At 42.1% G+C, this 65,124-nt stretch overlaps 1 protein-coding gene across 9 annotated transcripts; it reads left to right on the top strand.

Annotated features, from left to right (window-relative positions):
• The first annotated feature begins 3,469 nt into the window (after window positions 1-3,469).
• LOC133425172 (inositol polyphosphate-4-phosphatase type I A-like) lies at window positions 3,470-53,454 on the top strand. Of its 9 annotated transcripts, none has more exons than XM_061715857.1 (25): window positions 3,470-3,708; window positions 3,786-3,830; window positions 3,929-4,047; window positions 4,874-4,990; window positions 5,078-5,157; window positions 9,039-9,150; window positions 9,336-9,426; window positions 12,574-12,721; window positions 15,879-16,009; window positions 16,107-16,211; window positions 16,285-16,393; window positions 16,606-16,623; window positions 18,128-18,314; window positions 18,385-18,600; window positions 28,216-28,357; window positions 28,564-28,728; window positions 29,921-29,953; window positions 31,596-31,768; window positions 33,994-34,117; window positions 34,203-34,270; window positions 36,788-36,987; window positions 37,061-37,158; window positions 39,865-39,977; window positions 40,055-40,209; window positions 52,510-53,454. In XM_061715857.1, the coding sequence occupies exons 1-25, from the start codon at window positions 3,603-3,605 to the stop codon at window positions 52,640-52,642; spliced, it is 2,988 nt and encodes a 995-aa protein (XP_061571841.1). In that variant the 5' UTR covers window positions 3,470-3,602; the 3' UTR covers window positions 52,643-53,454. The 9 variants fall into 9 exon arrangements, with proteins under 9 accessions (XP_061571841.1, XP_061571842.1, XP_061571846.1 ...); XM_061715858.1 differs by having other exon boundaries at window positions 18,131-18,314; XM_061715862.1 differs by lacking the exon at window positions 29,921-29,953.
• The last annotated feature ends 11,670 nt before the right edge of the window (window positions 53,455-65,124 follow it).

Raw genomic sequence — 65,124 nt, forward strand, 5'->3', positions numbered from 1 at the left:
ACATTCATATATATTCCCCTTCTCCTTTGGTCGACACCTGGCTCTCCTCACATCGCTTCACCCGCCTCGGTTTGCAAACATCTGTGGAATAATGTTCATCTTTGATGCTTCATCAGTTCAAAGACGGTCCCTTTGGCTCAATAAACGCTGAAAAAAGAGAGGCTTCTACCCGTGGGACACACGTCAGTGCTGGCGACAGTCCTGCCGTCTCGCTGGCATGAACAGTGTCTCCACGACTGTGGGACGGAGACGCCAGGTGAAGTTTCTCTGCAGTTGTTTCCCAGAGCCATCTTCAACCTGATTTCCTGCTCTGCGAGGGGTTTGCAGCCGTCCTTGTGGCTCTGTTACACCTTGAAGTTCACACAGCAGTCACCTCACCTCCCTTAAGCCGGGCAGACACTGTGCGATTGTCGGCTCGTTTTGACCGATTTTCCAGTCATGCGACTATTTTTTGGATCGGGCCAGATTTCGACCCAATCGTTGGTCGTGCCTTGTGCAGTAAACGTGTGGTAACGACAAGAGAGTAACACCTCACGACGAGCTACCAATCACAAATCGTGTGCTCGCAAGAAAATCAAATGTGTTTGAAATCCCGGTCATTCCTCGTGAAGGAATCACAGTTGAAGCAGCTACGACCCAATTTGCCTCATCCTTTCACAGAGAGCATGCGCAATCTCTGATGTCACGTCAAAAACTATTTGTAGTTTAAAGTGTTGCAAATTCACATTACAAATCATGTTTTAATAGCAGAAGAAAAAGGCCGCATTTCCCACGTCTGCCCAGCCAATTCCTTGTCCAATCACGACTTTTTTCATTTATCGCTACACAGAATGGCACAAATTGCTAAAGGTTGATTTATGGTTCCGCGTTACACCAACGCAGATTCTATGGCGTAGGGTACACGGCAACCCGCACCGTACAGTTATGCCCTCCATTTAATGCGGAACCATAATTCAGGCTTAAGGCAGCGTGTTTGTTTTTGCTGAGCATCTTTGGTGTCTCCCACTTCGGGGTTCCTCCTCTTCCACTTCTTTTTGACGTTGCAGTTCCAGTAACAGAAGTCCGACGTGAGTATTATGATCGTATAGTGTGAGCAGACGGAGCATCAGAGCATCGGGTCGTACAGTGTGAGACCATAAATCGTGGGCTGAGAACTTTTGAACTCAGCGATCTAGTCGTGCAGTGTGAGATGGGGCTGAATGAAACGATTTAAAATATCGCACGGTGTATGCCCAGCTTTACTGCCCCCAGACTGAGGAGAGGGGTAACGGCGTTGAGCTAAGGAGCTACAGGGGTGGAACCACCTGGTGGCGTGAAGGAGGCTCATGGATCCCCGTGAAGTTCATGCAAGCAGCTGAACCTGCCCGTTTCACCGTGTTGTCTTTTTTCTTTTTAAGTTTTTAGTCTACCAAAACTTTACTGCCGTGGCCGAATGCACAGGGATTCAGACTTTTTGTTATTCAACGTGTGAATAAATACAGAAGAAGACAATAAAAAAGGGAAAATGAATGAATAATTTAAGGGGGAAAAAAGAAACTGGTTAACAAGCTGACCCGCGAGTAGCTCTGAGGTTTATGGAGGGTTTATAAACTCATATATGGTGATGTTGTGAGATCAGATCTGAGAGATGACTCAAATGCAGTCCAGGGTTTGCAGGAATTCCCAAACGCATCCTTGTCAGTAAAGTAAATGTAAATTTCTCCATCACATAAATGTTGTGCCCCAGGTTGATCCGGTCTTCGGTTGGCGGTGAATCCAGCGCGGCGTCTTGTGCACCAGCTTTTGTTTCCGGTTGCTTCCTGCTGTTGGTTCTTAGTTTCTGTTCTGCTCGTGCTCTCGGAGCCCGTCAACAAGCGCTCGTGTGTGTTTTGAAACCGCTCCAGGTGAGGGTGGTGGCTTTTATTTCTCTTGAAGAATTTTCTTTGTGAGCAACAAAACGCAGCAAAACTGCCAGCGGTGCAGGCTGCTCAAAACGCCGCCAGCGTTTCTGTTCCTTCTCTTTTTTTTTTGTTATCAGGGCCCGAGCACTGACAGTGCGAAGGCCCTATTGTATCTGTAGGAATTCTTCTTTCTTTCTTCTGACGAAATGAGGGCCTTTTTGCCCCCCTAAACGTTCCCCAAAAGTCACCAAATTTTGCACGCAAGCCAGGCCTGGCGATAAATTTGATATTTCATGGTTTGCATTATTGGGCGTGGCAAAATGGCTCAACAGCGCCCCCTAGAAAACTTTGCGCCTCAAGCCCCACAATACGGTTTGACGTACATGCAGGAAAATCGGTACACACCTGTATCATGAGGCAACTTAAAGAAAAGTCTCTTGGCGCCATGGCAGAAACCAAACAAGAAGTCGGCCATTTTGAATTAATCGTGTCACTTTGCCGCAATTTATGCCATTTCTTTGGCAGTTAATACGGCCCGAACCGTAACGTGCACCCAGGTGTGTTATACATCAAAATGTGCGTCTCCATCCTGCGACAACAGGCATTACTTTTCTCTTTCAAAAGCGTTACCGTGGCGACGCTAGACGCCAAAAAGCGCGCCCACCCTTCATATGATTGATTCAGACAGAAAAAACTTTGTGCCTCAAGCCCCACAATACGGTTTGACGTACAGGCATGAAAATCGGTACACACCTGTATCATGGCGCAACTTAAAGAAAAGTCTCCTGGCACCATGGCCGAAACCGAACAGGAAGTCGGCCATTTTGAACATTTTGAATTAATCGCGTAATTTTGGCGCAATTTATGCCATTCCTTCGACGGTTAATATGGCCCGAACCGTAACGTGCACCCAGGTGTGTTATACATCAAAACGTTCGTCTCCATCCTGCGACTACACGCATTACTTTTCTCTTTCATAAGCGTTACCGTGGCGACGCTAGACGCCAAAAAGTGCGCCCCTCCTTCATCTGATTGGTCCATATTTGATAGTTCCCCAAAAGTCACCAAATTTTGTATGCAAGCCAGGCCTGGTGATAAATTTGATATTTGGTTGTATTGGTTGGTATTACCAATGGTTTGTATTGTGTGGTATGGTTTGTATTAATGGGCGTGGCCTTACGGCTCAACAGCGCCCCCTAGAATAATTTTTCTCTGCCATAACTTTTGAACGGGTTGTGATAAAGACATGTGGGTGGTGTCATCGGACTCAGTATTGAGTCCTTGACCTTCATTGGCCTGAATTAGCCCCACCCCTTCTTCTGATTGGTTGTCCCTATTTTCTGTTATAACTTTTGAAGTCGTGGGTGGTGTCATTTCTGATATGCTTATGGGGGCGGTGGCCATGAGTGCGAGGGCCCGTTCATCCTTGCTTGCAACTTTAATTTCTGTTGCGTCTCCACTTTAGGTCAGGACGTCCACATGATCTTAAAAAGTTTTAAAAAGTCAAAGAATACAAAAGGCTCTACAAAGTGTTATATACATTTAAATAAAATAAAGACTTCTCTTTTTTTCTCCGTCCGTCAGAGAGGCGACGTGCTTGGAGATCCAGCCGGGAGTCTGAGCAGGAGGAACAAGGGGACCACGTCACATGGGAGTGTGTGTCCGAGTGTGTGACGGTGTGCGTTCAGGCGTCCTGCCGTCGCCCGCTTTCCCTGGACCGGCATGGCGGGGGGCCGAGAGCGCGGCTCCCGGCCGCAGAGGCCGTGGTCGGTGTACCGGGCCAACACCTTCGAGCTGTCCAGCGAGATGATCGGCTTAGCCCTGGCAGGTGAGTACACGCCAGAACCGGGACCTGGCAGCTCCGCTCGCCTCCCAATACTCTCCTAATGCGCTGATCGTTTGCAGGAAACAGTCAGGACCCAGACGAACCGGTGCTGGAGTTCAGCGTGGGTGAGTTAATCTGCAGCTACTGAGCGTCCACGCGTCCGTTCATCATTACGGCCTCAGACCAGAAGCTTTGTTTGGATTCTTGTTGTTTTCTCTCCCAGTCTGCACAGACCTGATGACGCCCGCTTTGGATCGCAAACCCAACAGCTTTGTAGCAGTGAGCTGCACGACGCCGCCGCAGGCCTTCTGGACCAAACACGCCCAGACCGAGGTCATCGAGGTCAGTGACAAAGAAAACATGTTTGATCAGGAGTCAGAGGATGAAGACCAGGGAAATGAATTCAGATAAATAGGTTTTAATTCAGCCCCACAATCTTTGACAGTTAAATTACTCTTCTGGCCTGGAATCAGTTAATCGCATTCAGTGACACACATTTATGTTTAAATCCTCACGTGGACCAGAAATGTAAAGTTAGTTGGACAAATAATGAACATTTTTTTTAGTTTTTTAAGTTTTAGATTTCATAATTCATTGGACCTGTGTTTTAAAATGCCAAATTTAATAAAAACTGCAAAAAAATATAGGAAGTTTGCTCTGTTTTTCTTTGAAATATTGATGTGGTAATACAGGACTGTCTCAGAAAATTAGAATATTGTGATAAAGTTCTTTATTTTCTGTAATGCAATTTAAAAAAAAAAAAAAAAAAAAAAAAAAAAAAAAAAATATCATACATTCTGGATTCATTACAAATCAACTGAAATATTGCAAGCCTTTTATTATTTTAATATTGCTGATTATGGCTTACAGTTTAAGATTAAGATTCCTAGAATATTCTAATTTTTTGAGATAGGATATTTGAGTTTTCTTAAGCTGTAAGCCATGATCATCAATATTAAAATAATAAAAGGCTTGCAATATTTCAGTTGATTTGTAATGAATCCAGAATGTATGACATTTTTGCATTACAGAAAATAAAGGACTTTCACAATATTCTAATTTTCTGAGACAGTCCTGTATTAAAGTGGAACAGTCCTCAGGATAAGAGTGTGTTCAGCCTGAAAGGCCTGGACGGAGACGTAAAACTGGGCCGCCTGTGTCTCTGCAGGGCACCAGTAATCCCATCTTCCTCAGCAGCATCGCCTTCTTCCAGGACTCCAACATCAACCAGCAGACGCAGGTGAAGCTGGCAGTGTACGACGTCAAGGACCGATCGCAGGGCATGGTACTACCAGCCTTTTGCTTCTCCTTCAGACCACGCTGTCTCTGTTTGACCCCGACATGTGAACTCTGCTGTTCCCCGTCTCTGCAGATGTACATGCTGGGCTCTGCCCTGTTCCCCGTCAAGGAGCTGCTGCAGGAGAAGAGCCACAGGTTACAGCTGGAGCTGAGGTAACGCACGCACACGCACACACTCACACACACACACACACGCACACACACACACACACACACACACACACACACACACACACACACACACACACACACACACACACACACACACACACACACACACACACACACTGATGCCCTAAGGGGTCGGCAACCCAAAATGTTGAAAGGGCCGTGTTGGACCAAAAACACAAAAAATAAATATGTCTGGAGCCGCAAAAAAGTCTTGTATAAGCCTTAGAATGAAGACAACACATGCTGCCTGTTTCTATATTAGTTATAACTGGGGGAAGATTTTTTTTTTTCATTATGCATTTCGTGAAAAAAGTTGAAATGTCGAGATTAATGTTGAAGTACAATTTTTAGAAAAAAGTCAAAATGTTGAGAAAAAAGTCAAAATGTCGAGAAAAAAGGAAAAATGTTGAGAAAAAAGTCAAAATTGTCGAGAAAAAAGTCGAAATGTTGAGAAAAAAGTCGAAATGTCAAGAAAAAGGTAAAAATGTTGAGAAAAAAGTTGAAATGTTGAGAAAAAAGTCAAAATGTCGAGAAAAAAGTCGAAATGTCAAGAAAAAGATAGAAATGTTGAGAAAAAAGTTGAAATGTTGAGAAAAAAGTCAAAATGTCGAGAAAGTCAAAATGTCGAGAAAAACGTTGAAATGTCGAGAAAAAGGTAAAAATGTTGAGAAAAAAGTCGAAATGTCGAGATTAATGTTAAAGTACAATTTTGAGAAAAAAGTCAAAATGTCGAGAAAAAAGTCAAAATGTCGAGAAAAAAGTTAAAATGTCGAGAAAAAAGTTAAAATGTCGAGAAAAAAGTCAAAATGTCGAGAAAAAAGTCAAAATGTCGAGAAAAAAGTCGAAATGTTGAGAAAAAAGTCGAAATGTCAAGAAAAAGGTAAAAATGTTGAGAAAAAAGTTGAAATGTTGAGAAAAAAGTCAAAATGTCGAGAAAGTCAAAATGTCGAGAAAAAAGTTAAAATGTCGAGAAAAAAGTTAAAATGTCGAGAAAAAAGTCAAAATGTCGAGAAAAAAGTCAAAATGTCGAGAAAAAAGTCGAAATGTTGAGAAAAAAGTCGAAATGTCGAGAAAAAGGTAAAAATGTTGAGAAAAAAGTCGAAATGTCGAGATTAATGTTAAAGTAAAATTTTGAGAAAAAAGTTGAAATGTTGAGAAAAAAGTTGAAATGTCGAGAAAAAAGTTGAAATGACGAGAAAAAAGTCAAAATGTTGAGAAAAAAGTCGAAATGTCAAGAAAAGGGTAAAAATGTTGAGAAAAAAGTTGAAATGTTGAGGAAAAAAGTCAAAATGTCGAGAAAAAAGTCAAAATGTCGAGAAAAAGGTAAAAATGTTGAGAAAAAAGTCGAAATGTCGAGATTAATGTTAAAGTACAATTTTGAGAAAAAAGTCGAAATGTTGAGAAAAAAGTCGAAATGTCGAGAAAAAAGTCGAAAGGACAAAGGAAGAAAAAAAGAGAAAAAAGTAAAAAAAAAAAGAGAGAAAAGGAAAAAAAGAAAAAAAAGAAGAAAAAAGGTGAAACATTTTTGAAAAAGTTCCAGGAGCCACTAGGGCGGCGCTGAAGAGCTGCATGCGGCTCTAGAGCCGCGGGTTGCCGACCCCTGGCCTAAGCTAAGGCTCCTCATGTCATGGAAGAAAATTGTTTACAAGCTACAAACACCATCTACAATTCTGGGAAAATAAAATGAAAAAAACTCTTTTTACACGGTGTAAGGGACCAAGCCAGTTAAGCACAAGGACACGAAGATTTTAAAGAAAAAGGGGGTTTTATTACCAAAATAACTTCTTACAAGATGGGTCCTTTAAAAGAGGTAAAAATGAAGAAAGTAGACAATAAAAGCCACCACGCTGAAACAAAACCAAACTGACCTCACCTGAACAAACACACAAGGAACTTAAATACTGGCTGCAGTGGCGGAGCCCGGGTCTCAGCAGAGCATTCTCCATGGGCCCTTATGATAGTCAGTTTAACGTTCAACAACATCACCCTACCCATCAAACAACATTTACTCTCACTTTTATTGAGCCAAGCCTATAGGCCTATGCTGCAGAAAGCAGAGTAAAGTCACACACACACACACACACACACACACACACACACACACACACACACACACACACACACACACACACACACACACACACACACACACACACACACACACACACACACACACACACACACACACACACTAAAAAAAACCCCCTAAAAACTCAGATAGTCACGGACTGACTCAGTTCCATCTTTGATACAGCTTAAATACAAATCAACATAACTGGTCTAAAATTACACAATTTATTTAGATAGAAATAGACACAGCGGTCTATAACATAATTTCTGAGCTCTAGAACAGAGAATAGACTCTAGTGTAGTTGACAACAACACAAAGCTCATTCAAATAGGCAGGTGGTCAAGAATACTCAACATTCTGATAAAGACATTATTTATGAAAGTTACACTGACTCACCAATGGTAGTTGACTCTTCCATAACCCAAAATAATCCAGGTAACGTGGAAAACGGGGTAAATTCAAAACTTTGTACATACTTAGTCCTCTTTCAAAGTTTAGCGCTCGTCTCCTTCATGGCAGCAAACTTGCTGAGTCGGCAAATTGGCTGTAACTGTTCCAGCCAATCAGCGTTGGCTCACGGCCCTGATGCGTTCAGGACAGTTGTAAAGTAAGAATTAGCCTACACTGGCCGCACAATGCACATTTTATCGTAATTATAGCCTACAATTTACGATTATAGATGAACGTATCACACAAAACGGGGCCCTATCATTGGGCCCTTTGAGCTTGTGGGCCCCGGGGGGGCCGCCCCCCTCACCCCCCTCTGGCTCCACTACTGACTGGCTGATCAGACCAGTGACACACCGGGGTAAAACACTAAACACTCTTAACAAATAACCTACACAAACAGTGAGGATGACAGTTGCTCTAACTTGATTCTAAAAACAAAATTAGACTAATGAATTTAAAGGGGACCTATTATGGCATCTAATATCTATTTTAAACAGGACTTGAATGTCTTAAAAACAATGTTTTGATTGTTTTTTTTAGAAATTCAGCCTCTAAACCATGTCTTTATCTTCCCATTCTCTAACCTCATTATCTATGCAGGATTCTGAGTGGGCGGGGCTATGATAATGAGGCTCTATGCTGATTGGCTGCCTGAATGACGATACACCGCTACGAAAAAATGGTGGAAACTCCGGCCGATGGAGTTAGTTGTTAGTGGTTTCACGCATCGGAGGCCAACCGATGTAAATCACGCCCGTATTTACGTAACGACGGGAGCAGAATCTTATTGGCTCGTAGAAGCCACATGACACTGGACGGCTCATCCGGGCGGCTGTACAGACACTGCAGAATTTGGTTGCTTTCCTCCTTCTCTGAGTTGGCAGGCTGAGGGGAGACCACTTTATATATGTTAAAGCAAGAGAAAACATGTTTTTCATAATAGGTCCCCTTTAAATTAGTGAATTTAAAATAGTGAATATTTAAACAAACAACCCATGATTTCCCCCATGCATCCCGGAGTCTCCGCCCCCCCCTCAGCCGTGGCTCACCGCACCAATAAACCATAAAGAATCAATAGTTGAATATATAAGTAAATCAAATGTGTGCGTTACAAATGGAACTTGCATTTCAACATACTATAAATAAAGGTAAAATAAACCAAAGTGTCGGTGCTTGATGTTACCGCCATTTATAGCTGCGGGGCTGCAGGTGCGGCCATCAGACGGTAAGTATAAAGGTCAAAGGTGGTAGAACTAATACGTAACTATGCAGCTCTGCAGGAACGTCTGATGACTGAAAGAAATGCAAAACTTTATCCCGTTGTTGTTTTTTGGGTGGACAGATCAGCGGAGAACGAGCGTGTGGGGAACATCGCTGTGGCAGCGTGGCAGATGGAGGACAGAGCAGACCACAGGATGTCGCTGAGCCGCCTGCCCGACAGCATCAACGGCCGGGTGAGGGACTGAGAACGCTTCATTACCTAACATAACTTTGATTTCACCAAATATTTACCTCAGCTCCAGTTTTATTCATGCACTGCTGCACCGTGGTGTTTGTCTCCGTTCATGTGTGAGCTAGTGAGAAGCTGCTGCAGGAGAGAAGAGACAGCTGTGTTTTATGAAGTGTGTGTGTGATGCAGACGATGCTGCCGGTGGACGAGAGCCTCACGGAGTCGATGGGAGCCCGGATCAAGTACGCCTCGCTATGCAAAGACACGCTGCTGCGCTCAGGTGAGAGTTTCAAATGAAAAATGTCCACGTCTCGTTGTTTATGTCGCCATTACAACTTTGTGAGCCAGGGAATAATATTCAGTGATCTAGAAAAGGTTGCATGTTGCACTTTAAAGGGGACCTATTATGAAAAACAGGTTTTTTCTTGCTTTAACATATATAAAGTGGTCTCCTAGGGCTGGGTAGCGATTCAAATGTCAAGATTCGATTCCGATTCTTAATATTCAGAATCGATTATCATGATTCGATTCGATCCGATTCAATATTGATTTGGCTTAGTGTTATTTAAAATGTTTTTTGAGCTGTTGCCTGAATTATATGACTGTAAAAGAACTAGTGAAATAATAATTTCACAATAATTATTGTGAAATAACTAAGAAATAAATAACTCAAACAGGCCTTTCAATATCCATTTAAAGTGCAAAAAAGAAAGAAATTGCAACAGTTCATGCAGTAAACAAATCATTTTATCTTATCTAATTGATTCTGTCACCACGCACATATATTACCATGAAGCTCCTGCATTTTTCAGAAGTGTCATGATAAACTGTGTGTCCGACTACTGGGATTAAAGTTCACCTGGCGAAAATTATGGAAAAAAAAAACAAAAAACGACATAAGAATCGATTTTTAGGAATAAATATGAGAATCGATTTAGAATCGGAAAATCAATTTTTTTTAACACAGGCCTAATGTGGATCTACGAGCCGTTCAGATTCTGCTCCCGTCGTTACGTAACGACGGGAGCGATTTCCATAGGTCGTCCTCCGATGCGTGAAACCACACCCACAACTAACTCCGCTGGCCGGAGCTTCCGCCATTTTTTTCGTAGCGGTGTATCACGTCATTCAGGCAGCCAATCAGCACAGAGCCTCATTATCATAGCCCCGCCCACTCAGAATCCTGCATAGATAATGAGGTTAGAGAATGGGAAGATAAAGACATGGCTCAGAGGCTGAATTTCTAATTTATTTATCAAAAACAATCAAAAGCTTGTTTTTAAGACATTCAAGGCCTGTTTAAAATAGGGATTAGATGCCATAATAGGTCCCCTTTTAAAATGAAACAGTACTAGTGTGGACGAAGCCTTACCTGGAAATGAAACATGACATACTCTACGTGACTGCTTTGAGTCTGTTTCAGTTCCCAACTGCTCTTCTTTTTTAGGAATTGTTGAATATTAAGGTTGATCATGTGTTTTTTTCATTCTTGAACATTTTCCTTTTAAAATGATTATTGAGTCTGGAGCCCACAATTTTGGTCCGTCCTAAATCAGGGCTCAAAGAGTTTTCATTGGTACTGGTGGTTTATTTCATATTGATTTAATTAAGTATTTACGACATAATGATATTCATTTGGGTTCCATTTTTGCACCGAAATGTTAAACAGATTATCCCATCAGAGGAAAACACAAAAAAGTAGGTCGTGAGGATGAAAACCTCTCAGGAAACCAGGTATCTGGGTTAAGAAAACACGACGTTAACAGAGCAGTGTTTAACAGACAAAGAAATCTCATTCACAAATGTAGTAACACCTTGGACCTGACGTGAGAGCTCCAGACGGAGATCTCCTCGTGAGAGGAGACGGTGAGGCCCGTCTCTGCTCTTGAGAAGAGAGCAGTGGAAGCTCGTAGGCCAGTGGCAGGGAACAGTACAGTACAGGTATAGTAGCTCACTGAGCAGAAGGGTGTGCCCCGTCTGGGTTGATTAAACACCAGACATTCCGCCACATTCTGGACCTTTTTATGGGCAGAAATATGTGCCACTAAACTGAATTTGAATAATTTATATTTGAATTTGAATTGCTCAACTTGAATAATTGCATTAAAAAGCAGACATTATTCTACAAAACGGCAAGATATAAATCTACACTTTTTACACAGAATGGAGAAAACACAATAGGTTTCGAAATATTTAGCTCCCATTGGTCGTTTATATCGTTGAAAGAAAATAGAGGTTATAGTAGACTACGTGAAAAGGAGTTCTTTGTATCTGCACTCGATTGCTCTTCTGCGGAAGACCCGGATGTCTGGCACAGTAAAATTGCAAGAACTGAATTTGAATTGTGAGAACTGAATGTAGATTCAGGTTTTCAATGCAATGATTCAATTTAAACAATACAAATTCAAATTATGTGATTCAGATTCAATTTTTTAATGCAGTTATTCAAGTTGAGCAATTCAAATATAAATGATTCAAATTCAGTTTCTAGTGGCACATATTTCTGCCCATACCTTTTGCAGTGGTTTGATCACTCAAGCTGAAAGTCTAGGAGGTGATATATAACCATGGCCTGAGAGGACAGTTTTACAATCGGGACAACGTGGTCAGAGAAGGATAACCGGTCATCAAACATGGCACCCAGGTGACCTTTGTGGAAGTGATGGTAGTAGAGGCAATATTTGTATCCATTTTGAGGCTGAATGAGTGATGGACTGGAGTAACCATGATTTCAGGCTTAGACGAGTTAAGTTGAAGGCGGTGATCCTTCATCTAAGCAGACAGGTCAGAGGTAAAATGAGATTCGTGCAGAGATTGTGGGGTCGTCCGGTGGGAATGACAGGTAGAGTTGTGTATCGTCTGCACAGCAGTGATATGAGAAGCCATGTGAATGTATAATCTGGCCCAGAGAGGTGGTGTTTATGTACAGGTGGTGCTGTATATGACCAGTGGAATGGTCCTTTTTGAAACCAGATTGATTCATACCAAGAAAGTTATTTTGGGTGAGGAAGTCCATGACCTGTTCAGAAACTGCTCATTCCATAACGTTGGAAAAGAGGGGAAACAGGAACATCGGCTGATAGTTCTCAGCTAGAGTGGAGTGGAGTTCAGTGAGGAATTTAGTTTAACAGCGTGATGATCATGGCTTGTTGAAAGGCAGATGGAAATGTTCCTGAGACAAGTGAAGAATTTACTATGGTTGTATCTGCTGGCACGAATGTTGGAGTCGGTTTGAAGGAACTGTGTTCATCAGACAGGTAATAGGATGGCTACAAGTGAGATACCTGATTTTATCTTCATCTATTTATCCATGTAAAAATAACACTCAACTCTGAAACAAGAGTAACAATGTTTGCATTGTAAAATCAGCAACCAACATATTTATTAAATCCCTGGAGAACCTCAATCCAATCTCTGTTCTGCCCAGTGTTTGGAGGCACCATGTCCAGGATGTACCGCTTCCCCACCACCGACGGGAACCACCTGAGAGTGCTGGAGCAGATGGCAGAGAGCGTCCTGTCACTCAACATTCCCAGACAGTTCGTCAAACTGCTGCTGGAGGAGGACGCTGCTAGGTAGGAATGAAAACGTGTAAGGCCAAGATTTAGAGAAGCTGACAGGGTCTGTGATGGCTAGGGGTGTAACGATACACTAATCTCACGATACGGTACGATACACGATATTGAGGTCACGATAACGATACGATATTATAGCAGTATTTTTTAACAACCTTGAATGAGGAACATATGACTGGAAAAAATTGTCTTTTATTTGAAAGACACAAAATACACAACAATGCTGTGCGTTTGCCCTATTGTTACAGTTTGTAATGCTTTATAACTGTTTAAGTTTTAAAGAGAAAGCCAGGCCAACCATTTTCCACAAACTGAACTAAAAGTAAATGTCAGGTTTGCATTATGATCTTCAGTTTCATACAAGTACAAATATTTTCCCGTGATCGGGACCAAAACGGTACTAGTTTCTTCTGAGTGTAGGAAGATTTTGGTCTGCGGGTCGAGGCACGGTCGTTACTAGTCAACACAATAGATTAATATTAATAATCCAATATCGCGATACACTTTGTCACCTCCACGACACGTATCATGACGTTTTTGTATCGCGAAATTTCGTGGCACGATATATTGTTACACCCCTCGCAGGCTCAGGCCTGGAATACGAAGCAAGATTAAAGCGTTGCAGTGTTGTAGGTATGTGCTCTGCATCATGTGTGTTTGGTATGCGGATATTTTGATGTTCAAAAGTTGTATAGTTTGTCACTTTAAGTTAAAACGTGTGAATCATTGCTGTTATTCAACATAGCTTGTGTTCTCGTAATTATTTTTTGGTATTTCCCACAATTTAAACAAACTAACATAAAAAATGCCATCTTGTCGTTTCTCTTATACTAGTTTTAGATGTTTGCATGAATCCCTTCTAATCAGAGGACGCCTGTCTGTCGTGGAGTCCCTCAGGGTTCTGTCTTAGACCCTCATCTGTTTTCACTTTAACTTTTTTTTATTTCTCCCTCCAGAACATATTACCGGTAGTTCTTTCAGCAACGTCTCATATCACCTCTATCACCGCTAAGCAGTTTTGTTTTTTTTAACAAGTCTGCATTTCACAAACACTAAACAATAAATGGTACAATAAATGGTTGGCAGATAACTACGTTCAGCTATACTCTGATAAGATAGAAAGTCTGCTCATCTGCCCAGTCCTGCCTCACCATATTGATTCACCACATGAACATTCTGATTCACTTCCATTTCGAGTAGTCGTTAAAACCTTGGATCAGAATTTTTTTTTTATTGCAAAACCAACAAAGTCATTCAACAGTGTCTCTCCTTCACGGAACAGCATTTTGAAACTAGTCTGGTTGTTGCTGTGCTTATGTACGGAAGAGTATAAGGGCCATGCAAGGGAAAAAATATTTGAGAGGGAAGATTTTTTTTTATTGTGCAATTCAAGAGAAAAGTCGAAATGTTGAGATTATTGTTTAAATACAATTTCAAGAATAAAGTCGAAATTTCGTGAATAAAGTCGAAATTTCGCCTTTTTTCTCAACATTTCGACTTTTTTCTCGAAATTTTGACTTTTTCCTTGAAATTGTATTTCAACATTAATCTTGAAATTTCGCCTTTTTTCTCAACATTGCGACTTTTTCTCAAAATTTTGACTTTTTCCTTGAAATTGTACTTCAACATTAATCTCGACATTTCGACTTTTTTCCCGAATTTTTGACTTTTTACTCGAAATTATATTTCAACATTAATCTCGAAATTTAGCTTTTTTTCTCAACATTTCAACTTTTTTCTCGAAGTGTATAATGAAAAAAAAATCTTCCTCCTCTAAAATATTATTTTTATTTTTCTCCTGCCTGGCCCTAATACTCTTCCGTAGCTTATGTGTCATGTTTTCTTTCTCTGTTTTTTCACCTGTCCAATGGGGTCCAGAGGCCGTTTCTTCTGCAAATCAAATCCAAAGAAACCAGACGACTTATTTGTATCAAAAGGGAAAATAAAATCCGCAGACCCCATGTGTCCAGTCAAGCCTGTAAAATCCACCGATCAATGGCCTTTAACTTGAAGGAGTTTGTTGTCCAGGGCCAAAGACAATTATTCATGCTTTTATAAAGGAAAAGAAGAAAAACCTGAATCACCTTTTAGATTAAAACACTGTGACAAGACTCCTAATGATCAAGTGCAAGAGCCCCTTTTTATGATGTCTTATCTGCCTGCAAATGTGTTCTAGTTTCAAAGCTTTGATGCATTTCTTTATGGTATGGTTTGATATGAGCTCTGTGCACACATGCTCAGCTTTCTACGGAAGAGTATTAGGGCCAGGCAAGAGAAAAACAAATTTGAGAGTGGAAGATTTTTTTTTGTTGTGCACTTCGAGAAAAAAGACGAAATGTCGAGAAAAAAGTCGAAATGTCAAGATTAATGTTGAAATACAATTTCGAGAAAAAAGTCGAAATTTTGTGAATAAAGTCGAAATTTCGCCTTTTTCTCAACATTTTGACTTTTTTCTCGAAATTATACTTCAACAATATTGTCGAGATTTCGACTTTTTTCTCGAAATTGCACTTCAACATTAATCTCGACATTTTGACCTTTTTTTTAAATTTCGACTTTTTTCTCAACATTTCGACTTTTTTCTCAACATTTTGAGTTTTTTCTCAACATTTCGACTTTTTGCTCAACATTTTGACTTTTTTCTCAACATTTTGACTTTTTTCTCAACATTTTGAGTTTTTTCTCAACATTTCGACTTTTTTTCTCGACATTTTGACTTTTTTTTCTCAACATTTCGACTTTTTTCTCGACATTTTGACTCTTTTCTCAACATTTCGACTTTATTCTCGAAATTCTACTTCAACATTAATCTCGACATTTTGACTTTTTTCTCAACATTTCGACTTTTTTTCTCAACATTTCGACTTTTTTTCTCAACATTTCGACTTTTTTTCTCAACATTTCGACTTTTTTTCTCAACATTTCGACTTTTTTCTCGACATTTTGACTTATTTCTCAACATTTCGACTTTTTTCTCGAAATTCTACTTCAACATTAATATCGACATTTCAACTTTTTTCTCGAAGTGCATAATGAAAAAAAAATCTTCCTCCTCTAAAATATAATTATTTTTTTCTCCTGCCTGGCCCTAATACTCTTGCGTAGCTTTCCCTCCGGATCCGTTTGTATTCTTTTTATTGTGTCTATGTTGGTTCAGGGTCTGTGAGCTGGAGGAGCTGGGAGAATTATCCCCCTGCTGGGAGAACCTGCGGAGACAGATCGTCTCTCAGTACCAGACGATAATACTCACGTACCAGGAAACACTGTCTGACCTCAACAATTATCGAGGTTTGGTCTCTGTTCGGCTTTCTAAAAGTTGGTAAAAGATATAGAGCCATGTTTGAAGAGAATCCAGAGTGAGCTCCTTTTGTTCTCACAACCCCAGGACCGTCGTTCAAAGCCAGTAACCTGAAGGCAGAGAGGAAGCTGGAGTTCATGCCAACCAACCTGCACGTGCAGAGGATGAGGGTGCAGGATGAGCTGGGCTTCGGTGAGGCACGGATACAAAAAAAGTGATTTTCTGTGATTTACATCCCACGACTGACGGCTGCTCGCCTCTCCAGAGCACACGTACGATGTGGTAACGATCGGCGCTCCGGCGGCTCACTGCCAGGGTTTTAAAAACAATGGACTAAGAAAGCTCATCCAGAAGTTTGAGGAGGCGAAGAAACAGTAAGTTCCCTACCAAGGAAGGAAATAAAAGGAGAAATTGCATGATTTTTGCCTTCAGTTGAATTTATTTTGGCTTCATTTATATTTGACTTTGAACAGATGGAACATTGATCTGCTTTGATTGTACGTGAAATTCTTAAATTGCTGCCTTAATTCTGCAATTCAGTTCTGTGGCTTCCACTTAATTTTGTTTTTGTTACTTTTTTGATCAGCGTATATGAGGAGGGATGGTGAGTTGTTGCTTTTGCTTGTTTTCATTTGAATGTTTGCATCTCTGCTTTGGGCCACAAAACAAGTGTTACTGCTTCTTTGAGTCGTTGAACAAATGCAGACATTTTATAACACAAGCACTTTGTTTGTAATACTCTTCACTTTGTAAATTCACTCTCCCAAAAAGACAAATCTTTGTTTGCAGATTGTAAGTTTTAAAAAGATGTTTCTGAACTTGTAAAGTGAACAGTTTGCCTCCGCTCAGTCTTTACTGGCGTCATGGTTTTGTCTCAGGACTGATTTAGACCCACTGTCAAGATCAGGCATGTGCATGAAATCACTATATCTGTTTGTAAATGTCTTTAACTAAGTCGTATCTGACAAGGCAGGTAACATTGGTCCTTCATTTTTAAAACAGGTCTCCTCAGACAAAGAAATTTTGAATGAATGAATGAATTTTTTTACAATTTTTTACAATTTTATTTTCTACACTTTTTCCTAGTTCCTACCCCTTTATAGCTCTATGGATTCACATTATTGCTATTATTATATCTACACAATATCCATATACATATACCGTAGTCTATATAAATACTCTGTAAACATGCCTATTATTACATAATTATCCACATAAGTATATAGACCAGGGGTCGGCAACCCAAAATGTTGAAAGAGCCATATTGGACCAAAAACACGAAAAAAAAATATGTCTGGAGCCGCAAAAAATGAAAAGTCTTGTATAAGCCTTAGAATGAAGGCAAATGGGAAAGGCGAAATGTCGAGAAAAAAGTCTAAATGTTGAGGTAACAGTCGAAATGTCGAGGAAAAAAGTCAAAATTTCGATAAAAAAGTCGAAATCTCTAGAAAAAAGTCGAAATGTCGAGAAAAAAGTCAAAATGTTGAGAAAAAAGTCGAAATGTCGAGAAAAAATTTGAAATCTCGAGAAAAAATGTGAAATCTCGAGAAAAAAGTCGAAATGTCGAGAAAAAAGTCGAAATGTCGAGATTAAAAAGGAAAGGAAAAAGAGAAAAAAAGAAGAAAAAAAAGAAAAAAAATTTCAAACATTTTTGAAAAAGCTCCAGGAGCCACTAGGGCAGCGCTAAAGAGCCGCATGCGGCTCCAGAGCCGCATGCGGCTCTGGAGCCGCGGGTTGCCGACCCCTGATATAGACAATATAAATATTACATAAATATTATATCAATATCTAGAAAATGCAACTATTATATACATCTATATAAATATACACTATATAAACTACATAAATATCCCTATAAATATATATGTGCTACATACCCAATAAATATATAACATATATTACATAATTTGAACTATCCCTCTCAACATATAAAATACACTACATAAATATCCACATAAATATCTAAACATATCTTAAGCAAGTATAATATACCATTTTTCCCTATTTTATTTGTTTCTCACACAAGTTGACTCTTAAGCTAATAGATATAGTAGAGGGAGTCGTCGGCGTATGCTCTTATTCAAACCAGGTTTGTTTGCTTCCTGCAGCAGCGCCCTCTCCAGCTCTCAGTCCATCGTTTACATCCCCCAGGACATAGTCCGAGCCAAAGAGATCGTCGCCCACATCAACACGCTCAAAACTCAGGTCAACTATTACGCCGAGAGGCTTTCCAGAGCCGCCAAAGACCGCTCAGCCAGCGGGCTGGAGAGGACGCTCGCTATCCTGGCTGATAAGGTATCTAAACCAGTTAAGAAATGATTTTATCTTCATGTTGTCATCGTGAGTAATAAAACTTCTCCCTCAGACCCGACAGCTGGTGACGGTGTGTGACTGCAAGCTGCTGGCGTCGGCCATCCAGGCCCTGAACGCAGCGCGGCCGGAGTACATCGCCTCTAAAGCGTCTCCCTCCGCCGACTCGGAACAAGTCTGCCTCCGCAACGACCAGGACACGCTGCTGGCCAAGTGGAGCGGACGCAACAGCCGGTCCTCACTGCATGTTGACTGGCACGAAGAGGAGTGGGTACGTTATTTACACATTTTCTTTCATCGCCTCTGACCTAAAACACTGGCAGGACCTGACGTTTCAATCAAATGCAGAAACGAGGAAAAACGTTCTGACCCATTTAAAAGCTTTGGAAGCTCAATGACTGTGTCTGTGTTTCTGCACACCAGACATGTTTCTCCCATTCAATTAATTCATACATCAAATGTGTAGTTTTTCATTTTTAGAAATGGAGGTTTATTTTTCTCTCTCCAAACAGTTTATTTAAAACCCTAAAAAGAATGGACTGAAGATGCACAGCTCTAAGTTGTTTACACCAGACGTTTGGAGCTGCTGCTCCTGGTGAGCAAGCCATAAAAAATGACTCCTCTGTAACTAGCTATTGATATTTCACCTCCAAGTTGTAACCAGTTTCCTGCTGTTTAATCACTTCCTCTTAAGAGGGCGAGCTGTGGTTCCTCTCAGGAAACAACTAAAGCAGCACACACTTCTGAAAAGGCTCAAAGGTCCCGTACTATGCTCTTCCTGACTTCTAAAGGTTTAAAATACACTAAACAGTAACACACCCACGTGTCCAGGTTTCTATGTGTTATTTTAGGAGGTTTGTGATTGGTTAAGCAGTAACTGGAGGATTTGAATGAGCAGGGATACCGGGAGGTTCAGCTTTCCGCTCAGGCGAGCAGAATATGTTCATACAGGGCTTCCGGCTTAGCTATACATGGGGTGAGACGTGCTTAGCGGAGCTCCTGCAGAGTTAATGTAATTCTCCATTTTTTGGCACTATTTGAATACTCCCACGGCTTGGGTTTGAATTAATTTTTTTTTTTTCAACGCGGTTACATCGTGAACTCACCAGAAAAATGCCTCCAAAGTCCATCAAAGCGGGGAATAACCCTCCAGCTAACCCGCGGCCTGCGGCTCACGCTGTCTCCTCGCCCCGCGGTGATTCTCCTCCTCCGGAAAGCACCTGCGCCGCGCTGGCTCCCGCTGCGGAGTTCAGCCAGCTCAAAAAGGAACTGCTCTCCGCGCTTCGCAACGATGTTGCAGCTATATTTAAGACAGAGCTTCAAGCAGCACTGAGTGACAATTTAACTTCCATTAAGTCCGAGCTGCTTTCACTTAAAGCTGATCTCTCCGGCAGTATTTCCTCCATGAAGGCGGACGTCGCGGGTCTTACAGCCACGGTTGCTGGGATGGAGCACTCTCTCTCAAGCTGCTCAGACGACATAGTTGCTCTCCAGAAAAAAGTTGATCACTTGTCGAAAGAATGTGTGAGGCTGGAGGACAGATGCGAGGATTTGGAGTCAAGGTCTCGTAGGCAGAACATACGGATTATTGGTGTCCCGGAGGAGGATCCTGACTCTTCATCTGCGGCCGGTGTTTCCAGGCTGTTATCGGAAGCCTTCGCCCTCGACGCGGAGCCGGTGGTGGACAGAGCCCACCGCACCCTCATGCCGAGACCGAAGACCGGGGAGCGGCCCCGCGCAATAGTGGCCAAGCTCCATTATTACACGGACTGCGCTGATATCCTCAGAAAGGCGAGAGAGCGGCAGCGGATAACGGTTCGGAATATGACCATCTCCGTCTTCCCGGACCACACCGCCAAGACAGCGCGGGCGCGCGCTGCCTTTAATGAGGCGCGCCGTCAGCTGCGGGAGATTGAAGGAGTCCGGTATGGATTGCTGTACCCCGCCCGGCTGCGTGTAACTCATAACGGCCAGCAACGTGACTTCACGGCGCCAGATGAAGCCTTGGCATTCATCAAGAAAATAAAAAAAGTGACTACCAGCTAGATTTCTGGGACGATTTATCCAGCTTGCTGTCCATGCGGGACTCTGGCCCTGGGTGAGTGAGTGAGTCAATTCATAAAACGGGACTTTATGTCTTAATTAATTTTTTATTTTATTTATTTTTTTGGATTTATCCAGCATACTGTCCATGCGGGACTCTGGCCCTGGGTGGGTGAGTGAGTGAGTCAATTCATAAAACGGGACTTTATGTCTTAATTTTTTTTTATTTTATTTATTTTTTTTATTTATTTATTTATTTATTTTTTCTCTTTCTATCTATCAATGGGAACAGCACTGTTTAAAATTGAAGGCCTAATCATTTCTCTGGTAAGATGCCTTGATTAGAAATATGCACACACCCCTGTCTATTGTTTGATTTGTGTGTATGTGTGTGCGTGTCTGTGTGGGTGTGCGAGTGCATATATGTATATATCATTGTTCTACAGGCCAAAGATCTACTTAATTTAATTAATGTTTGTTGTTACCCTGACAAGACAGCGATTGTCGGAATGGCTCAGACTGTTGGTCTTATATGCCTCATATTTTATTTTTATTTTTTTAAGGTTTTAACTCTGCAGGAGCTGACTTTGTTTTTGTTTTTGTATTTAGCTTTATAGTCGAAAGCATTTCTTTTTTGAGAATGGCTTCCGTTGAAGCCTGCACGGCTGTTTCCATCGTTTGGGGATGGGATCATCAAATGTGCGACGGGTGGGTGGGCGGGAGTTATGGGTTGTTGGCTTTCGGATTATGTCTCTGTAGGTATGTATATACTCCCGAGTTTTGTTTGTTTTGGTTTTCCTTTTTACCCCTTTTTCTTATATTTCTTCTTGTGGTGGGTGAGTCTGTCTTATTTTCTCTCAAAGAATGCCCATATGAACGATCGTAATCTGCACAAGCCTGATACTGGATCAATCATCAGATTCACTAGCTGGAATGTTAGAGGTGTGAATAATCCAATTAAGCGATCAAAGATTTTTTCACATTTGAAACGCTTGGACACTGACATAGCTTTCCTTCAGGAAACTCATTTGCGAAATAAAGATCATTTTAGACTCAAACGTGCTTGGGTGGGTGATATTTTTCATTCAAATTTTGATTCTAAGTCTAGAGGAGTAGCAATTTTGATCAACAGAAGAGTTAATTTCTCCGTCTCCAGGACAATATCCGATAAGAATGGTAGATATCTTATTGTGGCGGGCACTCTATACTGTAACCCTGTATTGTTGGTGAATATATATGCCCCAAATTTTGATGACCCCAATTTTACAGATAGGCTGTTTGGCAACCTCCCTTTCTTAAATACGCATATTACAATTCTGGGCGGTGATCTGAATTGTGTTATTAATCCTTCTTTGGACCGCTCGAATCCTCGTACTTTGACTCAATCCTCTATGTCAAAATCTATTACCGATTTTACAGTCAAGAACGGGCTTGTTGATCCGTGGAGGGTCTCACATCCTGGAGATAAGGAATTTTCTTTTTTTTCGCAAGTACATCAGTCATATTCACGTATTGACTATTTTTTTGTTGATGGCTCTCTTCTTTCCAAAGTTACTTCTGTCATATACCACCCAATTGTTATTTCAGATCACGCCCCTCTAACTTTGAATATAACATTGTCTGAGCGCCCCCGTTTTTCTTCTCCCTGGAGGTTTAATCCATTGCTTTTATCCGACGATGCATTTAATGTTTCTATATCTGCTTCAATAGATGATTTCATTGCATTAAACAAAACAGATTCTACCAGTTTTTCGCTAGTATGGGAATCACTCAAAGCATATTTGGGAGGACAGATTATCTCTTATTCAGCATATGCCAGTAAAATCCGCAGGGCTAAATTACAGGAGCTCATATCTAAAATTCAGGACATAGACAGACTTAATTCAGTTAACCCAAGTCCGAATTTACTGAAACAACGGCTTGATTTGCAGTCAAAATTCGATCTTATAGCGACAGCCGATTCTGAACGGCTCCTATTACGCGCTCATGCCAACTATTATGAACACGGCGATAAACCAAGCAGGTTATTGGCTCATCAATTAAAAAGGCAAGCAACGTCGAGACTGATTCCCAGCATTAGAGATTCTACTGGCACACTTACCACCGATCCAGTCGTCATCAACACAATTTTTAAGTCATACTACTCCTCTCTATATGAATCAGAATCTCCACTTGACACAGCAGAAATGACCTCCTTTCTTGAAAGTATCACTGTTCCTACTATCAATTTGGATGTGGCTAATGGCCTCGATGCTCCTTTTAGCTTGCAAGAAATTGCTGCCGCCATTGAAGCTACGCAAAGCAACAAGGCCCCTGGTCCCGATGGGTTCGGCGCTGAGTTTTTCAAAAAATTCAAAGACAAATTAGCCCCCCTTCTACTCTCAATGTACAATGAGTCCCTTGATCATGGCTCATTGCCTCCTTCTTTAATGCAGGCGTCCATTGCTCTCCTTTTGAAGAAGGACAAAGACCCTGAATCATGCACTTCTTACAGGCCCTTGTCTTTACTGAATGTGGATGTCAAAATTTTAGCAAAAGCACTAGCAATTCATCTTGATAAGATCCTTCCTAGCATCATATCTGAGGAGCAGAATGGTTTCATCAAGGGACGCCAGCTCTTTTATAATGTTCGTACACTCCTAAATGTGATTTTCTCTAAAGATTCTTCCCCACTTCCTGAAGTTGTTATCGCGATTGATGCTGAAAAAGCGTTTGATCGTGTCGAATTTAACTATCTTTTTGCAACACTTCATAAATTCGGATTTGGACACAGGTTTATATCTTGGATTAGACTTCTTTACACTTCCCCTCAGGCCAGCATTCACACCAATGACAACTACTCCACTTATTTTACATTATCACGTGGCACGAGACAGGGCTGCCCTCTCTCCCCTTTGCTTTTCGCTCTATCCGTCGAACCACTTTCAATTGCTTTAAGAACTCTTCCTTTATTTCACGGAATCTCTAGGTCCAATGTGGAACTCAAATTGTCACTTTATGCAGACGACCTCCTTTTATATGTATCTGACCCTTTAACCAGCATTGCACCAATATTATCTCTGTTGAAGAATTATGGATCCTTCTCCGGCTATAGGGTCAATCTTCATAAGTGTGAATGCTTTCCCATAAACACTTCTGCTTTACTACTCAAACAATCTGATATCCCCTTTAAACTCAGCCCGTCGGGCTTTAGATACTTAGGGATTAATGTGACCCGCACTCTGCCCTCTCTTTTCACCGCTAATTTTTCCTCACTGGTAACTCGAGTGAAGGCGGACTTACAGAGGTGGAACTCCCTACCATTGTCGCTAATAGGAAGAATTAACACAGTGAAGATGACTGTATTGCCTAAATTTCTTTTTTTGTTCCAATGCACTCCTTTATTTCTACCAAAATCTTTTTTTAAATCACTTGACCAAATTGTTTCCAACTTTTTATGGGCCGGTAAGACACCCAGAGTGAGGTATTCGCTTCTCCAAAAATTTAAATTTAATGGGGGTCTAGCACTACCAAACTTTTTGCTTTACTATTGGTCAGCGCATATTCACAAACTAATTTACTGGCTTCAGTCTCCTGAGTTATTATGGTGCAGATTGGAGGCTCAGTCACTCTCTTCATCCTCTGTAACGGCCCTACTCTCCTCCTCTTTACCATTGAATCCCTCTAAGTTCACAAATAGCCCTGTGGTGCTTTCCTCCCTTAAGATTTGGTCACAGTTTAGGCGCCATTTTAAATTTACTTCTCCATCCGCCTATACACCTGTTACTAAGAATCATCTGTTCCCTCCATCACTAATAGACACCACTTTTATGATTTGGCACAGCCGGGGCATTAAGCACTTCAGGGATCTGTATAAGGATGGGATCTTTTCCACATTTTCAGATCTGAGGTCAAAGTTCAATTTGCCTGCCTCCCATCTGTTTCGCTACTTCCAGCTTCGGCACTGCGCCTCTGCTCTGTTTCCATGCTTCCCTTCCCTTCCTGCTAACCAACCGTGGGATGATCTTCTAACAATGAAACTTAGTCAAAAGTCTCTCATATCTAGGATATATGCACTGTGTATGACATTTGATGGTCATTCTGTAGATAAAGCTCGGGAGGGTTGGGGACGGGAGTTGGCCTGGACTTCACAGGGGAGCTGTGGGATAAAGCTATCCGTAGCATACGATCTAGCACGCCTTGTGCTAGACTTGAACTTATTCAATTCAAGGTGCTGCATAGAGCCCACCTATCAAAATCCCGATTATCCGAAATATATCCCAATGTTGCAGACTTATGCGACAGATGCCAGGGCTCTCCCTGCAATTTAAGTCACATGTTTTTCTCCTGTCCCAGATTACAGAAATTTTGGAGTGACTATTCTGTGATCATGTCTAAAGTTCTGGTGAAAAATGTTGTTATGGCCCCCCTCATAGCAATATTCGGACTTTCGGTTGACTCCTCACATATCAGCCCCGTACAGTCAGAAGTATTGGCTTTCACATCTCTTCTAGCTAGACGTCGTATCCTACTCACATGGAAATCCCCCAAGTCTCCGTCTATTGCCCTTTGGCTTAGTGATGATATGTTTTTTCTAAAATCTGAAAAGGTGAGATATTCAGTAAAAGGCAACTCATCTAAATTTGTTCGTAAATGGCAATCTTTCGTAGATTATTTTAACTCATTGAAGACTCTACCCACCGACTGATCCCTCCCCCTTACCTTAATTTTCTTTTCATTTCTTTCATTTATTTATTTGTTTTGATTATTGGTATTTATGCTGCATTTTATGCTGCTTGCTTTTTTTTTTATTATTATTTCTAATTAATGGGATATTAGTGATGGGCATTTGCATTTATCACTGCATTTGTTTTTGTATGCCGCATTTGCTCATCCATACTCTCCTCCATTGTTCATTTGTTGCTCATCTGTTTATTTTTTATTTAACTCTACAGAGACTCTGTTCTTAGTTCTGTGTGTTTAAAAAAAAAAAAAAAAAAAAGGGACAATGTATAATGCATAATTCGTATTTTTGATTATTTGTGTCCATGTTGTCATTGTATGTTGTTCTCTTTTCTAAAAAGATCAATAAAAAAAAAAAAAAAGGAAAAGGAAAAAAGAATGATAAAAAAAAAAAAAAAAAAAAAAAAAAAAAAAGAATATGTTCATACAGAGTCTGAACTCCCAGCACAGATCAGGACCTGAGCCCGTAGATGGAAATCATTTCAAAAAGAAACATCCTCCAGTGGTCTCTTCCATACTGGTACGTGACTGGCGGTAACGTCGGAGGAAACCATTAACGGCAGAGTGAGCGGGAAGCAGGGTCCCTGATCCAGTAAAATGACTATTGATGGATGAGGAGTGATAAACTGCATAATATGATGCCTTTAATGCAGGTGGAGGACGGTCAGGTACACAGTACTTCAAAGCTTCATGGTAGTGCCCACTCGGTTGGCATCGTCTCCCACACAGTTGCAAAGACTTGATCTCTAGACTGCTCAGGTCTCAGTTGAACATCTGGGGTTTCCTCAGAGCTCCCAGCATGCAACTAAGGGCCAATCCCAATGTTCACCCTACTTTCTACCACTAGCCCTAAAAATTGAGACAGCACTTGCTACGTCACTGCATGGTTTACGTTCGGGTACGTAAGCGACTGCGTAGTTACGTTTGCACATACGTCACACCATATCAGGAAGCCCAGAGATAAAAGCTGTTGTAATTTCAGCTGTAGCGCTGTTAATATGCCACTTTATTAAGTTTTAATATTTTTTCAGGCGTAAAAGTAACCGTTAAGATCCCCAACCTGGGCTCAGTTTATCCAAATAACGCCTGTTAAGAAATTTGATCCGATGTTTTCGGGGGATGAGAAGAGCCGCCGGCGATTTATGGTTCTGCGTTAAATCGACGCAGAGCCTACGGCGTAGGGTACGACGTACGGCGCGCGTCGCCGCGTAAACCTACGCCGTAGGCTCTGCGTTGGTGTAACGCAGAACCATAAATCTGGCGAGATCTGAAAAAATTTAGAAATGTAATCAAAACGCATTTTTTTGCAGAAACTAACTCAAAATATTGATTTTATTCACTAAAAATGACAAATGTCCGCCATGTTTTTTTGTTTGATTCAGTCTGCAAATGATGACATAAAGTATTCTGGGAGATTTTCTCTAGCCCTCCGTCGCGAAGTCAGCATCTGAAATCCCTCACTGTGAAGGGTTAGATTCATACACACTAGCCCTCGTTATGTCCACTAGCCCTACATGCAAAGAGGAATTGGGACACCACTACCCTCACGGGAACGCGCAAAATTTAGGGGTAGGACTGAAAAGTAGTACTAGGGGGGGGTCGGGACTGGGCCTAAGACTTGGTGTATACTCTTTGAATGACCAATGTGAAGGACTTTGCTCCTGGTTCCTAAATACTGATCCAGCGTCACTGTTTTTAGAGAGTTTCCATGGTAACCTGACGCTGTCCCATCTTCATCAGGCCCGCGCAGCTCAGTGTGGTTTCATAACCTCCCACTCTGCAGCGCCCTGTCACCGGCTTTAAATGAACTTCCTGTGTTTGAGGCCACAAGACTTCTTCAAAAGTGTAGAAACATTAATGTTTCAACTAGTCCGAGTTGTGTTGGTGGTGTAACGAGATAACCTGCACAATAGAGGGGCTTTTTGATGTTGCGTGTGGTGTATGTTGCTCCAGTGAAGTGAAATAAAATCCTGTTCCTCATGTGGCACTAGGACAGTAAGTGCAACAGAATCCAAAGGCTTTTTTCCCCCAGCAAGATAAATTTATAAAAACTGCCTAGCAAGTTTGCCTCTGCTGTATTATATAGAGTTATGTTAATGTTTAAAAGCTTGTAAAAGCTCATTTGTGCTTCGGGAAGTAACTGCACCACAAGACGGGAAGAGGTGCGAGCAGCCAGGCCACAACTCAGCTAGAAATATTACTAAACCCTTCATAATTGAGCCAGCGAGGGTGAAAGTGCTGCCGGTTGTTCCTCTGATTAGTTGGTGCACCAGAACGTCGGGGCTTTGCCTCCGTGGCCCGGTCAGGCCCACACCACAGGCTCCGGCTGTGTAATGAGTAGGGCTGGGGATCCATTCAAATGTCAAGAATCGATTCCATTCCGATTCTTAAGATTTAGAATCCATTATCAAGATTTGATTCGATTCGATTCCGATATTGATTTGGGTTAGTGTTATTAAAACTGTTTTTTGAGCTGTTGCATGAATTATATGACTGTAGTTATGCAAAATATTACTACTAGTATTATATTGAGATTCAACAGCAAGTATTGGCAGATAATGATGCTGTAAGGACCAATCAGCTCCCAGAATGCTGATAGAACTGCTTTCAGAAACATCATGTGGGTCAGAATTACCAAACAGATCCAGGGAGGAAACAGAGACGGATGAAATCAGTTTTATTTTTTCCCACATTACGTTTTTATTTGTTCCATTTTCGGTCTATTTTGCTTTTAAATTTTTGAGCATTTGGTTTTTAGCATTTTTTGCAAATGTAACCCCAAGACAGTATATAAAGTAATGAAATATAGACAATTTATGCAATTATAACTGAAAACTTGAATGTTTTCATACCTTTAAACATATTTAAAGGCAAAAACATGGCACCAGTTATTCTCGTGTCCAACAAAACATTCCTTTTTTGGGGATAAACAAAAAAATAACCAAAAGATGTAATGTAATGATGAAAAAAAATATATATAAAAAAAAAAGAAAAAATATCGACCTTTTAGACATATGAATCGATTTTTAGGAATTAATATGAGAATCGTTTTAGAATTGGGAAATCGATTTTTTCAATACAGGCCTAGTAATGAGACAAATAAAGCTCCCTGTCCTCTCAGGAGAAGGTGTGGGTAAATGTGGACAAGTCTCTGGAGTGCATCATCCAGCGGGTGGACAAGCTGCTGCAGAGAGAGAGGAGGCCCAGCGTCGGCAGCCAGGACAGTTCCCACAGTGACCTGCAGGGCGGCGGCAGCAAGAAAGGTAACACATAAACCACATCCACTTCTGCTCTTTGTTGTTTTGTACCATTTCATTTATTTAAACACATGAAATCAATTTAAATGAAATCATTTTTCACAGTCACTTAATAAATGACCAAAAATCTTGTAATCCTATAAATGACCCTAATAAATCCAGTAAATAGTTAAACGGAGATCGTTATCGTTGATGTGTGTGGCTGTGAAAAGGTGATGGGAAGAGTCTGGCATTCTGGATCAACCCAGGTTGTGAGTGTGAGGCTTCTTCATCATTACCACCACCATCATCATCATCAGATCCACCTCCACCACCATCATCATCCTCAACATCCTCCCTCTCCTCTGCACTTCATCCCAGCCATGAACAGGAAAGCTGTACGTCCAGTCCTTCTTTTGTCCCGTTGGTTTAGTTACAGAGGAGTCAAACACCTTTCTTCTCCTCACCTTCTTCATCTTTCAGTTTCCTTTCTGCAATATTCATGTCAGGTGTTTCCAGATGGCTCAGAAGTAGAGAAATGTTCAGTCATGTGTCTTTTATCTGTGTTGTATGCAGTGTTGCAGCCAGCAGTCGTATCTTAAATGTAAATGTTCTGAACTGGGGTCAAATATCTGTGCAGAACTTGTTCTAGCGGTTTAAGAAGCCTCTGTTTTTGAACCTGGAGTGTTTCAGCTCAAGCACAATAAAGAAATCTGTGTTGGCGCTAGGGCTGGGCGATATGGACCAAAAGTCATATCTCGATATTTTCTAGCTGAATGGCGATATTCGATATATATCTCGATATTTTTTACGCGGCGTAATTGGTGGTTTTCCCCTAGGGCTGGGCGATATGGACCAAAAGTCATATCTCGATATTTTCTAGCTAAATGGCGATACTCGATATATCTCGATATTTTTTCTGTGCCATAATTGGGGTTTCCCCCAAAGCATTATAGCATAGCATCTCTGTTAGCTTCATTTTTTCTGAGGCAAACCCTTAAAAAACAGTTTTAATACAAAGCCTCGTGCCAAATGTCACACAGGTTCCTTTATTAACAGAGGTCTGCACAATATCAAAATGTATAAAACAAATGAAATAAAAATAAACTGCCTGCATATATAGAATAAAAATGCTTCTTGAATAAAATAAAACAAATATCCCTTTCCTGCATAACAATTAAATTAAAATACACTGTACAATTAATACAATGTAGACAGTAACAGGCAGACTTTTCCACTGATGTTGACAGTTGTGCAAATAACAAAACATTTGTGCAAACCTCAAATAAAACATTCTAATCAATTTGTCACAAAATAAACTATATCAAAATCATAAAAAAAATATATCGTTTTTTTTTTTTTTTTTTTTAAATCGATATAAACGATATTGTCTCGTACCATATTGCGTTTGAAAATATATCGATATATATTAAAATCTCGATATATCGCCCAGCCCTAGTTGGTGCAGTGCTGAGAGCGGGTTGTGCATGGGTTTTTGACCCTGGTCTGCAGTGTTTTCTGTGTCTCTGCTGCTCTTGTGGCTTGTAGCGCTGGCTAATCTTGCATGTCGCACCTCCAACCCTCTTCCAGATGGAAGCCCCAGTCCCGAGGAGGCGTACCCAGGTAAAGGCTTCTTTCATTCATAAGGGGGTGGGTAATGAAGCTGCCTACAAACAGTGTCAGGCGTTTCTAATACCTGCAGGCATGTGTAAAACGTTTTTTTGTGAATAAAATAATATAAAAATCATCTGGTCGGAGGCAATTCCAATCTTCAGACAAACAGATTACAGCTTTTCTTCACTGTGCCATTTATTAAACAAAAATCCAACTGTTAATGCCAAGTAGTTTTAGATCCACCTTTATCAGCAACATCTGAAGTAGTTGCTTCCTGTGTCTCCTCCACTTTGGTCTTTTGGTTTGTTTAGAAGCAGTTTTGTTGAATCTCAGTCGTTCTTTCATGTTATTTTCAAAGGAGGTTTTCTCAGAGGAACCTTTTCAAACAAACCTTACTTGTTTGGTCTGTTTCTAACTGTACTGTTACGGACCTGAACGTGCTCAGTGGGGCCTGACGGCTCTGAGATGCAGCTCGTCAGGGTTTTCAAGTCACTTTGATGGGATGTATCCACTCCTGGGAAATTGGCCACCGTCTTGAATGTTTATCTTTTACTATAAATAACATTTCTCGCTCTGAAATGTTGGACTCCAAGTTGTTTGGAATTTGTTTTAGAGCTTTTCCCAAAATTAATCTGCAGCATCTCTAAGACCACTGCTTATGTCCTTCACCTGAATGCTCACCAGAGCAGCAATCTGCATAAAAACATCTGCTTTTAAAGAGATGTGCACACCTGCTGGTGATAAAGTCATTAAGGGCTGTTGATCAGCAGCATCTGGCTCCAACTTTCCCTCCTAAACTCTGAGGAAACAGAACGTACTTAGTATTGAGGATCTGGCTTCGTTCATGTTTAATGACTGACGGCTCATCTGAGCTTCTATTTACCAAATACACTAGAAATAGAACAAGACGCACTAGAATCTCATGAACATTAACATGGCATCCCTTTTGTAGACTGTATACAGGACTGTCTCAGAAAATTAGAATATTGTGATAAAGTTCTTTATTTTCTGTAATGCAATTTAAAAAAAAAAAAAAAAAAAAAAAAAAAAAAAAAAGTCATACATTCTGGATTCATTACAAATCAACTGAAATATTGCAAGCCTTTTATTATTTTAATATTGCTGATCATGGTGCACAGTTTAAGATTAAGATTCCCAGAATATTCTAATTTTTTGAGATATGATATTTGAGTTTTCTTAAGCTGTAAACCATGATCATCAATATTAAAATAATAAAAGGCTTGCAATATTTCAGTTGATTTGTAATGAATCCAGAATGTATGACATCTTTGTTTTTTGAATTGCATTACAGAAAATAAAGAACTTTATCACAATATTCAAATTTTCTGAGACAGTCCTATAAACTGAGAGGATTTTGGCTTCCTTTCATTACCTGAGGTTTATATCGTGAGCAGTAAGTTTGTAGTTTGCATTCAGCTGATTTCTCCTCGAGTACAAGCCAGATTTGGATTCTTTTAAAGATTTTAATGAGTAAACTTTGCAACATGTGAAGTGTTTTTGTCTTTGCTTCTGCTTCACTTGTCGTCTCTCTAGTCCGTCTGTTGTCTGTTTCTGTCTCTAAAGTCAAATTAAACTCAGATCCTTGTGACTTTAACACGTGTGACCTTAACAGAGCTGCCGTTTCCCCCAGGTGAGTGGAGCGAGGCGCTGTACCCGCTGCTCACCACGCTCACCGAGTGCGTGGCCATGATGGGCGACCAGGCCAAGAAGTCCATGGTGTTCCTGCTGATGCAGGACAGCGCGCCCACCATAGCCATGGACGTGTCGCTGCAGTACCGCCGCGACGTCGTCTTCTGCCAGACGGTCAGCTCACAGAACACACCGGACCGGCTCACACACTCACCCACACACACACACAGAACACACCGGACCGGCTCACACACTCCCCCACACACACATTTACATAAACACAGCCATTAGCCGCCGCTGCTGCTGCTGCCACTGACTCAGAGAAGGTCATAAATCTGTAAATCACCATAAACACGGTGCAGAGGTCCACCCTCTGTGGCAGCTCAACATGTAAACAAGTTATTAACATCCTGAGCAACAGCGGGAGACAACTCCAGTCACATTTAGTCGTCGTTGGTTATTTTAAGAGCCTTTCACCGTCAAGAGTTTCACCAAGTGCTCTTATCAGATACTTATAATCTCTCTGTCGCATATGTTCAAACCCTCTCCGTGAACTCTCGCTGATCCAATAAAAACTGATTTAAAATAAAACCTGAAGTAGTTAAATAAGAAATGAATGAATCAGTGAATCCAGGAACTGTGCTGGTTCTGGACCTTGTGCCGTAAATAAACAGAATTTCAAGGAAGTATGTAACTTTTACAAGAAATTAGTAAAGAGAAGAAAAAATGAGTGTAATCTTACTTTGGCATATACAGGACTGTCTTTGAAAATTAGAATATTGTGATAAAGTTCTTTATTTTCTGTAATGCAATTAAAAAAATAAAAAAAAATGCCATACATTCTGGATTTATTACAAATCAACTGAAATATTGCAAGCCTTTTATTATTTTAATATTGCTGATTATGGCTTACAGTTTAAGATTAAGATTCCCACAATATTCTAATTTTTTGAGATAGGATATTTGAGTTTTCTTAAGCTGTAAACCATGATCAGCAATATTAAAATAATAACAGGCTTGCAATATTTCAGTTGTTTTGTAATGAATCCAGAATGTATGACATTTTTGTTTTTGTAATTGCATTACAGAAAATCACAATATTCTAATTTTCTGAGACAGTCCTGTATTATCTACTTAGGACTTGCAAAGTGTTGCTCATTTATGTTTTTCATGTTGGCATTATTTTTTAGAAAGCTATTGACGTGTCCTCTCCTGTCGTCCCTTTAAAAATCAGAGATAACGAACTCACACTGCATCATTTTCCCCTCAAGTTGATATATTTTTCTCTCGAAAGAGTCAGAACATTTAACAACTGTTAAACACGTCTTGACACATACAGTACATTTTTAGATTTATCCACTTGACTTTAAGGGTAGGGTATGCAATTCTACATGTCTAACCATTTTCAAATAAGCGGCTGTTACCAGTCGTGCATTTGCTTAAATCTTAAATCACTCTCGTCTCACTCCGCCATCAGCCTGACGGCCGTCTGAAAACTGAAAAAACGGAGACTCTTGCAGAGACTGAGCGGCAGAGGATTTCCTCCACGCAAGGATGCAGCAACACCAGCAGCCTCCACCCACTTGCAGAATATGATAAGCAGTCAGCTTTGCTGTCTAAAAATAACACCGTATGTTGATCTGAAACGGACTCCCGGTTCCTCCAAATGTCTATGCACCATTTCAAGAAAAAAGTCTTGAAAAGCATTAAATTGAGTTTATGTAGATGGGATCTTAAGTTTTTTATAACAACATTTTGGAAATTATCTTATTTACCACCAACCCCAGAGTTTGATAAGAAGATATTTATGGCTCTCTTCTCTGTACATCCAATAATCACGTCTGCAGGAAGCACCCGAACCCGTTATAAACCCAGACATCAGTCGTGATGATGAGGATTATTTCAGGCCAAAGCATCTGGAGCTAAATCTTTCAAAAAGATCAATCAGGTAGCCTAAACGGAGTAACTTGCATGTATCCGTTTGCAAAATTGTCTCATTTTATGTTATTATTCATACAGAAGGTGAAGCTATAATTTACAACAAGTACTTAAGAATATATTCGTGTTACTAGGAAGTTCATAACTCTGGTGAGGTTTTAGCTTTCTAGTTAGGCATTTATACAGGGATCGATCTGCATGCAGTTCCTCAAATGACCACAAGGGCACAGAAGTCTGCGGTGTGTCTACTTTCCAACTCTGAGGGTGACGGCAAATTAAATAACTCCCAAAATTTTGATTTATTCCTTTAATTAAGGAACTCAGTCCACTTGAAGATGGAGCATACAAACCGGTAAAACGGGCATTACTCGTCCCGATAACGGTTTTCAAAAGTAACGAGCCTAAAAAGTGAACCCTGCAGCAGTTTCCGCCCGACTCTGACGTCCCTGCTCTAATTGCAGCTCACCGCTCTCATCTGCGGCTTCATCATCAAACTGAGGAACTGTCTCCGTGACAACGGGTTTCTGCGGCAGCTCTACACCATCGGCCTCCTGGCTCAGTCCGAGTCCCTGCTCAGCACCTACGGTACGGCTGACCCCTGACCCCGGCCCGGCCTCTCCCTCAGTCCTGACCCCTCTGACCCCTCTGATCTCTCTCTCTGTGCCTGCAGGAGAGGAGCTGGCCATGCTGGAGGACATGAGTGTCGGCATCATGGACCTGAGGAACGTCACCTTCAAGGTGCAGCTTCTAAACTGGATTCACTCTTTACTCCCAGCATCTTTTTAACCCTTGTACTGTCTTCGGGTCAAAATGACCTAATTCTCCTGTTCCTTCTTTCCTCCTGCTCTCTCCTTCCTTCCTTCCTTCCTTCCTTCCTTCCTTCCTTCCTTCCTTCCTTCCTTCCTTCCTTCCTTCCTTCCTTCCTTCCTTCCTTCCTTCCTTCCTTCCTTCCTTCCTTCCTTCCTTCCTTCCTTCCTTCCTCTTTCCTTCCTTCCTTCCTTCCTCTTTCCTTCCTCTTTCCTTCCTTCCTTCCTTCCTTCCTTCCTTCCTTCCTTCCTTCCTTCCTTCCTTCCTTCCTTCCTCTTTCCTTCCTTCCTTCCTTCCTCTTTTCTCCCTTTCTTCCTTCCTTCCCTTCCTTCCTTCCTTCCTCTTTTCTCCCTTCCTTCCCTTCCTCCTTCCTTCCTTCCCTTCCTCTTTTCTCCCTATCTTCATTCCTTCTCTCCCTCCCGTCCTTCCTTCCTTCCTTCCTTCCTTCCTTCCTCTTTTCTCCCTTCCTTCTTCCCTTCCTCTTTCCTTCCTTCCTTCCTTCCTTCCTTCCTTCCTTCCTTCCTTCCTTCCTTCCTTCCTTCCTTCCTCTTTTCTCCCTTCCTTCTTCCCTTCCTCTTTCCTTCCTTCCTCCTTCCTTCCTTCCTTCCTTCCCTTCCTCTTTTCTCCCTTCCTTCTTCCCTTCCTCTTTCCTTCCTTCCTTCCTTCCTTCCTTCCTTCCTTCCTTCCTTCCTTCCTTCCTTCCTTCCTTCCTTCCTTCCTTCCTTCCTTCCCTTCCTCTTTTCTTCCTTCCTTCCTTCCTTCCTTCCTTCCTTCCTTCCTTCCCTTCCTCTTTTCTTCCTTCCTTCCTTCCTTCCTTCCTCTTTTCTCCCTTCCTTCTTCCCTTCCTCTTTCCTTCTTTCCTTCCTTCCTTCCTTCCTTCCTCTTTTCTCCCTTCCTTCTTCCCTTCCTCTTTCCTTCTTTCCTTCCTTCCTTCCTTCCTTCCTTCCTCTTTTCTTCATTCTTTCCTTCCTTCCTTCCTTCCCTTCCTCTTTTCTTCCTTCCTCCCTTCCTTCCTTCCTTCCTCTTTTCTCCCTTCCTTCTTCCCTTCCTCTTTCCTTCCTTCCCTTCCTCTTTTCTCCCTTCCTTCTTCCCTTCCTCTTTTCTTCCTTCCTTCCTCTTTTCTCCCTTCCTTCCTTCCCTTCCTCTTTTCTTCCTTCCTTCCTTCCTTCCTTCCTTCCTTCCTTCCTTCCTTCCTTCCTTCCTTCCTTCCTTCCTTCCTTCCTTCCTTCCTTCCTTCCTTCCTTCCTTCCTTCCTTCCTTCCTTCCCTTCCTCTTTTCTTCCTTCCTTCCTTCCTTCCTTCCTTCCTCTTTTCTCCCTTCCTTCTTCCCTTCCTCTTTTCTTCATTCTTTCCTTCCCTTCCTCTTTTCTTCCTTCCTTCCTTCCTCTTTTCTCCCTTCCTTCTTCCCTTCCTCTTTCCTTCTTCACTGGCTTCCCATCAAATTTCGCATCCATTTTAAAATACTGGTGCTAACTTTCAGAGCTTTGCATGGCCAAACACCACAATACATCGCTGACCTCCTCCTACCTTATGTGCCAAATCGGGCTCTTAGATCAGCACACCAAGCGTTACTGTCTGTCCCTCAAACTCGTTACAAATCCAGAGGTGACCGTGCTTTTCAAGCTGTTGCGCCAAAATTATGGAATGCTCTCCCCTCACAACTGCGTTCTCTGGACTCTTGTGAAGGCTTATTGAAGCAGCTGAAAACGTTTTTATTCAGACAGGCTTTTGGTTAACCGTTTATTGTGTCTCTGCGTTGCTGCTATGTTTTTAATTGTGCGTTGCGACTATGTTTTTAACATGCCAGCCCAGTGCTGTTTTCTGTACCTTGTTAATTTTATCTAGGTTTTTATATATATGTATACTATTGGTATCTTTTCTTTTTAATATCTTTTAATTTGTGTGCCTTTTTTTTTTAAATGTAAAGCACTTTGTGATTTTATATCTGTGAAAGGTGCTATATAAATAAACTTTACTTACTTACTTACTTTACTTCTTTCCTTCTTTCCTTCCTTCCTTCCTCTTTTCTCCCTTCCTTCTTCCCTTCCTCTTTCCTTCCTTCCTTCCTTCCTTCCTCTTTTCTCCCTTCCTTCTTCCCTTCCTCTTTCTTTCCTTCCTTCCTTCCCTTCCTCTTTTCTTCCTTCCTTCCTTCCTTCCTTCCTTCCTTCCTTCCTTCCTTCCTTCCTTCCTTCCTTCCTTCCTTCCTTCCTCTTTTCTCCCTTCCTTCTTACCTTCCTCTTTCCTTCCTTCCTTCCTCTTTTCTTCATTCTTTCCTTCCCTTCCTTCCTTCCTTCCCTTCCTCTTTCCTTCCTCCCTTCCTTCCTTCCTTTCTCCTCCCTCCCTCCCTCCTTCCTTCCTTCCTTCCTAAACGGTTAAAGTGTGTTTTATCTCCAGGTGACCCAGGGTTAAAGTGTGTTGTATTATTAATGTATTATTATTGTATTTCCAGGTGACCCAGGCCAGCAGCAGCTCGGCCCCCGACATGCTGCCGATCATCACGGGGAACCGTGACGGCTTCAACGTGCGGATCCCTCTGCCGGGGACCATGTTTGACGCGCTGCCGCGGGAGATCCAGAGCGGCATGCTGCTGCGGGTCCAGCCCGTGCACTTCAACGTGGGCATCAACGAGCAGCAGACGCTGGCCGAGAAGTAAGAGACGCCGCCGTCGGGGCAGCAGAGACACCCGGGCCCACGGGAACACTCATGTGTGTGTGTTTGTCAGGTTTGGAGACACGTCGCTGCAGGAGAACATCAACATGGAGAGTCTCTCCCGACTCAACTCCTACTACGAACAGTTCAAGGAAGTCCTGCCCGAGGACTGTGAGTACCATCTCTGTTTAGGAGACCTCAGTCCCGGGTTAGACCAATGTCTCAGTGAAGGGGACGTCCAGCCTCCATGACGCCAAAAAGAAAACTCGAGTAACGAGTAAAACTTTGTCAGTTAAACTGAGTAGAAAAAGTTAGTTCCAAAGGTTTCACATACTTTTTTTTCCACAGTCGTCATAGGAGCGTAGTTCAACTTTGGTCCTGAACTAAACGTTTTCTTGGTCCACCTATATTCAACTATATTCAATTATGTTCTTTAAAAAACCCCAACTTATCGTTTTCCTGTAAATATTTCTTCAGTACTTGAAGGTAGACTTGTAGTCAAGACCCCCTAAACCGAGACCAAGACACAACAAAGACCAGAGAAGATCAAGGCCGAGACCAAAAACAAACCTAGTCCTTGACTCCAGAGCTTTTAAGGATTGAAACGACTACTAACTAGTCCCAAAGTCCTCTAGCAGAATAACCAGCTCCAACACCCCCCTCCACCTCAGAAAAGGAAGGAATAGTAAATGTTACTGATTTAAATTGGACTGAATTTGGAGATTTAACGGGAATTTTAATTATTAAAAATACGATTATAGACTTGAAATTGCATTATTTAACATTATAGTAATCTGATTACACCGTATATCAGCATCACTGAAATGGACCTGATGCTTAAAAGGGACCTATTTTGGCATTTAATGTCTATTTTAAACAGGCCTTGAATTGTTTTTTCTATATAAATTAGAAATTCAGCCTCTGATCCATGTCTTTATCTTCCCATTCTCTAACCTCATTCTCTATGCAGGATTCTGAGTGGGCGGGGCTATGATAATGAGGCAGTGTGCTGATTGGCTGCCTCAATGACGCGATACACCGCTACGGAAAAATGGCGGAAGCTCCGGCCGGCAGAGTTAAGCCTGAATTACGGTTCTGTGTTAAATTGACGCGAACCCTACGCCGTAGGCTCTGCGTTGGTGTAACGCGGAACCATAAATCAGCCTTTACACCGTGTCATGCATGCGATGCGAGTGAGCGTCAGCGACAAAATCAATTCCATTGCTTTATTTTCTATTGGACTGTCCTAACTGTCCGCAGCGGGACGCGCCGTTTTGAGCATTTTGTGTCGGACGCCCTGCTTCTATTCTCTTCCTCTCGTTCGCGTTGAAAGCCGGTTGAAAGCGCTGCAGGAAACAGTCATGGATGAAGAACGGCTGATCCAGTTAGTTGAAATTTGAAGTTATCTCTATGATTCCTCCTCATTTCACTACAAAAACCTCAATACTTAATGGAGGGAGTGCTACGATAGTCGGACGCTCGCATGCAGTTACACGGTTTTATAGTTGTGGGCGTGGTTTCACGCATCGGAGGCCAAACCTCTGCTCCCGTCGTTACGTAACGACGGGAGCAGAATCTGAACAGCTCGTAGATCCACATCACACTGGACATCATCCGGGCGGCTGTACAGACACTGCAGAAACCTGGTTTTCATAATAGGTCCCCTTTAATCAATCACAACGATATGCAGATATTATTCAAAGGCCAATGATGCCATATATTTATTCAAACAAGGCCGTTATAAACACAAACCTGTAATTACACATGCAGATGCACCAAAACATTAAATCAAATGAAAAATACAAATAGTTTACAAAACTGTACATTAACAAGAGGAAGAACTGCTGATCACCAGATTCTGTCACCTTGGTGCAACGGCATCTCAGTTATCTGAGTCCGAGACCTGGTGAGACCGAAACAAGACCACAAAAAAGTGGTCCAGTCTACTTGAAGGTTAATGAGCTCATCATCACAGCGACGTCTTCCACGTCCTCGGAGCTGGAAATCTACAGGTTTAAAATAAAAAATCGGTATTAGAACGTCTCCTTCATGCCCCAAGAGAAGATGCACTCGCAGCGCCGCCCAACTGTTTCATCTGCAGTGGAAGTTGTTGCAGCTTCCTGTTTCACAGTTTTGTACTCCAGTTTGTGCCTGATGTTTGATTTAGGACACCACCTTGTGTCTGTGATGATTGATGTGGTTTTATGGTCTTAACCCGCCCACAGGCATCATGGAGACGCTCTGATGGAGAAACATTCACGTTCTGTTTCTCAACATTATCCATTATTTTAACTGCTTTATAGGTTATAATCTAGACATCAGTAATGTTTATTCTACTGTGTTTACAGATAAAGATGCACCTGATACAGGACTGTCTCAGAAAATTAGAATATTGTGATAAAGTTCTTTATTTTCTGTAATGCAATTTAAAAAAAAAAAAAAAAAAAAAAAAAAAAAAAAAAAAAAAGTCATACATTCTGGATTCATCACAAATCAACTGAAATATTGCAAGCCTTTTATTATTTTAATATAGCTGATTATGGTTTACAGTTTAAGATTAAGATTCCCAGAATATTCTAATTTTTTAGATAGGATATTTGAGTTTTCTTAAACTGTAAACCATGATCAGCAATATTAAAATAATAAAAGTCTTGCAATATTTCACTTGATTTGTAATGAATCCAGAATGTATGACTTTTTTGCATTACAGAAAATAAAGGACTTTATCACAATATTCTAATTTTCTGAGACAGTCCTGTATATTCAGTCATATTGTTAGAAATTAAAATAAGCATTTCACCCATTTTTTTCCCATCTAAACTGGATTTTAAATCTTTTTCAGCAGTCCTACTCAGTTTTTTCCTCACCTACTTTCAGGCCTCCCGAGGTCTCGTTCCCAGACTTGTCTCCCGGAGCTGCTGAGGTTTCTGGGCCAGAACGTCAACGCCAGGAAGAACAAGAACGTGGACATCCTCTGGCAGGCTGCCGAGGTGAGCGCTGCTCTCCCGTACGAGACACCAGCATCGTTCTGTTGTTTTAACGCCGCCCCTCGTCCTCTCCGTCTCAGATCTGCCGCCGGCTCAACGGCGTCCGCTTCACCAGCTGTAAGAGCGCCAAGGACCGCACGGCCATGTCGGTGACGCTGGAGCAGTGCCTGATCCTGCAGCACGAGCACGGCATGGCGCCGCAGGTCTTCACGCAGGCCCTGGACTGCATGCGCAGGTAGGACGCCTCACCGCCCGAGCAAAAACACACTCATCACTCACAAGCAAATAAAACGCCTTCAGCCAATGAAACAATAAAGAGACGAGGAATCGGCAAGGCCGTGCTGGTCACTTGGAGGAGAGACGGTTGACGAGAAATATGGAACCGTCTCTTTTTTTTAGTTTAACAGATAATTACAGGGAGGGAATTCATGAAAATCGTGCACTTGGTGACAAGTTTTTGATATTTGGCATGGTGTTAGTTATGGACATAAGGTTTTCAAAAACCACCGCAAACAAATTGGGACGGCCCCCTAGTGGCCGGTTTGCAGAAAATTCAAAATGAATCAATAAGCGAGGAGATAGAGGCGGCATTGTAGGTGTTAAGTGAGTTTAAATACACACAGCTGATGTTTTTTGTGTGTTATTTTAATAAAATCCTATTCTTTCTTTGACTTAGTTCTGAGGTTCTGTTCATCTTAAGCCTGAATGAAGGTCACTGTTCTCACCCAGTGAGATTATAGATACTACAGTGATAGTGACCTGTCCAGTAAAAAGAAAACTGCATTCCTTGGGGGTGAAAATATGGGTCTTGAGCCCTATACAATATTTTTATGTGACTTAATTCTTAAGTTTTTGGGGCTAAAAATGACCTTGAAAATTAAATTTGACCTTCAAAATGACCTTGAAATAGGAAATTTATCTCAGAATTGAATTCCTAGCACCAAAAAAGTAGACAAAGTGACAATATACAACAATCTAGGACTAAGAGAAGCTGAGATATCACCTTTGGTCTTTTTGGCGGGAGCCATTTTGAATTTTCTGCAAACCGGCCACTAGGGGGCGTAACAGTTTGTTTGCGGTGGTTTTTGAATAACATATGTCCATAACTAGCACCATGTCAAATATCAAATACTTGTCACCAAGAGCACGATCTTTATGATTTTTGACATATTCCCTCCCAGCTAAGAGAAAAAAAGGAAGTAGAATAATAAAAGGCCACAATCTGAAGCTCGTCCTTTACATCGGGCAACCTGCAGACTTGACTGATGTATCTCTAAAATCAGAAAAAAGTGAGCGGAAATGTGTTTTTCACGTGTGAAACTGCATCACAAACAAGTGGAAGGTTTTGGAAGCGCTGGCTCAGCCGTCTCTGACACGACTGAGATGCCGAACATCTGTCTACTCAACTTTTCTGTCTCCACTGAACCTTAAAATGCTTCTGTTGTCCAACCAGCAGCACCATTTTACTGTTTTGAGATGTAGTTTTTCACTCCGTGTTGGTTCACAGAGGAAATATTGATCCTGCACACGAGAGCAGACTCATTTTTAAAGAACGGCAACTAAAATGAGAAACTGATGAGGAGTGAACAGAAGAACGATGACTTTCCTCTGGAGTTTGTTTGTAATGAACTGCAGGAGACGAACGTGGTGAAAGGCGGTTATTGATCTGTGCTGTGAATTGAAACCCCAACAGAAAGCGGTGTTGGTATTGATCCAGAGTAAATGTGATTTCCAGCTTTTCCAGCCTCGTCAGACGTCAGAGTGTCTATGTGAAAAACTGTTTCCAGAAATGTTTGTAAGTCGTCTGATTCCCGTTGTGAATATCTCTGTTGTTCAAGACACAACCAGCTCTGTCTCTCTGCACACTCAAACCCCAAGGTTGTCTCTTCATCTTTCCTCTCCTCCTCACATCCCCCTTTTTCTTTTCCCCCCTCTCCTCCGCCCCTTCAGCCGACGAGCATGATGGGAGATTTGAGTTTGTGTCGGTTTGGGTTTCAGTTGAGATGCATGTTTGAGTAAAGCTTGGCGATGTTTCCATCCTCTTACCTCCTCTCTTTTGTTACCCCGGTGGAGAAGGTGCAGGTCAGGGAGCGGAGGGATGATGGGTTGGTAAAGCAGCTCAGGGCGGGAGCAGTAACGGAGACTGCCTCGTGTTGCCATGGCAACGGATTGGCTGATGGATGAGTGCTGGACGAGCCCTCGTGACAGTTTAATGAAGAGTTCCTTGTACTGCTTAGCACCGTGTGGCAGAACCGACGGGCCTGGGGAGCCGACTCTTCGCTTCTGCCGACCTATGACGCTGATTAACGGCACTTTGCAATCTTTTCTTATCAAATCTGTCCAAACATCCTCATTTCAACATATGAACGAGTGTTGCCAGAACCCGCCGCTGCGCTCTGTTAGTAAAGTTAGCGTCAAGAAAAAAGTTCTATTCAAAATATGTACGATTATGCTCTGTTAGGTGTTTATTTAGAGCTAAAAGTTTATACATGCCGAGTAGCAAAATGATGATGATGGCTAATGTTGGCTGTGTTGCTGTCAATCAAAGGTTCACGCCCCTCGTTATGCAGAAATATTTAGTGATAAACTATTGAAAAGGCTAGAAAAGAGGAGAAAAATTGCATCAATCGGGGTGGAGATGATGAAGCGTTTATGGAGTTATCTGTGATAAAGAGCAGCTGTGAGAATAAGGAGAAAGATTTAAAAGACTGCAGGGAGACGGCAGCACCGACCGGACACAGGAAGCAGAGACAGCAGGAGGGTAGAAGGTGGTACAAGCCCCCAAGCTCGGGTTTACCTTTGACCTTTAGCCAGGGATTGTAGTCAGGGGTAATAAGGATGCAAACCATCCTACTATGCATTGTGGGACTAACTCTTCAGGTTTGTGTTTCAGCCCAAAATATGAGAAACCTGCATCATTTATATCCTGCTGGTTGATCTGAAGCATTTCCCTTCTGATTCCCAAGCAGTGACTTGACAGTAAAGCCCGACATAGAAGCCATGATGATCCGAGGGGATGAAATAAGCCCAGGCCGTCAGGCAGGGAATGGTCTTGATCTGGGGTCGGCAACCCACGGCTCTAGAGCTCTTTAGCGCCGCCCTAGTGGCTCCTGGAGCTTTTTTAAAGATGTTTGACCTTTTTTTTCCTTTTTTCTCTTTTTTTTCCTTTTTTTTCTTCCTTTTTCCTTTCCTTTTTAATCTCCATATTTCCACTTTTTTCTCGAAATTTTGACTTTTCTCGACATTTCGACTTTTTTCTCAAGATTGTACTTCAACATTAATCTTGACATTTCGACTTTTTTCTCAACATTTCGACTTTTTTCTCGACATTTCGACTTTTGTCTCGAAATTTCGACTTTTCTTGAAATTTTGACTTTTTTCTCGACATTTCGACTTTTGTCTCAAGATTGTACTTCAACATTAATCTCGACATTTCGACTTTTTTCACGAAGTGCATAATGAAAAAAAAAATCTTCCCCCAGTTATAAATAATATAGATACATGCAGCATGTGTTGTCTTCATTCTAAGGCTGATACAAGACTTTTCATTTTTTGCGGCTCCAGACATATTTGTTTTTGGTCCAATATGGCTCTTTCAACATTTTGGGTTGCCGACCCCTGGTCTTGATAGTCCAGACAGGTCAGGTGTAGTTCTCAGAGTTGAAGATGTTGAGATGTTTGGGATTGGGAACAACCACGACCACATCACAGGGACAGCCAGAGCTGGACGTGTTGGAGAGGAAATAAGGGGTTGGATTGAGAGGTTTGTGTCCCCAGAGGAGGAATAATGAAGCTCTGGTAGGATACTGGACATGAAGGCTGGTGGAAGGACAGAGGAGATTGTAGATGCGGTGGTAGATGTGCTGCTGGTGACGGCTGAGATGGAAACGAGAGGGAAAAGCCAAGAACAGTCAGCTGAACAGAAGGAAACACTGAAAGATGGTACTGCGGTTCGAGTCTTTGTGGCTTTTGTGTGAGCATCTTGAGGGCAGAAGAATTAGTGTTTGTTCCCGTCATGTTTGTGAAGCAACTCCTCCCCACGATGTTCTCCATCCTCCTCTGTCTCCATCCCATGTCTTAAGAGTTTACAAACATGGTGAACCATTTTGCTGTATTTTCTTCTTTCATTTTCTGAAAGAACATCTTTCTTAATTTCTCTAATTTCTCTCTTCTCTTCCTCCTCCTCCTCTGTTTCCCGTGACATTTTTTCTTGTTTTGTTGGTATGATTTGGTTCATTTGTGCGGGATCGTGCTGCCACCATTTGTTCCTTGGTTGTGACCTCGACATTACTGTTGTGACGTTGGTGGAAACTGTCGCACACGCCGCTTGTTAATTTTCCATCCCACCTGTGTTGGCTCACCTGGCCGTCCGTTTACTTTGCCCCACATGTCGCCTGTTCTCACCCTCCCAACACTGCACTCCCCCGGCCATCACTTTTCTCCATCTTTACTTTGGCTCCTTTCCTCTCTGCTCCCCCCTGGTTTGCTGCGTCACCTCCCCCCCTCCCCCTCTCCACCTCTCCTCTCTCCACCTCTGCTCCTCGGCAGCGTTGGGACGAGGGAAGGGGTGATCCAGAAGAACCTGAGTGGCGTGCTGCCGGTGCGGGACTTGCGGCTGGACCCCAGCCTGCTGTACTCGCTGCCCCTGCTGGCCCTCAGCCCCAACCTGCTGGTGGTGTGGCTCTTCCTCAGCGTGGCGTACTTCCTGGCCAAACTCCGCTGCAGCTGAGCCGCGACACGCCGCCCTCAGCTCGGAGAGACCCACCGCAAAACACGGAGACATTTGGGTTGGAGGGGTGTGAATGTCCCCCCCCCCCGACTCCCTGGGTGTTTCTGAAACTGTGCCATTGTCCTGTGAGTGTGCGGGGTGGAGTGTGTGTCTTCCACGCACACGCTGTCCAAAGGGCTTTGGACGACCGACGCCCCGTTTAACAAGGTCCAGGCACCGGCATCGTCCCGGCTGGGTTTTCTCCACGGACACTCGTCCCTTCCTGATTGTCCTGCATGAGGCAGAATCTGGGGTTACACTAAGCCCGCTGAATAAGAAGTCAGGAAACAGTCTTGTGTGTTTTTATGGAACACCTATGAATTAGAGACACAGGTAGCAGAAAAGATGGGTTTTATCATCGCTCAGCTGAATGATCCCACCTTATGTTTAAAGCAAAGTGATTGTTTTGATATCAAAATACCAGTTTTAGTTTAATTTCATTGACTACCGTATTATCCTGAATATAAGACGACTCCGATTATAAGACGACCTCCTCTTTTTCAAGACTCAAGTTTGAAGAAAGACTTTTTGAACAAATTAAATTTTTATACAGAAAATAATGACAGTACAACTGAAACAAATGATTCTAACAATATATTGGAGATAAAAAGCATGTTATTTGACTATTTGAAATCATTATCTTGAAGTTTGCATCATAACTTCTCCTCAGCTGCCGGTTTACCTGCCGATCTTCCACCCACTTTTCTCCAGATTGTCGCTACGTTTCTCCACTTTCTGTTATCTCTTCTCTTATTTTCTTCTCTTTTCTTTCTTATACTATTTTTTATTTTTCTTCTTCGTGATAGGGGTTGGCTTTGGCCTGGGGAGTTGAGTTCAGGATTTGCTTTAAAGATATGTGGCGCCATCTAGTGTTGTGAATGGGTATAACGTCTAGACCCCGAATGGAAGACGAATGCAAAACAATGCAAAAAACACCGTCTTATATTCGGGCCAATACGGTAGTTTCAGGATGCGTCATCCAGCTCTCGTGATCCTCTGTCACTGATATCAGTAAAAACCTCACCGACCCGCTTACCTCACCTCACGCTGACCCCAGTTTGGTTGGCGGCTCCAGCTGGTATCCCAGTTAAGCCCCCTAGTGGTCAAAATATGGAAATGCAGTTCAGTCAGGACGGATGGAAAAGCTGCAGAGATGTAAAATTTAGCTGTTTTTCAACGTCCTGTTTGACAAAAACCTGTGTAGAGTGAAGTAATTTTCAGCATACTTCAGGCAGAATCCGGATGTGGAGCTTTCAGCCTTGAATATTTGTGAATACGAGAGGATGCTGGCTAGAAAAGGTGTTTTATAATTTAGATTTCAGCTGGCTTAGTGTGAACGTTCAACACTGAAGTGTCATTAATGTGTGCAGCGCCCCCTGATGGCCGGGCTGTGCTCCGCCTTATTCCTCAGTCTGACACCAGAGCAGAAAGTGGCAGTTTATTTGTGAAACATGTGAATATGTACAGGAATAAGCTAATTACATGCAATGCTTCAGGAAAGACTGACAGTAGCTGGCGTAAAGAAGAAACTCTTATGATTTAAGCTCCATGCAAACGGCTTATTTCATGCTTGCACTTGTTTTTATCGTCGTCTTCCACGTGCTTTGGCACTTAACTTACACTGAAGCTTTTATTCTGTGCCAAACTCAAGCAGCTACTCTGTATATTTCTGCAAGCTTGATTTGATTTTTACTCAGTCTTCCTGTTTTTTCCAGAAAGTAGGTTATTTTTTCTTCTACTTTAGCTCATGCACTTTGCAGCAGATCTGGTGTCGTTCACTGACTCTGTCCACGTGCAGCTTGTTGGACACGTTTACACGTTGTTGCCTGAATTAAAACATAGTTTACAGAGAAATTTTAGCTCAGAAATAAATGAACATCAACCGGATGAGATCAGTGAAGAAAAATTAAGTGCGTTTCCAGGTATTGATACTTGATCGGTTAACTGTTTAACAGAAGGAAACACTTGCACTGTTCATTAACTTGTTGCTTACCGTACTTAGTTGCGGTTTAATTAATTTCCGGCTAAAATTACATGTTTTAAGTTTTAGCTTTCCAAGCTGAACGTGATTCCAGCGTCGCACCAACACCCCCCTGGGTTACTGTTGCTAACGGCAACAATCCATCAGCGTTGTTTTACAGCGGCGACTGTGAGAACGTTGTCCCAACCAGATATCTAATAGCTTTGAGTTTTTTAATAGTTTTTATTTTTACCTTATTTTTCAGTTTGTTCAATTTATTTCAGTTTACTTTTAGTTTAACACGCGTATCAGTAGTTCACTTTGGAATAGCTGTTTAGTTTTGGTTTGGTTTTAATTTTCGCTTGACTGACACAGATATTGGGGAAAAAAACTTGTATCTTTTATTCTTTATTTTGAATAGTTAGAAGTAGAAAAAACATTTATGGGAAAAATTAAGCCACAAAAAAAAGGCATGAAACAAATATTTAATGAATAAAAAGTTCATTTTTAACTTAAAGCTATTCTGTTTTTTAGTTTTACATTGTTTATTTTAGCTTTATAAAAGTCTTAAATTTCTATTTGCATTTCAGTTCACAGGGTTATTTTTTACTGTAAGTTTCAGTTTTGATCTTAGTTTCTGTTAACTAGAATAAAAAAGGACCAACTTTCATTGAAGAGCGTTCAAGTAGGACTTAAATGTTTTATGAATGGATTCATACAAAATCTAAAAATACACAGTTGGTAATGAGGTTGGAGGTGAGGGTCGGCAGATGACGGTGTAAGCTCCGTGTCGTCATCCACCATCAACACTCTTCATGAGTAATGTGAAGTTAATGTATTTAAAATAATGTTAATGGAACTAAATGCTGATTTGCCTCAAATCATGTCCTGAACTACGTTGTGACTTTTCCTCCAATTTTGGTTCAACATGGTCTAGAGCAGGGGTCGGCAACCCGCGGCTCTAGAGCCGCATGCAGCTCTTTAGCGCCGCCCTAGTGGCTCCTGGAACTTTTTTCAAAAATGTTTGACCTTTTTTTTTTAATTTTTTTTTCCTTTTTTTGTTCTTTTTTTTTGTTATTTTTGTTATTTTTTTCTCTTTTTTTACGCTTTTTTTCTTTTTTTGTTCTTTTTCTTTTTTTTCTTATTTTTTCCTTTTTTATTTATTTTCCTTTTTTCATTTTTCCTTTCCTTTTTAATCTCGACATTTCGACTATTTTCTCAAGATTGTACTTCAACATTAATCTTGACATTTCGACTTTTCTCTCAAAATTTCGACATTTTTCTCGGCATTTTGACTTCTTTCTCGAGAATTTCGAAATTTTTCTCGAAGTGCATAATGAAAAAATAAATCTCCCCCCAGTTATAAATAATATAGATAAATACAGCATGTGTTGCCTTCATTCTTAGGCTTATACAAGACTTAATTTTTAGCGGCTCCAGACATATTTGTTTTTTTGTGTTTTCGGCCCAATATGGCTCTTTCAACATTTTGGGTTGCCGACCCCTGGTCTAGATCGAACTAAATTATTATTATTTTTTTTTACTATTTCACAGATTTTCTGACCGCCGAGGCAAAATAAGATTAAATATGAACGAAATTACTGCTCAGATATTTGTCTCCTCGTGCTAAGAGTGGTTAAAGCCCCTGTGGCCACGACCGTCTCTGCTGACCTCTGAACTCGTCGGGTGAAACCTTCCGTTTATTTCGAACACCAGAGTTCTGAACAAGCTGCAGATACTCATCGCTCATGATCACCATCACGGCCCGCTGGTAATGCCACGACGAGGTCAAATCTTGTGACGGGTTACGTTTATTTTCTGGAATCTTCAGTTGCTTTGTGCCAAATGAGAGACGGCTGGTCAGTGATTGATCCAGATCTGCTGCTCAGCTTTGTGGCGATGCAGAAGAGCTCAGCTCTGTCTCGCCAATGGACAAAGTTGTCTCTTAGTGGTTTCTAGAGCGCAGCTGCTAATTGGCTGACGTTGGAATGTACGACTGTAGGATATCCAGGTGAGCCGCGCCGCAGGTGATCACCTCCAGAGCATTTACTTTTCTATTAGCTTTAGAGATAGATAGATGGATAGAGAAGGAACTGCTGCTGTAACCCGTTAGCTTTGTGTAGAAATGATGGATGTATTTATGCTTGTGCCAAACGCTAAAGTCAGGTTTTTATTGAGTCAAAGAGATCTGCTGACGAAAAGAGACATCTATTTTGAAGTCAGTCAGCTTTTTCTGTCATTTGTTCACCTTGGAAACCAAATCTGTCTTTTCTTCCACTTTTATCACTTATTTGCTGATTTTATTCTGTCTATAAAATGCTGAACAACTTTTTAAAGGGGATGTCTTGAAAGTTCTAGTTTTAAGTGTTTAAAGTTCATTGTGACGTCTGAGATGCCGGAGGAAGTTAAACCCTGACAACCTAAACCGTTAAAATGAAGGTACAGCTGAAGAATTCAGAGACTAAACTTCACTAAAGGTGTTGCATAGATTTTAGTTTATATGGTAAATCCAGTTGAGACAGATTTTATAATTAAAACAGAAGCACTCAGGCTGCTTTACCTGGAAATCTGAAATATACAGATCAATATCCCGGCCTGTGAAGTGTCAGTCGCCTCCCTGAAGCCTAGAAGCTCGGTGCCATTAAGATCCAGCCAATAACGTAATAAATCCGACCGAAATAGCCCCTTTTGGGAGTTTAGTGACTCTCACGACCTTCCAAACTCAAAAACTACGGCACAAAGATCCATCCTTCACATCTGAAAAGTATTAAACACATTCGAATTCTCAAACTGTTCCAGGAAATACTTCATGCAGCCTTTACTTTTACTCACATTTACCAAAGTTAAGAGGATGTAGCGTGTACTTGCATGGAGGATGAGTTTCAACCCAAGAGCAAAGTTCAGTTTGTTAAAGTCTATTTGCTCCTTCTCCCTTTTCCCCATTATTCACCTGATTTATAGTTCAAATATTTTTTTTTAGCCAATCAAATCAAAATTTAAAGACATCAAGCCGAACCCTGTTAAAGTCGAAGTGTTTATCTCTCATAGTTGCGTCGGTGATGCTCACAAGATGATCCACGATGAACTGGGTCAGAGGAGCCGCGCTCTTCAGATAAAGTTTACATGTTGATCGGTTACTGGGATTTAAAAAAATGTCCTTTTAGTTTTTGCGTGTTGCCACTGTACAGACGTCGAAACAAGTCAGGCGCTTCTGATTTTCTGTTTTTTCGCTTTTGGAAAGAAAATTAAATGTTCGTGACGACAGTTGGTCGTAAACTCAGAACCCACTCCCCACCGGAGTCGGTACCGTCGGGTCGGGGATCCTTTTTTTACATTTCCAGGTGTAATTAATGATTTTAGCCGCTGCGTCAGTCACTCACGTTCATTGAGGATGATCTAATGAGCAACTTCTTGGTGAATTTCAGGGTTTTCTTCAGTAAACTGGGATTAACAGAAGTGAAATGTCACTAAATGGTTTCTGTTAGCGGTAGCGGTTGCTAACAAGGGTGTGCTAGTCCTAGCATGACACACCTTTACCTTCTGTATATCAGCAACAAACATTTCAAACTAACCCCCAGCTTCTTGAATTAAGGCTGATCTCATGAAATTAAATTGATAGATTTGACATTTCGCTCACCCTGGATGCTAAAAGTTAATCTAGCCGCTTCCTGCAGTTTCCCGCCATTTTCAGCACATTAGTCTAGTCACGCTAACTCATTAGCTTGTTTGTTTATTAGCTTTATATTTTCTTAATGGTGTAAAACTGCAGGAAATGTCAAACTTGGTTCTGTTCAAAGTCAAAATAAAACACTTTTTGCTGATATACAAGCTAAAATCTATACCTAAGAAATAATTAATTGTGAAATAAAATCTATGCTAAATGGCTCATGGGCGTTGGTAGCTGTTAACATACTTTTGGTAAAAAAACAGAATAACAAAATCGATTCATTTCAGCTATTTATTTATTTATTTATTTATTTATTTATTTATTTATTTTAATATCTTAAGATTATTGTGTATAACTACCTCTGTGAGTTTCAGTACGAGTAAACATTTATTTAAATATTAAATTAAGTATAATATAAATAATGAGGTTGTCAGTGAGCAACAGGGATGTAATTATATTTGCGCTATAATACAATCTATAACCAGCTATTGAACAATAAATGCCAGGAAGGTCATTTCTCAATATCGAATGCATTTACCAGTGATGATTAGAGTGCTTCCTGTTACGTCGTTTACGTCTTATTATCATCAGTCATCATCATCATGGACCTGAAAGGGAAATAGGAACTGGGAAGTCTGCTTTTTCAGACTTTTTTTCTTTCCTTGTTTTATTTTATTTTAGGAATCCAGATATATCAGAGTATATTTGTATCGCTGTACATAAACTGTATTTAAGTGCTTGTTAAGCTTAAATGTATTATTTATATCGCTGGCTTTGACAGTTATTCCAAAGGACAATACAGATGTATAAATCCATATACAATATATCCATGAATATGCCGATGATTATTGTGTTTGTGCCATAATCGTCCTGCTTTTGTCACTTTCTACCACAGCTGAACATGTCTGGTATGAACATGTGTCTGTTCTTGCTCGTTGCACAGATCCATGTGTTCAGTTACTTAGCAGTTTGCAGGTATTTGGACCCGTATGAGAACCTTTGATTTGATGGTACATGTATAAAACCTGGCAGTATTTGACTCATGTTTGCTGACGGCCGTGGGTTAATGTGTCCAAATAATCACATCATGTGTTTCTTATGGTTTTTAAAATGCTTATTTATGCAGAAGGTGAGACAGCTATGTAGGTAAGAGCATAGTCATTATGACTCTAGAAGGGGTTGATATGAGTTTTGTAACTTTTTGGTGTTAAGTAATACTGACTGAACCCGGGAACCCAACAGGACTTTTTTTCCCGACTTATGAGCGTTGCTTTTATCTGTTTTGTTTCACATAAATGTACCACAACCCCCAGAAACGTCATCGTGTCCTGCTGAAATAAGAGTTTGGTGGCTCCACCTGCAGAACATGAACCGTACGGAAGAGTATTAGGGCCATGCAAGGGAAAAAAACATTTGAGTGGAAGATTTTTTTTTTATTGTGCACTCGAGAAAAAAGTCGTAATGTCAAGAAAAAAGTTGAAATGTTGTGATTAATGTTGAAATACAATTTTGAGAAAAATGTCGAAATTTCGTGAATAAAGTCGAAATTTTGCCTTTTTTCTCAACATTTCAACTTTATTCACGAAATTTTGACTTTTTTCTCGACATTTCGACTTTTTTCTCGAAATTTGTACTTCAACATTAATCTCGACATTTCGACTTTTTTCTCAACATTTCAACTTTTTTCTTGACATTTTGACTTTTTTCTCAACATTTCAACTTTTTACTCCAAATTCAACTTCAACATTAATCTCGACATTTCGACTTTTTTCTCAAAGTGCATAATGAAAAAAAAAATCTTCCTCTAAAATATTATTTGTATTTTTCTCCTGCCTGGCCCTTATACTCTTCCGTATAAACAGACCTCACTGTTCTGACATTGTTTTTCTTTTTTTACTACTTCTTGCTGATCACATGACGAATTACTTTTAATAAAAAGATGGAAGTGAAAACCTCCAGCTTGGATTAGACGTCGGAAGCTTTCTGCTCCATCTGTCGTAGTCGTTGCGCTTCTTCATCAGTTTCAAACAGCAAACGCGTTGAGCTCTGCATCATTCATCACGCCTGCTTCTTCTCTCGCTCTCATTCTGTCTGCACGCTCCTCCCCTCCCTCTGTCTCCTCCTCTTCCTGTCTCCACAGCGAGGGCTGCAGGCGAGAAAACACCGTCAAGAACGTTGGATGCAGGAAGTACGCGTTTAACTCGCTGCAGCTCAAGGCCTTCCCCAAACACTACCGGCCGCCGGACGGCACCTACGGCAAGGTGGAGACCTGACGGATCTGCAGGAGGTTTCAGGAGGGAAACCGACGTCACACCGGGTGCAATAAAGAGCAGAGACTCACCCGAGCTGTGATGCTGGGATTCAGTGGAGGTTTTAGAGTAGTTCCTTCTGGAGGCAGAACGAGTGGTTCAGCTGGTGAACACTAGCACCACCTAAAGAAGAAAGAACTCCTGAATCTGGACCATGTTAGTGCCATGACTGTTTCTAGCTACTGCATACGTTGCTTCTGTGATATTAGTCAAAACACGCTGAATACCTCACGGCCTCACCCCGATCAATCGCTGATATCAGTAAAACTCATCATGGAAGTCCTTTATCTTTATCTGACAACAAAACAAAAGAAACACTTAAATGGAGGGTGACGGCAGGAATATTAAAGCCTCTGTTTATAGCAGTACCACTTCTGACCACACGGGGCAGAGAGACTGCAAAGCTCCTGTGGGATAAAGTGGTATCAGACCAACTTGTTAACAGCTGATCTTTGCGCCACCATGTGGTCAGATGTGGCATTGCTGCATAAAGACAGTTTAAAAACACACAATCGTGCATTTCCTTCACACAGTAGTCACAATAAGTCTGTAATATTGTGGCTTCCAGTTAAAATCCTGCTGACTCATGCTAAAAACTCAACATAAATGTAAACTATAATAATATCAAATAGCATAACTGACCCCCCAGAAAGGTTTTGCTTCTAAACACATGGACTGTAAATGAAACCAGCAACCACCTACTGTAACCTGTAGCATAAAGAAGCTGCTGCTGCAGAAATGCTGCCTGAAGTGCCCATGAGCAAGCAGCAGAACTTTTCCCCACGTTCATGTCGGCTGGCGGGAGGACGAGTGAATTTACCTGGTTGGTCAGGCCAAACGCAGCAGCTAAAACATCCACAGTGGTGGTGGAGACGCGTCATTACTCAGCAGCAGCAGCAGAAAGCGTTTGGGTACAAACCAGGGATGAAAATGAAAGCAGCTGGGTTTCAGAATCTACCACTAATTCTTTTAAACCAGCGTCATGTAACTGAATGTGGACCGGGCGGGTAACTCACGTGGAGCCGGTTTCAGTCCGTTCATATCTCAGACGAGGCCTTGCAGACAAGCGTTTGCTGGCTGGAACCGTTTCCTGTCGCTCCTGAATGTTCTGGATGATCCCAAAGATTCAGACAGACATGCACCTTCTGTTTACCAGGTTTTGCCTTAAATGGATGCAGATACTCGCACAGGAAGTAGTTTAAATGTTGAAAGCCCAACTAAATACACATGAGAACTAAAAACAACGATAATAAACTTTATTTACTTCCACTGAGCCAAAAGTCCAAGAATCAAGGAGGTGAAGCTCAGTGAAACTGAGCAGACCATGGACCCTCCGGTGAGCAGGATGTTTGTTTCCACTGATGAAGACGCTTCTTCATGATTTCTGTTCATAAATTATCAGATTATTCCGAAGCGTAAACTGTGTTGAACCCGTTTGTTCCTGAGCTCACTAGTGAATTTCCTGACATCTGTCATTGACTGACTGACCTGTAGAAGCAGAGCCTTCCCGGGGCTGGTTTCTGCTCCTCCTCAGACGTGTGTAGGTGTTTAGTTCTCCAGACACAAGTGCTTTAACTCTTGTAACGATGGTTGTGTGGTGCAGAAATAAATCTGGAATAGGTTGTTTTCAGTTTGTGTCTTCAGCTGAGATGTTTTGTGAAGCCTGAGCAGCTTGGAGTCGTCGTTCAGCGCTGCTGCTCGGACACGTGTCTCTGCATCCCAACGAAGACCAGAGGACCAACACCAACTCCTTCAGTCTGCTGGATCAGCCCCCGGTGGGCAGCCAGGAACTGCACTTCTTCCCAGTTCAACCTGGAAGTTGGGATGTTTGGAGTCCTGCATGAAGGCCAAACGTGTTACGTAGAAGCATAAATCACACTGATTTGTTAGAACTCTTGATGTTTTAACATCTGAAGAAAGACCGGTAAAGTATAACTGAGTTCTGGATCTGTGGAGTTTCTTTTGGCAAAGCAGTTTTCTAAGGCACCAGGAGGTCGGTGCACGCTGGTTCCTGGAGCCCTTAAAATTGGTGTCACTGTGGTGGAGAAGAGGAGGAGGATAGGGGAGGAGAACTTATGTAAGTTAGATACTAAAGTAAGGAGTTAAAGCACTTAATAGTAAGTTGTTAAGTAACTTACTGTTACTACGTACTTAAACTTTAGTTACAAAGTACTACACAGTATTTCTAGGAATCTCATGTTGCGCACTAAAACTCCCTCTGCTCCTGTTTCCTCCTCCATAACCCTCTACCTTTGTGTCCTTGTATTTCGGGGAGGAGACACCCTCACCTCCTCCCCTTTCCCTCCCCATCTTCCTCTATCCTCCCCTCCTCCACCACAGTGACACCAGTTTTAAGGGCTCCAGGTACCGGTGTTGGGTTTGAACCGGCGTGCACCGTCCTCCTGGTGTCTTACAGCCGTGAACTAACCCACCACACCACCGATCCCCTTCACACTGAGAACGCTTCTCGTAGCACATTTAACCTTTGGTTTCAGGCGGTGGACTTAAAAACGCTGTGAGTAGTTCCCCGGATTTCTTTCAGTCTTTTCTATCTACATTTAGAGTCAAAACCAGAAAAGTCTTTCAACTCCAAGTTTCAAACTCCCAACCTCTGGATTACAGTTCTGTAATCTAACCCTCTGAGCTACTTGTCAGACACATGGAAATGCTTTTTTTTAAGTTTTGCACTTCAATGTTGGTGGTTAATTTTTGTCAAAATGCTTTGCTAAAGGGAACTCAGTGAGGGATTTGAACCTGGGATCTCCAGGACACCAGTGATCATGTCAGTCCACTGAGCTTTTTACTGGCTGGTCTGGATGGTTTTCCAGGCGTATTCATAGTTCAGTCAACAATGTCTGTTGTAACAGATTTTTAGGTCCAAAACCATGAATGGAACAAACCCCAACAGGGACTCAATCTGACGACGCAGTGACCTCACATTAGGAAGGATATGACAGACTATCTGAGTCTACATTTAGAGTCAAAACCACAAAAGTCTTATCCCGCTACGTCTGAGATGAGCCGTTATCCGTATAAGACCCTCCTGAAACAATAAATGTTGGTAGTTGGAAGTAAAACTGTGTTGTTCAGCAGGAAGCAGAGCCCCGGCAGGAACTGAACCTCCAACCTTCTCATCCAGTTGCTGAACTTGTTGAGCTACACGGTCCTGCAGCTCTGCAGCTTCCTGGATGGTTTTACTCTTCATTAGAAGGGTGTCACTTTAAAAGTGGGTTCTGTATGAGGTTTGAACCCACAACCTCTGCACCTGACAGCTTCTCTCCACCACCTGAACTCAGAGATGAGCTGGGCTGCTGGCAGGAATCTCTTCTCTCTTCTTCTCTGAGCACATGTTAAAGAGCAGGGTGCAGCAGCGGGTCATACATGGAAACACTGGGGATTGAACTCGGTCCTTCGGCGCCACAAACACCTTCCCAATCTCCTGATCCACACGGCCGGTAGCTGGTTCTGTCATCCAGTTGGATCCAACATCCTCAGAACTTCAGTCGTTCACCCAAACACTTCAGCACCAGAGGTGTCAAGTAACGAAGTACAAATACTTTGTTACCTTACTTAAGTAGAAATTTTGGTTATCTTTACTTCACTGGAGTAATTATTTTTCAGACGACTTTTTACTTTTACTCCTTACATTTTCACGCAATTATCTGTACTTTTTACTCCTTACATTTTAAAAACAGCCTCGTTACTCTATTTCATTTCGGCCTTTAATAAAAACTATCCAGTTAAATTGCTCCATCCGGATAGAGTGAATTTGGTTGTGGTTGGATGAGAAGTATAAACATAATACCATTCCGACACCCTATTGGGTTGTACGCGTCTGCTCTCTGAAACACATGTTAATGCTCAATAGTACACATATATGCTTCTTTAATATATTTGCATTATACTAACATGCATTCATTTTCAATGGCTTTTGTCCTTAATGGCTTTTTTCCCCCTTACATTACTTTTACTTTTATACTTTAAGTAGTTTTGAAACCAGTACTTTTATACTTTTACTTACTTTACTTTTACTTCAACTTCTACAGGAGTATTTTTAAACTCTAGTATCTATACTTCTACCTGAGAAATGAATGTGAATACTGAAGACACCTTTGTTCAGCACGGAGGGACGAGTCAAATCTGAGTGAAAAATAAGAGCAGGCTGATTCTTACAAAAGAAAAGCAGTCAACTGAGGTGAAGAGGAGACACGTGGACTTATTTATAAATAAGTATCTGTCCCGTCCTCAGCCTGACGAGCATCAACATCACTGGAGTTCTCAGAAATCTCCTTTAACTTTATCATCTCTTCAGCGGGAAACTCCAGAGTTGAATCTTCTTGGACGATGACGCATGGAAACCAGTTTTTTGTTTTTCTTCTAATTGAATATTTGACATATTTCCCAACAAAAACACACATGTAGAGACCGACTCAAAGCTGAGACCCAGATGACCCTCTGGGATCACATCAGGTTTTGAGAGAGACAGTTGTTATGCCGAGCTCGTTTGTTATTTGCTCATTTATTGATCCGTCTGGGTTGGATGGAGTCAGTTCCTGCAGACCTGAGAGACGCCAGCAGAGGTTTGTTGGTCTGTGGGGATTTACAGACGTGTAAACTCACACTGGTGTCACGTTATTCCTTCCCACAGTTACATCTGAGAAAAAGGTTGAGAGGTGAGAGATGTATTTTATATCAAAAATGCACATATATACAGGATTGTCTCAGAAAATTAGAATATTGTGATAAAGTTCTTTATTTTCTGTAATGCAATTAAAAAAAACTAAAATGTCATACATTCTGGATTCATTACAAATCAACTGAAATATTGCAAGCCTTTTATTATTTTAATATTGCTGATTATGGCTTACAGTTTAAGATTAAGATTCCCAGAATATTCTAATTTTTTTAGATAGGATATTTGAGTTTTCTTAAACTGTAAACCATGATCAGCAATATTAAAATAATAAAAGGCTTGCAATATTTCAGTTGATTTGTAATGAATCCAGAATGTATGACATTTTTGCATTACAGAAAATAAAGGACTTTACCACAATATTGTAATTTTCTGAGACAGTCCTGTACACTTTAGGTTCTTACCAGCATGGTATTAACCATTAATGTATGTGCAGACAAGGGAAAAATAAAAAGTTGAGGTGAAAGGTTTTTCTTTTTTTAATTTTACATTAATTTAGCAAACGGGTGACTCTAAGTGAGAGCAAACGTGGGTTTCAGTGTCTTTCACATCCAGACCGTGGCTCAAACTAGCAACCCTCCACCTTCACCTGAGGGAGGTCCATCCTTCCTCCAGCTTCATGAAATTCAGTTTTCATTTTCCTGTTAGGACATGATGGACCTCTGAACATAACGTGGTATTTCACCTTAATTTTCTGTTGATGAAATAACAGCAGCGTTACAGGAACTGAAGCACCTGCTGATGTACTTTATCACCTTATTCTTCACCATCATGGTATCATCTGCAGGACTGACTGTTACAGTCCAGTTAGACTCTGGAGTTAGAAAAAAAGTGGTTCAGTAGAAATTCTCAACGTGAAACAGAGACACAATAAGACCCGAGCTGCTCCATCAGACCGTCGGCGCTGCAGGAACTCAGTTTGGACCAGTTCTGTTCTCTACAGACATCAGAGCAGTTAAACCTGTTTACTGTTCTCATCCTGGAGATGTTCGTGTGAAGGAACTTTGCAGCCTGGACATTTAAATGTTGTTTGCTTTCATGTATTAGCTATCCCTCTGTTTTTTCTAGCTGTTTTTTTATTTTATTAACTATTCAATTACTTCTAATCCAATAATCCCAGAATAGCATCTCCCTTCCAGTATTGTTCAGTTCAGAGCTCCACCAGCAGTAAACAAACCAAACAGTGTTTTACTTCTCCTTATTAGCCCAACAAGATGACTTAAGTCAAAAATCTTTGACCTATCAGAAGGAAAATATGATCAAATCAACCAAACTGTGATGCAAATGACATCAAACCAAAACCCCACGTTGTTGTGCGGTACAATATTTTTCCATGACTTCTGTTGAAATAAAATTTCATGGAATTTCAGCTCGATTGTTCAAGAGATCTGGGGCCTCATGTACTAAGAGTGCGTGGATTTCAACGTGAATCCGTGCGTGGAATTAACAAAACCGCAAAAATTCATATGTACAAAGCTGTGCGTTCGCCCAAATCCACGCAGGTTTCTCTGTACATCCCAATCGGCGTGGATTTGAGCGCACATGCGGGAGCACAACACTCCGCCCCGTCTCCTCCCTCAAATATATGTTTGAATATGATATGAAGATAATTATCCATTAAAAACCGCTCATCCTAACAAGAAATGTGCAAAAAAAGGTAAAACAAATAAAAAAAGAAAACATCGGCTGTGAGCTGGGTGTCGGACTCCAGTCCTCGAGGGCCGGTGTCCCTGCAGGTTTTAGATGTTTCTCTGCTTCATTGCACCATGATACAAGTGACTGTGTCATCAACAGAACTATCCAGACTTTGATGACAAGCTGTTGACGATGATTCATTAGAATCAGGTGTGTTAAAGCAGGGAAACAGCTAAAACATGAAGGACACCGGAGTTTCATAATCTGAAAATCTGAAAATCTGACGTTGTAGCGCTGTCGCTCAGCGGGCTGCTGTGCGCGCTCCCGCGGCCACAAATCAGAAGAAATCAGATTCTGGCAGGCAATCACCGGTCCATCACCGGAGAAACACTTTCTGGATCCTGCAGAACCTGCAGCCGACTCAATATGAGACTCTGAAAGTTGCCTAAACATTCAATAAAAACGTATTTCATGCTGAATCACATCAGTTCGCAACCAACCTTTCCGTGACACCTTTTTTTTTATTTAAGGCATCTTTACAGAACCGGTTTTTGCTGCAAAATGTATTTTAATGTTTTTCTGTCCAGACACAGTTATGGGATGTTTTAGGATCTGGCTTTAATCTCCAGTACTCGTCCCATACGGTCGTCATGGTGACAGAGAGATGTCCGACCTGCAGCTCCAGCTGAAGCATCATGTTGGTCTGAACCGGAGCAGCTGGTCCAGTTCAGGGCAGAGATCCAGAGGGATCCTCTTGGTACCTGAACCAGCTGATGGTCCAGTCTTAGTCCTGGACCAGCAGATCAGTGTGGTCCCTGAAGACTCGCTCGATCCTGCCATCAGGGTCCTCTAACGGAGCCAAGGATTTGCAGGTTCCATCGTTGAGCTCCTCTAGTTGTTTGTTCAGATCATGTGGTTGATTGTGAGATTGTTGCAGCTCCACTCTTGTGTAATTTATCTGGTGATGTGGGGACTGTCGTGTCCTTCACGTGGTCGTGAACTTATTGTTGACGTTAAGTTTCCTCATATTCTGCACTTCACTGCATCACCAGTGAGTGTCGCCAACGGACAAAACCTCAGAAAAGTGCGTACAAAAGCCTTAATGTGTGAGTGACGGACCGCAGCTTTCTACGTTCACGTCATTCTTTGTACATCCGACCGTGAGCGTTGAAAGTGGCGTACGCACGTTTTTTGTGCGCCGCACTCTTAGTACATAAGGCCCCTGGTCCGTGGAGAGAAGCAGAAAAAATACCTGATTAGGTCGATTAGTCGTGGTCTCATTTCTTTTGGGAAACCAAAGACAATTTTCAACATTTTCGGAGCCAACTGGGCAGATGACGCTCGAGTCAACCTCGTGTGAAAGGACAGCTGATGACGTGGGAACAGTCGTCCACCTCCTTGTGATTGTGGTTACATAACTACATTTCTTAGAAACCTTCCCTCCAGTGAATCTGGAGCAAGCAACCCGACCCAGCTGATAACCACGGCTGATCAGGGGTCGATCAGGGTCAAATTAGGGTCAAATCAGGGCCGATCGGGGACGATCACGGCCGATCAGGTCGATCAGGGTCACATGAGGCTGAGCCACTTCAGCAAGGCTGCTTCTGGGTTACAAACTGGCATCGTATCAATTTTCAATTAACCCGATTTAAAAATGAGGGAATTGGACTGAATTAAGTCTGACCAGCCGTCATCACCGTGTTCCTGTTTGATGCAAATGATTGGTCTGGTTCCTCTGGATTGGTGAGGAAACTGCATCAGACGCCAGAAGAGACGAGGTAGAAAAACTATGTGATGTAGCCGGAGTGACAGCCAGGTTAATATCGACCACAGGTTTCTGGAGTTTTGACCAGGCTCCAACCATCTAACGTCAGGTGGAGGCTCATGTAGAACAAACATTTGTTGCAGTTCCTCGACTGGCCACTAGAGGCTACAAATGAGTCGATCTCCAATTACTTCCATGTTAAAAGAGCAGAAATAAATATTTAGCTGTTCAAAATAACCTTTCTGAGGGGTATTCCAGGAAGCAGGTTCAACAAACTCTGAGTTTAAACCTGAACTCCGAGTTGATTTACCCTGAGATAGGAAACTCAGAGTTTTCGGTTCCAGAACAGCAGATATGAGTTAATTTACTCAACTCTGAGTTTATAAGCTCGAGCTAAGCGCGTGCGTGAAGAAAATAAAAAGCCATCATCAATGGAGCCCTGACACAACGAGTCACCATGGCAACCGGCGACTACAAAAGATCCACATACTTTTTCTTTTTTTTATTAAACTTTATTTATCATTTCAATTTACAAAATGCCTTTGAGGAAACATTAGTTTGCATCTGAAGATCCACATACTTCACACCACTGGAGTTAGAAGTGTTAATACGTGCGTATGGCGAGTATGAGAGCATATTTCAGAAAAAAAAACAGCTGCAGCAGCAAAGGAGAGACGTGGGAGAAAGTTGCTGCAGTCAATGTGTAAGTTTGAATGCAGCATTCATTTAACATTTAAGCACACTGTCTTAAAATATTACAGATGAAAGCAGTGGTGGAATGATATTGAATGCAATGTTATTGTCATTTAGATCAGGGGCAGCCGCCAGACCTCGGCTTCAGGGGAAAATGGAAAGGTTTTTTTTATTTTATACATTTATGGAATTACTCTGTGTCTATTTGTATTGATTTATTCTATTACTTAATACATATAAAATAACTACAAATGCATATCAGAACAACATGATGGATTTCACTAGTTATTATCTTTCCCAACACTTGTACCCCCCTCATATCTTGAAATGTGATGTCCCAGCGTCCCTGACGACAGTGGTCGCTATCAATCTGGTTTTTAGTTCTGCAGTGTAAGTCAAGTGATGGTCCAATGTTGCCCCAGCAGCAGCAGAAGATAACGAGGCTGTAGCCACTGATGGATTAATTATGGAAGTTCATTTTAAGGTAAGATATCAAATCACCCTACCCTCTTATGAATCTGTTTAAGGGAAATATTTGACTTTTTTTTTTTACTCTCTCTCTTTCTGTCTTCTGCCCCCTCCCTCTCCTTTTTGCATTTGGACTTTAACTGTTTGAAGTTAAACTGGGATGTCCCTGTGATATTGTTGTACTGACAGTGAATAAAGTGAACCGAATGAGTTAAATTGCGTTTGTCAGATACTTTTTCTGCTCTCTAACTCTGCCGCTTGCTGTCCGTGGTGCAGAAAAATGATGCGTATTAAAGGCCCATTGGCTGAATTGACGCCACTGAGGCAGGAGACGGAGAGAAACTCAGGCTTTATTGAAGTAAACCTGCTAGCGAGCAGGTTAGGTTCAGAGGCTCAGTTGCCATGGTAACTGACTCAGAGTTTGAGTTACATCGCTTTCTGGAACTGAAAACTCCGGATTTCCCTCATCTCAGGCTTAAACAACTCCGAGTTTTTCACAAAACCCGCTTCCTGGAATACCCCTCAGGACTCTATCATTTGTTTTCACACCGATGACAATTCTGACGGTGATTTTTTTTTTGGCTCCCTCCACATCACCCCTCCCAACACAGTAAACCGGCTGAAACGCAGCGATCCCCCAGGTGACCTGTACTGGGAACAAGCCGCCATGCTGCCCTTGCAAGCTGATTTCACTGAAATGCTTGGAAACCCATCCCTCCATCCATCCCTTCCTCCCTCCAAGATTCCAAGATTCATTCCCGTTAGGGGCATACATGCACATTCCCCTTCTCTTTCTTTGTTTATTGTCAATTTTTGGGGAAAAACAAGTTAGTAGTCACGTCATCTTGACCCAGTTCCACCTAGGTGGAAACAGATCCGCCTGCGACCGCTAAGAAGAAGTGCATCACTGTTCCTAAACGCAGAGCTGCTATGACTGATGGCGTGACGGATCAGCTTGGGTCAAGGTGCCGTAAGAGCTGCTATTATTGAGGAATTCATTTCACTGTCAGACCAAAACAGAGCTCACATGGCTCCTCCGAGGATGATTTGTTGTTCCCCATAAAAAGCAGGATGCATCAGACATGGCAATAAAACTAAATAAAAATGTTCTTTTGGGTTAGTCTTAGCGCTTTCTGAGAATTTCACCCTCGCCAATGATGAGATTCCTCGAAGTTATCAAACTACGGAGGAGTTCAGCCACTAAAAGAGCTCCCAAAAAACAAATGAGCGGAGTAGAAAAACTATGAAGTGGAAAATAAAGAAGCGGTGAAAATGTAAAACCAAGAAATGGGTGTCAAAGGAGGACGTTGTGTCTTTAAGGAGAAAAGCATCAAGGGAGAGGAATTGTTATTCCCTTGGGAATATTCCCGTGGGACTCCTGACGCAGTAGATGGGTACCGGCAGGCCAAGCGAGCCGCGGCTCGGGCAGTCCTGGAGGAAAAAACTCGGGTCTGGGAGGAGTTCGGGGAGGCCATCGGGGAAGACTTTTGCCTCGAGGAAATTCTGGAGGACCGTTCGGCGCCTCAGAAGGGGGAAGCAGTACTCTGCCGGCACCATTTATGGTGTGGGTGGTGAGCTGTTGACCTGTTGACCTGTTGACTGGGGACATTGTCGGACGGTGGAAGGAATACTTCGAGGATCTCCTCAACCCGACTGACATGCCTTCCACTGAGGAAGCAGAGAGTGGGGACTCTGGGGCGTGCTCATCCATCACCCAAGCCGAGCCATGGTTCTCCACCGGGAAAGGGTGGCGTGCCTTCTCCGGGTGGGTGGAGAAGTCCTGCCTCAGGTGGAGCAGTTCAAGTATCTCGGGGTCTTGTTCACGACTGAGGGAACGATGGAGCGGGAGAATGACAGACGGATCGGTGCAGCGTCTGCAGTTATGCGGTCGATGTACCGGACCGTCGTGGTGAAGAGGGAGCTTACTGGTCAATCTACGCACCTACCCTCACCTATGGTCATGAACTTTGGGTAGTGACCGAAAGGACAAGATCGCGGATACAAGCGGCCGAGATGAGTTTCCTCCGCAGGGTGGCTGGATGCTCCCTTAGAGATGAGTTTCCTCCGCAGGGTGGCTGGACGCTCCCTTAGAGATGAGTTTCCTCCGCAGGGTGGCTGAACGCTCCCTTAGAGATGAGTTTCCTCCGCAGGGTGGCTGGACGCTCCCTTAGAGATAGGGTGAGGAGTTCGGTCACCCGGGAGGAGCTCGGAGTCGAGCCGCTGCTCCTTCACATTGAGAGGAGTCAGCTGAGGTGGCTTGGGCATCTGTACCGGATGCCTCCTGGACGCCTCCCTAGGGAGGTGTTCCAGGCATGTCCCTCCTCCCTAGGGAGGTGTTCCAGGCATGTCTCTCTTCCCTAGGGAGGTGTTCCAGGCATGTCTCTCTTCCCTAGGGAGGTGTTCCAGGCATGTCCCTCCTCCCTAGGGAGGTGTTCCAGGCATGTCCCTCCGGGAGGAGACCACGGGGAAGACCCAGGACACGCCCTGGGAACGTCTCGGACTCCCCTCGGAAGAGCTGGAGGAAGTGTCTGGAGGACGAGTGGAGGAAGTGTCTGGAGGACGAGTGGAGGAAGAGCTGGAGGAAGAGTTGGAGGAAGTGTCTGGAGGACGAGCTGGAGGAAGAGATGGAGGAAGAGCTGGAGGAAGAGCTGGAGGAAGAGCTGGAGGAAGAGCTGGTGGAAGTGTCTGGAGGACGAGCTGGAGGAAGAGCTGGAGGAAGAGCTGGAGGAAGAGCTGGAGGAAAAGCTGGAGGAAGAGCTGCAGGAAGAGCTGCAGGAAGAGCTGGAGGACGAGCTGGAGGAAGAGCTGGAGGAAGAGCTGGATGAAGAGCTGCAGGAAGAGCTGGAGGAAAAGCTGGAGGAAGAGATGGAGGAAGAGATGGAGGAAGAGCTGGAGGAAGAGCTGCAGGAAGAGCTGCAGGAAGAGCTGGAGGAAGAGCTGCAGGAAGAGCTGGAGGAAAAGCTGGAGGAAGAGATGGAGGATGAGATGGAGGAAGAGCTGCAGGAAGAGCTGCAGGAAGAGATGGAGGAAGAGCTGCAGGAAGAGCTGCAGGAAGAGCTGCAGGAAGAGATGGAGGAAGAGATGGAGGAAGAGATGGAGGAAGAGATGGAGGAAGAGATGGAGAAAGAGATGGAGAAAGAGCTGCAGGAAGAGATGGAGGAAGAGCTGGAGGAAGTGTCTGGGGTGAAGGAA

Source organism: Cololabis saira, chromosome 24, assembly GCF_033807715.1.
Source record: "Cololabis saira isolate AMF1-May2022 chromosome 24, fColSai1.1, whole genome shotgun sequence".
In the NCBI taxonomy this organism is placed as follows: domain Eukaryota; kingdom Metazoa; phylum Chordata; class Actinopteri; order Beloniformes; family Belonidae; genus Cololabis; species Cololabis saira.

Excerpts from the sequence above, each read along its gene's own strand:
- LOC133425172 (XM_061715857.1), top strand. The coding sequence starts at position 3,603 with ATGGCGGGGGGCCGAGAGCGCGGCTCCCGGCCGCAGAGGCCGTGGTCG. Across the intron at positions 9,151-9,335 it reads CCGACAGCATCAACGGCCGG|ACGATGCTGCCGGTGGACGA; the intron begins GTGAGGGACTGA and ends TGTGTGATGCAG. Across the intron at positions 16,010-16,106 it reads TGACCTCAACAATTATCGAG|GACCGTCGTTCAAAGCCAGT; the intron begins GTTTGGTCTCTG and ends TCACAACCCCAG.